Source organism: Cupressus sempervirens, chromosome 8, assembly GCF_028749045.1.
Source record: "Cupressus sempervirens isolate cs-2001-9-10 chromosome 8, ASM2874904v1, whole genome shotgun sequence".
NCBI lineage: Eukaryota > Viridiplantae > Streptophyta > Pinopsida > Cupressales > Cupressaceae > Cupressus > Cupressus sempervirens.
The window spans coordinates 114,230,380-114,302,468 of NC_143125.1; the positions used below are offsets into that span (position 1 = coordinate 114,230,380).

General features: G+C 33.7%; 2 protein-coding genes across 3 annotated transcripts; both read left to right on the forward strand.

The window, feature by feature from the left end:
- Positions 1 to 374: 374 nt before the first annotated feature.
- Positions 375 to 3,399, forward strand: LOC149541849 (protein NRT1/ PTR FAMILY 5.10-like). Of its 2 annotated transcripts, XM_089796933.1 has the most exons (4): positions 376 to 702; positions 1,591 to 2,159; positions 2,491 to 2,584; positions 2,678 to 3,399. In XM_089796933.1, the coding sequence occupies exons 1-4, from the start codon at positions 616 to 618 to the stop codon at positions 3,311 to 3,313; spliced, it is 1,386 nt and encodes a 461-aa protein (XP_089653059.1). In that variant the 5' UTR covers positions 376 to 615; the 3' UTR covers positions 3,314 to 3,399. The 2 variants fall into 2 exon arrangements, with proteins under 2 accessions (XP_089653057.1, XP_089653059.1); XM_089796931.1 differs by having other exon boundaries at positions 375 to 702; positions 2,491 to 3,399.
- A 15,438-nt stretch (positions 3,400 to 18,837) lies between these two features.
- On the forward strand, positions 18,838 to 23,040 carry LOC149541850 (protein NRT1/ PTR FAMILY 5.10-like). The gene is made up of 4 exons (XM_089796929.1): positions 18,838 to 19,165; positions 19,603 to 19,820; positions 21,012 to 21,538; positions 21,951 to 23,040. The coding sequence occupies exons 1-4, from the start codon at positions 19,051 to 19,053 to the stop codon at positions 22,798 to 22,800; spliced, it is 1,710 nt and encodes a 569-aa protein (XP_089653055.1). The 5' UTR covers positions 18,838 to 19,050; the 3' UTR covers positions 22,801 to 23,040.
- The last annotated feature ends 49,049 nt before the right edge of the window (positions 23,041 to 72,089 follow it).

Consider the following 72,089-nt stretch of genomic DNA (forward strand, 5'->3'; position numbering starts at 1 on the left):
TATTTGGAATCAAATTGAGTTCAGTGACAATTTGGATTACAGTAGTTGAGCTACCTAATATGAGCCCTTTCTTCTCTCATGTTGTAGAAAATATTTTATTTTTGACAGAAAACAACTCTTATATTCTTTTAAATTTGTGCAAAGAGGGGTCTGAATATCAGGTTTAAAAGTCAGCGAAAGAGAGGGAATAGAACACAGTTGTTTTCTTTCCGCATGTGTATCGTAAAAATTATTATTTTATGGTTGTTAACTATGAGAATGTTGAATAAAATCTTTTTGAGCTGATAAATTTTGAAGGAATCAATTATTACCCATCCAATTTCCTCCCATTTGGTGCCCTTTTATATCTATGACACTGAGCTAAAAGTCCTTGTATGCTCAGAGAATGCAGATTGTTCCATCGACATGAGAAATCCTTTTCTGTTTTTTTGGCTTTTCATGAATCCATCTATTTACAGCTGTTAATCTTATTTGTTACTCATAGGTGTGGAGATTGCGGAAAGGTTTGCTTATGTTGGCATATCTTCAAATTTGATAACTTATCTCACAAGTGTTTTAAATGAAAGCACTGCGAGTGCTGCGAGCAATGTGAACATATGGTCAGGGGTGGCTTCCATGTTGCCTTTTTTGGGAGCTTTTGTTGCAGATTCATATTTGGGCCGGTACTGGACAATCCTCTTTGCTTCACTCGTCTATTTGGTTGTTAGTATTCTTTTCCTTGACAAAATCCTTTAATTTTGTCATTATTATCAATGAGTAGAGTAAATTTGAACAAATTCCTCAGCCAGGATAATGTCACTCTATTTTATGATGTTTGTTATTGAAAGCCAAAACATGGAGCTATTTTTTATACTACAGGTGAGGGAGATACTGACACCTCGGCTCTTTAGGACACAACAAAATTACAAACCCCCGAAGATCCTAATATCACTTGAACTAATTTAATCAGGATTGGAAAGTTTTGGCTGTTTTCTACCGTACACGTGTTTACTGAGACGCTCATATTGAAGACAGACGGATTGCATAGAGTGGCATTAGAAGACATCACCACCTAAGAGTCATAGTTACAGAGCACTGAACAAATGACAAACCCTAGTAGTCTGTTGGTATCTATATCAACAAATAACAAATCGTCTTGCCCAAGAGCCTTGTTTACTCTGATAGCAAAGAACCTGCGCATGTGTAAAGCCTTGTTTGCTAAAGATCTCAGTTAGGTCTTTTGATTATAAAACCATTTAAGCTATATGTATGTATTATGAATCGATAACAAGTGAAGGTGATACCGAGCTCAAAAACTCAGATTGGTCTTTTGGTTCAGCATCCACATTTGCAAGTGTGAATAGATAACAAGGAAAATGGGTACCTTGCTGAAGACCTTGTTTACTCTTTTGGCTGAGGACACATACCTACAAATTTGGGAGTTCTTGTGATTATGGAAACTGAAAATCATACTCTGTCCAAATGTTGGAAAGTGGAAATTGAATTCGAGTTCATTTGCTTGCAAAATAGCTGAATAAAAATTCCATTTTCTTGTAGTTTTAATCATGTTTGTTATATCCAAGTAACATGTCATATAATGGAATGTAACAGGGGCTAATCCTGGTAACTCTATCAGCTTCTCTCAGAAATCTCCAATCCTCATCATGCAGTTATAATTCCGAGTCTTGCTCCAGAGCGTCAAATTTCAAGATTGATTTTTTTTACTTCTCACTATACTTGGTTGCTTTGGGGGAAGGAGGTCACAAGCCATGCCTACAGGCCTTTGGGGCAGACCAATTTGATGATGAGGAACCAAAAGAGAAGCAGCACAAAAGTTCATTCTTTAACTGGTGGTATTTTGGTATTTGCTTGGGATCCCTTGGAGGGGTCACTGTGGTCGCATACATCCAAGATGATGTTGGCTGGGGTCTGGGATTTGGCACGCCTGCCATTACCATGGCAATGTCACTTCTTGTGTTCTTGTGTGGGACTAGGTTCTACCGAAACAAACTGCCTAGTGGAAGCTCTCTCACTCGTGTCATTCATGTGTTTGTTGCAGCATTCTACAAACGCAATGCCCCTATCCCTTTCCGAGAACACAATCAATCAGCTTTTATTCAAGAAGCAGAGGTTCTTAGAACAGAGTCAAGAAGACAACTCTTGCGAACAAACAAGTTCAGGTAAGCAATCAATGATACTATTTACCCTAAATCCGGTGCCATCGTATTTAAGCATAATGCTACTTTAGAGTTCAGGCTCAAATGATTGCAGCAGAGATTGTTTTGTCTTTTTCAAGATGTCCCCAAAGTGTCCATTCCGGGGCACACCGGAGTCCAATCAAAAGGGATGTTGGATGCAATTTCCTGACCTCTCTCAAGGAAGTCGGTGTGGACAGCAATAGTATCTGGGAATAATGCTAGTTCAAATTCTTCAAGTTCTCATTCGTGTTTGTTTTAGCACTATACATTTTGAAGATTCTTTTCAATGAATGTCCTAGTCTTGTTTTCTCAGGTTTCTTGACAAAGCAACGGTTGAAGATGAATTAGACTCTGAGTTCCAAACAACACGCAATTGGAAACTTTGCACAGTCCAACAGGTTGAAGAGGTAAAACTTCTTCTAGGTATGTTACCTATTTCGATGGCATGTTTGATGTATGGTGTTGTCTCTGCACAGTCTTTCACATTCTTCACAAAACAGGGTAACACAATGGACAGAAAAATTGGCACACATTTTGAGATCCCTTCTGCAAGTATGCAGTGTTTTATTAGCATATCTATTATGATATTGGTCCCTGTCTATGACCGCTTCTTTGTTCCAAATGCAAGAAGATTATCAGGGAATGAGAGGGGTATAACATTGCTCCAAAGGATAGGCACTGGTATATTTTTTTCTGCACTTTCAATGATTGTTGCTGCAGTGATAGAAATGAAAAGGCTCAAGGCAGCAAAGGATAATGTTGTCATAAGTGTTTTTTGGTTACTTCCACAATATGTACTTTTTGGCACAGCTGAAGTGTTCACAGTGGTAGGAATGCAAGAATACTTTTATGATCAGATGCCAGACACAATGAAAAGCTTGGGTATTGCTGTCTATTTGGGTGTCACAGGAGTTCGTAGTTTTTTGAGCAGTATCCTAATTTTGGTCATTGAGAAGGTTACTTGCAGAAAGCAGGATCAATGCTGGTTTGCAGACAACTTGAACAAAGCTCATTTAGATTACTTTTATTGGCTTCTAGCTTCTTTGAGTCTCCTCGGTCTGGGCATGTTCATTACCATAGCCAGCTGCTACAAATACAAAAAGACTGCACCTTCAAGCACAGAAAATTCTACCTAAAAACTAACTTCATGTTATGAGAGTTCCACAATTACTGCTCTATCACTTCTACTTCTGTAATTTCTTATTAGAATGTGCTTTCCACATTTATGAACGGGGTTAAAATCCCAACAGTGCACATTCTGTCTAATAGAAAAAGAAGTACTACATACTAATAGAAAAAGAGTACTATCCTTGTCTTTATTCATTAAGTAATCTAACATGTGAGACAATTCCACCTGCTAATCATTCGACAAAGTGACCACCATTTGAAAATTAAATCAACAAATAATCATTAGCCAACTAAGAACATAACAACACTAAAAAATATACAAATTGTCATATTGTTATTAGGATTCAACTGTGTACTTTTTCAAATCATGATGGCAATATCGCAATTTGACTTGATGTGGAAAATATCTCCTACTTATCAATAGAAAAATTAGTTTGCACGCAACCACCAAAAATAAAGTTGTCTAGAATATAAATAAAACTATTATTAATTGTAGCACTTCTCAACAAGAGAAAAATCAACCAAAAAAAAAATCTTTAAAGGAAGAAATATGTTTACATTTTATGTCACTTCGTGTTGCTCACCATCCAATGTTCATTGATAGTAATGAGATTAGTAGATTTCTACTTGTCACACCTATTTTGGTAGAGATGTTTTATATATAGACATAATGTTGATTAAAGATTTAAGTAGTTTGAATAAGAATTATACAATTTATAACTTGAGTATTAGATATTTGAACTCTACTTTTTAACTGTTATCTTAGTTCACTAGAAAAATATTTATGTGTCTAGTAAACAATAAAAGAGGGGTTAAAATTTATTCAAATCAGCAAAAATATAGAGAAAGAGCATCAAAGAACCCTATCAATATCCACCAAGTGGCCAAAATGATGAGACAACCCCAAAGGTAAATGCCTCTTCTCCACAATATTGCAAATTTGCATGTGATAAGTAGCCCATTTAGCAAAACAGCCCACAACACCATTCCACTCTCTAGGAATGCGAGTAAAAGTAACATAATCCAAAGAAGCACAAATTAAGAACCCGATTAACAACCAGAGCTAAGTACCCAAAAAAATTCTTAGAATGTGGCCTAGTCAACAAATGCATCACTACTTGTGAGTTTGTCTCACAAATGATCCTTTTCCATCCAAGAATAGAGGCACACTCCACAACATACGAAATAATAGTTGCCTCCAACAAATTGTTAGTATGATGACCTTTATAAATAGAGAACATAAACTAATCAATCTCCAAACTATCTCTACCAACTCCACCAATGCCAATAGGACCAAGGTTTCCCCAAGAAGACCCATTTGTGTTGATTTTAAAAACACCCTGCGGAGGTAGCCTCCATCTGCCCACCTTATTAATTTTTTGAAGAGGGTGTTTGCATTTATTACTCGAGTGAGCTTTGCTAACAAGGAATATGAAGACAGTTATAATAAATAACGTCACTAGGATCCACAGTTTCAAACAAATCACATTTAATCGAAATGGTTTCTCTTACGAAATGTATCATTTTCCACCACAAATGGTGAGCCTTGAACACCACATCTTGAAATATCCTACAATTCTTCTCCAACCATTTATGCTAATTAATAATAGAAGGGCCAAGAGTCTAGGCAACGTGAAGGTACATGCCATAAGTTTTGACATGAGCCTTACCCCATCAAACAAAAGCTTGTACAAAGAAGGCACATGCCAACAAGCTTGATTCCAAACATCCCACCAAAGGTGCCAAATATGTCTAGTGAAGAAGCATTGAAAAAAGAGATGAGAGTATGTTTCTACTCTTTTATAGCACAACACACAATGCAAAGGGCCCTAAAAGCCACACCTACAAAGATTATCCCAACTAAGACACTGGTTTTGGACCACCAACCACATGAAAAAGGTGCACTTGGGCCAAGAGAACCTATAGCAAACATGTTTCCACAACAAAACTTGAATGTCCCCAAAAGTCTGCCACACTAACTCAACATAACTTGCATCAAAAAAAAACTTTCCAAATAGATCATTGCTAGCCCAAGTGAGAACATTGTTTCTAGCCAAGTTAGGACACTCCCTAAATGTTAGAATTTGGGCTAACTCTTATCTGTCATTTGTAGATCCACTTGGAGGTCATTCAGATTGGAGTTTCCAATGCTAAAAAACTATCAAGCCACTATTATAAGCAATCCTATAATGCTTAACTGAGCCCCAACCAACAATAGAAAAGATATCATAAATCACATGAAGGTGGGGGTGAGTAGAAAGATTAGAAGGACAACCATCCCAAGAATCCATACAAAAATGAGCTTGAGATTGAGAATGACAAATCCAAAAGGTCATTGTTGAACTAGTTGAACCCCAAATGTTAAAGTGTTTCAAATCATAGAATCTCTTCCCATTAGAGGAGAGTGGAGAACATCAAACTCAATAACTCTAGGAAGATACTTAGAGGTGAGCATACGAGCCCACAGTTGATGTTGACTAGTGCACTAATACCAATATAACTTAGCATCAAGAACTTTCCCATTAAAAATAACCAAGGCCACCCTCTTTCTTAGGTCTACACATAGTTTCCCACTTAACAAGACTTATTTAGGAAGTTGATAAGCTCTAATTCCAAAGAAATTAATGAGAAATGACATCAAATTCTCAAACAAAATACATAGGGGAAACCTACGAAATACATCTATAAATAGGAAGAGCTTGAACAACTAACTTTCAAAGAGTTAAGAAACAAAAGATAAGCAATGATGCGTTAAGTAATTAACTTTATCTTGTAACTTATCAAGAAAAGTTTGCTAGGAGGAACTATGATGTAAACCAATTGTAAAAGAAATACCCAAATAAGAAAAAGGGAGAGACCCAATCTAAACTTGTAAAATATCAACAATACATCTCCAAATAATTGGGGGTTATTGAAGAAGAAGATGGAAGACTTATGCTCATTAATCTATTATACTAAAGCGGTGAGGTAGATATCTAAGTCATGCCTGAAATATTTAGCTTCACAAAGATGATCCAAGTCCATACAAGACATGTTGTCCACAAACTAAAGATGTGAGAATGAAGGTAGACCATTGCCTCATTGCCAACCATGAATCAAATCTTAAGCAACCTGATATTTAATGAAACAACCTAGACCCTTAGCCAAAATAATGAATAAGTAAAGTGAAAGAGGATCCCCTTGATGAAGGCCTCATGAAGCACCAAAAGGCTTTGAAGATTCTCAATTCACAATAACTGTGAAGAAAGAAGAGGTAACACAACTCATAACCACCTCGCCATCAACATTTTTTGAAGAAAACTCCATATAACCCTTTCATAAGCTTTGTCCATATCTAGTTTAATGAACACAAATCTCTCTATAGAAGCTTCCATATAGTGCATAACCTCAAGAGCCACAACTACCACATCCAAAATATGTTCATGTTGGTCACGTTATCATTAGGTGCATTCTAGTTGGGATATCACCCTGCTCTTTTGGCATGACAACCTACCTACATAATTAGCATAGTGGCACTAATCACTGCTAGCCCCATCCATGTGTAGTCCATCCACGTAGGAATTCTGCTTGATTCATGACTGTGAGTCACTCCATTCATTACTAGCCACAAAACTACCTTTTTCCTCATATATTATTAAAGGGAGACAAATTTTGAGCCTTTCTACAAACAATCTAGATACAATTGTTGACAATTGGCTAATGGAGATATGTAATTATTGTCATTTATGGCAACAAATGATGAAAATGCTTATAGGAGACCTCGAAAATAAAGATACTTAGCTTTTGGTAATCAGATAATTGTCTAAGTATAGAATTTGGTATACAATAGTGTATTGTTTTGTTTATAACTTGTTGTTGATGTCATATTATGACTAGCAAAGTTAGATGGAGATAGTAGACATGTTGGTGATGACATGTATAACCTCGGAAGTCAGTACGGATTGTACGAAAAAGAGATATTCGTGTTTTACCGAAACATGATAGAGAAATTGAAGGAAAGGATTATTTTGTTTACAAAATAATTACTTGTCCAATTAGGGCTGACATCCTAGATGTTTACTCTAAATTGGAAAAATGTATTATGGTCTTAGCTAACATAGCAACAATTTGTGTAAAGGCGTGATATTTATACAAAGGACATCTTGCAATGAGAAGTGGAGATTATATGAGCTAATTGTGATTGTATGCAAACTTTTCTAAGAGTGATATATGTGAAGTTTTGTGAAATCTATTTTGTGATCTGAGATTGAGCTAAAGATCAAAGATCAATTAAGGAAGAAGTTATAGTACCTATATTCTAGAAGTCTGATTACTTGTTTGGGCAGTGAGCTCTTCTTGTAATTGGAAGTGCATGTTTGGGCAGTGGGCTCATCTTGCATCTACTATACTACAACTCCTAACAAGGTTGAAATCTCCTAATAGGGATTCAAAGTCTCCTAATAGGGACTCCTTATACTAAATTTTCTCATTGACTCCTAATAGGGTCCATCCTCTAACAAGGAACTTATATATTAGTATATTATCTAGTGGGTATCATCCCCACTACGGTTTTTCCTTGGTTAGGGTTTCCCTAATTAACAAAATATGGTGTTATGAGTTATCTTTGTGCATTGTTACTATTACTATTCAACATTACTTTATTATGTGTGGTTTAAAGTAAGAAATAATATCCAGTTGGTGACTAAAGTTTGTAGATTATTGATTCACACCCCCTCCCCCTCTCAGTAATCCCCATTTCTATCAACAATGCATTACAAAGAGCAATAATTCAAATATTCTCAAGTTTGTCTACACCTTCCATTTGGGGAATGAGCATCAAGAAGGTAAAATTCAAGGCATGACACATTTGTTTACTAGAAATAGATTCCCTAATAACCTCTAAAAGACCCATCCTGATAATATAACAAAACTCTTGAAAAAACTCAATAGGGAGTTGTCAAGGCCTGGAGCTTTACCTTTATTCATCCCCAAAAAACCTCTTCTACTTCTGGAAGCTAAATTAGATGCATGAGGGAGGCATTTATTGCATCAGTGACAAGAGAGGGAATACATGATATGATCAAGTTCTCCTCATCAATGATAGGATGGGAATAATCAACAAAAAGAGTAGAAAACAATTGTCAAGTGTCACGGGTCATAGTTGACATGGAGGAAATATGATGACCATTCACAATAACAAAGGAGGAAAGATACCCTTTATGACAATGAGCCTGAACATAACGATGAAAGACAAAAATATTCCTATCCCCTTCTTGCAATAAATCAACTCGATCCTTCTATTTCCAATTCAGGATTTTCTTGTTGACATCATACTATTTTAGCACTATCATATAGAAACTAAATTCAATTATTGGGGTTGTCATAAACCAATAGAGAATCATTATGCTCTTCTTCCTACTAGTGATTACCTTCTTGGAGATATAAGTGCTATTCCTTGTATGCAAATCATAGTTGACCATCTTTTAACTTGTGAAAACGAAGATAGCAAGTTAACTTTTAGAATAGACCAATAGGCTGAAAATATTATTGAAGAAGAGTTATTGCCTCCTTTACATTCTGATCATTTTATATTTGATAAAGTTGATACAACTTATAATATTTATGTTTTTTTCCAAAATTAAGTTGATCTAGATCAAGTTACATAGACAAATATCTTCCAAATAGGTGGTTCTTCTTTGCATGAAATGAAACATGGAGTTATGGCATATCAAAGTCATGAGGAATATGATGAGAAGATGATTATTGGTTGCAAGGCTACTCAATGGAGCTTCATGTATATTATGAGTCACTGGTGTATCCTCCTATTGACTCTAAGTATGAAAATGCTTCAAGAAGGTACATATCTTTTTCATAGTGGCACATACTTCTCCTAGCCAATGAATGGTTTAGTGTGAGTCACTCTTAGCCCTATCCTTAAGGTAGAATTTTCCTATTTTTACATACTTGTGAATGATATTTTGGCTTTCAATGTTTTATTGTGCCTAGTTTGTTTTGGCTTAGCTTAGTGGCTTTGCTTTGTTCTCTTGTACCCACTTGCAAGTAACTCCTTGAGCTCTATTTTCTTGGACTCTATTGCCCAATGAAACTAGCACTAGTTTGAACCAAAGAATTTGAACTTCTCTAACTTTTTCATGAAAAAGTAGTCCCCATCCAGAGCCAATATTTTTTATTAAGTAGGCAGTGAGAGGACCCTGATCTCACACAAATAGTCACATTACACATTATAGTACAACAAACATTTATATGTATTTTCTTAGAAACATGTTGTATTCGTTTATAACTAATTTGTATTGTCAATGAGTTTTATGGTTGAAATCGGAAATACAAGCTTACAAAAAAAGAAGTTAAGAGTAAATTTTCCTTTGTATATTTATATGAAGTTTTTTATGAAATAAGTTTACAAAATCTGTGCAAAAAAGGTTAATGCAACCATTGGGAAATCTAATATGTAATTGATACAATTAGGCTAAAACAATAATTGAAAATGAAACTCTGCATGTTAGAAAAGGATGGATAAGGTTAGTATAAGCAACATGAATCATAAACTATAAAGTATAATTTAACAATAGAGCATGAAGAGGAAAAGGGAAATAAAATCTAATCACATTTGGAAATAGAGAATAAATGAGTGGAAATAGTTAAATTTTGTTGATAAATTAACATAAATTGTTACATATGTTAACACTTCAAATAATATGCATATATGATATTTATTAACACAATATTTTGCTATCTATTTGGAGATTACATGTAGGAAAACATAAATGAACAAATCATAATAACATATTAACACTTAATGAATGTGGAGAAAATCATTTGATGAAAAACTTCACCATCAATGAGAGACACAAGTATTTATCAATATTAAACACAAGATATGTATGTAATGTACTTTCTACCTTCATTTTAGTAGCATTTTGACAACCTTGGTGTACTAAAGAGGTATCTAATTAACTCACTACTACAAACCCCCACTTTGTGCTAATGCAAATATTACTAGACACATAAAAATACAGTATTGCAATACCATGGGCACCAAAACCATGATCCAAGAAAACATGAAAAGTACTACAGAAGGATAGCAAACACCACATCCATATTTACTAGGTAAGGACCAATTTTCAAAGAGAGATGCATTGATTAAAAAAATCCTTGGTGTACTCAAGAGGTATATAATTAACTCACTACTACAACCCCTCACCTCATGCAAATACAAATAGTACTAGGCACATAAAAATGTAGTATTAAAATGTCACATGTACAGAAAACATGAAAAGTATTCACTAAAAGAAACATGAAAAGTATTCACTAAAAAATTCATATTTTTAGGGCATTCCACTTGAATCCTTATATGAGCTCCCACCCCATACATTTCCTTTAATTATACTTGTGTGGTCTTTGACTACTTATGTAAGCTTTTGGCACTAACTAATGAGGACAAATAAGAGGACCCTTTTAGTCCACTTGTCATGTACATAAGAGTTAGAGGGTCTTTTGAGCCCATGTAACAACCACTTTTCTTGGGTCTTAATTAACAACTAACATATCCAAGAAATATAGTTATTACTTCATTTTCATAGGAAGATAGTTTATCAATCATGTTCATGTGAATAAGATTTACCGTTAAAATTAGTTAGTCAAAATTTCTTAACTAAGAACTTTAAACACCATCAATGAATTTATTATAGAAATTAAAATCCACATACCATGGAATTTGAACTAAGAAATCATTGTAAGGATATTTCTGCAATCATGTAGATTAGTCCACAAATACTACTATAACAATATCATATAATGACTTTCATCCAATATTGCTGTATCAAAATCAAATGATGATTACCATTCAATACCCCTATATAAAATTAGGGCATCACATACCACTGTACCAATTAGGGCATCGATTACCATTGGATCATTTAGGGCATCAGATACCATTGTATCAATTAGAGCTTCAGATACCACTGAATAAATTTAGCACTTCAAATACCACTGAATCAATTAGAGCTTCAAATATCAATGTATCACTCCTTTCCTTTTGATTTCTTAACTATGGCAATAACATAATATTAGAAGATATGCTCATATTTATTATTCATATAGTTGAAAGATTGATATAACAATCCATCAGAATAAATCTTTCTCTCACAACTAAATGTAAAATAATTGTATCAATGATAAAAATCAATTAATCTTACCTTAGTCTTGCATTTACATAAAGTAAAAATACTTGTTTCTGACAAACAATTGAATGTAAAGCTTATCTTTGTCTGACGCATGTTTGACATCTTGAGGAGAGTTGAACATTGTCAGGGGCTTATCTCAATCTGTGATTTGAGTTAACTATACATAAATTATTGTTTAACTCTATCTCCATTGGCATAAAGATTTATGGATTCATATTATGGTTACTTGGCTTTCACTTTCCATGATCTAATCTATTTTAAAGAGAGTTAATTTTGTAATATCAGACTAGATATCAAACAAGATATTCTCCTGATAAGTACTCTAGCTTATTGCTATGTAAATCAGAATTGTTGTGGAAAATTTGGTAGAATTTTTATTGCAATGTTCAATTTTGGGTTAATCACATACCTTGATATATATATATATTCCGTAAGACGAATGGAATTTTTGCTAACAGTTCAAGAACATGTCTTGAACGCTAGTTCCTAGTATAAATATTTCTCATAGTTGTGGTTGATAACATGAAAAAAACGGTGTTTGAAACTTATAAAAGTCGGGTGTTTGGATCTTGCTAAATGATTTTGTATCTGTACTTCTTTTAAAGAAAGAGACTTGCATAATATTGTCACAATTTAAAGAACCTAAGCTTAGCCAACTGTAGGAGAATATGCATTCAAAAAAATAGAAGGGTAACTTGTATGTTATGTATTCATTGGGGAACTTGCAAACTAACCGACCCCCTCTTGACTTCTTCAGCACTTAACTAGAGTATCCTAGCCAGAATTGCTTGAAGTTGAAGTCACATAATCTAAAAAGGTTTTTAAAGAATGGTAATAGTGGATGTATCAATGGTGTATGGTAAGATATATCCATGGCAATAGTAGACATTTCAATGGCAGATTGTAAAACATTTTAATGGCGGACTGTAAGACGTATCAAAGGCAGATTATAGTCATATCAATGCAGGGACTAGTTGGTAAAAGAAACAAGGAAAATTTGAATGTAGCAAGGAAGGAAGAATTCGACACCAAGGAAAAAAGGGATCCTGAATCTCCCTCATGACTCCCTCAAATAGAGAGCAACATGACTCCTTGGCTTCCACATGTTACAAAAGATTAAAGTCGATTCAAATTCCATTTAAAAATTTTTGTTGAATACCAAGTATTAAATCAATTTATCATGTCAAGTGTTAATCAGTTAAAAACAAAGAATATTAAAAAGAAAATAATAGAGTTGAAAGATTCCAATTCAAATATTATAATAATTTGAATATTATTATAATCTTATATTTATATATGTACATGTAAATGTTAATGGGGTGACATCACTTTATTAAATTATTATAACATAATGGTGCCATCTCATTTTTATATCTATATGTATGTATATAGATATATCTATTATAATAATAAGGTGAAAGATCATATTAAATCCTTTGAGGTACATTTTATATTATAACCCAATTATTTATGTTTCTCAAATTATTTATTTAAATAGCTCATGCGGGTCCCACAGATGTATCATGTTTCAAGTCGCTAGGTCCTCAACCCATCTGCCTAGTGATGGTGATGCTCTTGTGCCTAATTCTCTTCTGACAATGCTTCCACCCCTTCGACATGTTTCCTGCAAGGAAATTCTCTACAGTTAAATTATATTACCATAATATATTATTAATCATAATTAATCATAATGATTAACCATCTTCTCAATTCCATGAATTCGTGATAAATGATCAACTAGCTTGTTATCTTCATTTGAAATTATAATGACTAACCATCTTACCATTTCTCAAGATTTTAACAAATTAAACTACCAACTGACTCTGTGTGAACCTCAATGGCTATATTTGAAATTAGGTCAAAATTGGGATGTAACATACCTTTCCCTTGTGGTTCATCATCCTCGATGAACTCAAAATTAAAACGAACATTATAAAGGAGTATTTAAAATTGGAATGTAACATACCATTCCCCTTTGTGTTTCATCGTCCTCGATGATCTTTGCAAATTAGACACTAAAAAGAATATTCTAGATACAAGATGTATATATAGCATTGTGATATCATTTCTTTTCAAAATTGAATCAAAATCTAAATCATGATTAAAAAACTCAAGGTCCTTTTTTTTTTACTTCAATGTTTCCAAAAACTTAGAAAGATACTTGCACGATATCATAAGATTAAACACATACTCACTTGAGTTCACTTTACCGTACTTGTGGTCATCTCAACATGAATTGAGTTGATTCTATTTCATATTCCTATCATACTCATGTAGACACTCACCATATCATTAGTTCGATTCCATATTGATATCTTCATTTAAGAGAATTTTCAAGGTTCAATAACTGAGAGTAAGATGAGTATTCAAAATTGGGATTCTTCAACTAGCAAGTTCTAGATCTTAATCATAATTGAAATTAATTATACATACCATTTGGCATAAGGCACTTATTAATGGGTAGATCATCCTTGCAAACTTATAGAGCACCTGAAAAAGATTAATAAATCCATGTTTTTCTATTTATGTAACCTCGGCCTTCATGCCCATCTCATAAAATTTCATTAGAATAATAATCTCATAATAGAATATACACTTCATCTCCAAAATAATATACAATAGCTAAGTATGTAAAGTCAACATTGCATGTGTATTATACAAGTATAACAGTGTGTCAAAGGGTAAAAGCATGATATACTATGCAAGATCATCATACATCTAATCAAGATCATAAGCATCCAAAAAAAATTCTCATAAGATTCTTATTGAGTAGCTCATCATTCATCTATAAATATTTGGAAGTTTATCTTTTTCATTTGTATGACCTAGGCTTTCATGCCCATCTCGTCAAAAGTTTACATCTATAAAAAAGCATTGATAGTTTCAATTATGCAAGTGTGTTTACTCCATACTGAAGCACAAAATGATCTTGTTGTTTAATCAACATAAGAAAGGATCATGGTTCATGATTTTGTTTTCCTTCAGTCAAGTTCAAGAATAGATAACAATTTATTTATACCATTTCATAAGGACATGAATATAATTGCATAAAGTAAATGATGGGAACATTCAACTGAAAAGAAATATTTAAACATCATCATGGTTTTGGATAACATTTTATCAAGATTGTAGAAGCTGTTTTGGATTGCACACGCTTCAGCCTCATATCATACTTATCCCCTCACATTCTAACATATTAGAATGTCCCTCCCTACCTCAGGATCAAGCTTCGAATGTTCTTCAGTCCAGCCATCTGAGCTCCCATGTGGTTTGAGTGCCCACTCAGTTATACCTATATAACTGGCATTACAGACATCAAGTGATTATTAGATGACATGTATGCCTATAAATTACCTTGGCCAAGGATTTCCCAATGGGTTCAATGACCTGATCACCACCACTCAACTTTCCAATCATTTCATCTTCTTAATTCTGTTTTATCTTTATGATTTTGCAGTTCGAACGTTTGTCCATTTTATTATCATCTCTGCCTTTTCTGGCTATTCTGAATGATTTCCTAGTGTGATTTTTTCTAGTTTTGATTGTAATATCTAGTTATGTAAAATAAATCTTTTTCAACATTACATTTTCTGTTTTTGAAAAATAGTGTTGGGCCCAAGGTTTCAACATTGAACCTAGCACTCTAATACCATATGTAAAAACCAATTTTCTCAGGTCTTAATTAACAACTAACATATCCAAGAAATACAATTATTACTTTATTTTCATAGGAAGACAATTTATTAGTCATGTTCATGTGAATGAGATTTACCATTAAAATCAGTTAGACAAAATTCCTTAACTAGGAACTTTAAACACCATCAACAAATTTATTATAGAAATTAAAATCCACATACCATGGAATTTGAACCAATAAATCATTGTAGGGATGCTTCTGCAATCACCTAGATTAGTCCACAAATACTACTATAATAGTATCATATAACGACTTCCATCCAATACCACTATTTATCAAAATCAAATGATGATTACCATTAAATACCACTATAAAATTAGGGCATCACATATCACTATATCAATTAGGGCATCAATTACCATTGGATCATTTAGGGCATTAGATACCACTCTATCAATTAGGGCTTTAGTTACCACTGAATAAATTTAGGGCTTTAGATACCATTGAATCAATTAGGGCTTCAGATACCATTGAATCAATTAGGGCTTCAGATACCACTATATCACTCCTTTCCTTTTGATTTCTTGACTGTGGCAATAACACAATATTATAAGATATGCTCATATTTATTATTCATATAAATGAAAGATTGATATAGCAATCCATCAAAATAAATGTTTCTCTCGTGAGTAATGTAAAATAATTGTATCGATGATAAAACTCAGTTAATCTTACCTTAGTCTTGCATTTACATCATAAAAGTAAAAATACACATTTCTAACAAACAATTGAATGTAAAGCTTATATTTATCTAACGCACGTCCGACATCTTAAGGAGAGGTGAAACATTGTTAAGGGCTTATCTCAATCTATGATTTGAGTAAAATATGCAGAAATTTTTGTTTAACTCTATCTCCATTGGCATAAAGATTTATGGATTCATATTATGGTTACTTTGCTTTTACTTGCCATGATCTAATCTATTTTAAAGAGAAATGTAATATAAGACCATATTTCAAACAAGATATTCTCCTGATAAGTATTGTAGCTTACTGCTCCATAAATTAGAATTGTTGTGGCAAAATTGGTAGAAGTTTCATTCCAATGCTTGGTTTTGGGTTAATCACATAACCTGATATATATATATATATATATTCTATAAGACGGATGGAATTTTTGTTGAAAGTTCAACAACATATCTTGAACACTAGTTCCTAGTATAAATATTTCTCACAGTTGTGGTTGATAACATGGAAAAGATGGTGTTTGAAACTTATAAAAGTCAAGTGTCTGGATCTTGCTAAATGATTTTGTATCTGCACTTCTTTTAAAGAAAGCGACTTAGATTAAAGAAAGAGACTCCTAAGCTCAGCTGACTGTAGGAGAATATGCATTCAAAAATATAGAAGGGTAAATCATTTGTTATGTATCCATTGGGGAACTTGCAAATTGACCGGCCCCCTCTTGACTTCTTTGACGCTTAACCATAGTACCCTAGCCGGAATCACTTGAAATTAAAGTCACACAATCTGAACAAGGTTTTTAAACAATTGTAATATTGCATGTATCAATGGTGTATGGTAAGATATATCAATGGCAATAGTAGACGTTTCAATGGTAGGCTGTAAGACATTTTAATGGTAGATTGTAAGACGTATCAAAGGCAGATTACAGTCATATCAATGCAGGGACGAGTTGGTAAAAGAAACAAGGAAAATCTGAATGTAGCAAGGAAGAAAGAATTCAACACCAAGGAAAAAAGGGATCTCGACTCTCCCTCACGACTTCCTCAAATGGAGAACAACATGACTCCTTGGCTCCCACTGGTTACAAAAGATTAAAGTCGATTCAAATTCCAAATGTTTTAATTTGAATACCAAGTATTAAATCAATTTATCATGCTAAGTGTTAATTGGTTAAAAATAAATAATATTAAAAAGAAAAGAATAGAGTTGGAAGATTATAATTTGAATATTATTATAATCTTATATTTATATATGTACATGTAAATATTAATGGGGTGACATCACTTTATTAAATTATTATAACATAATGGTGTCATCTCATTTTTATATCTATATGTACATATATAGATATATCTATTATAATAATAAGGTGAAAGATCATATTAAATCCTTTGAGGTACGTTTTATATTTTAACCCAATTATTTATGTTTCTAAAATTATTTATTTAAATAGCTCATGTGGGTTGTATCCTGCTTCAAGTCGCTGGGTTCTCAATCCATCTGCCAAGTGATGGGATGCTCTTGTGCCTAATTCTTTTCTGATAATGCTTCCACCCCTTCAACGTGTTTCCTGCAAGGAAATTTTCTGCAGTTAAAATTATATTATCATAATAAATTATTTAATCATAATTAATCATAACAGTTAACCATCTTCTCAATTCCATGAATTCGTGATAAATGATCAACTAGCTTGTTATCTTCACTTGAAATTATAACGACTAACCATCTTACCATTTCACAAGATTATAACAAATTAAACTACCAATTGACTTCGTGTGAACCTCAATGACTATATTTTAAATTAGGTAAAAAATTGAGATGTAATAGCCCACTTGTCATGGACACACGATTATAATTACATATCATAGTCCTAACAAATTTGAATCTAATTCAATATGAAAACTAAACCCTAAGGTCAAACCTTTGGTTGATTGTAAGAGTATATTGAGTCCACAACAAATATAAAGAAATAAAATTAATTTAAATACTTTGCATAAATAATCTAAACTATAAATTAATTTAAACAATAAAATACAATTAATGTAGATTAAATCAAAGCTAAGTGAATAGATATGATTGAATTAAAAATAAGAGGTCAAATACACTTAGCTTTAACAAGTAGACAATATATGTTTATGTTATTCAAAATACATTTTCAATGGTACATAAGTTCACACTCTAAGTCTAGAAGATGCCCTATGACACAATATAGCCTTACGAATTATTATGGTTAGGTCTAAGCTACCAAAATCAAGTCTAGTCTCACACCCTTGATTTGATGTGCAATAATGTTTCTTGCTAAGTGTATTCACCTTTGCCTTATGAGTGTTTTTTGTTGTCAAGGTCATGTGTACAAATATCTTTCAAGAAATTTCTAAAACATAACAATTAAGTTCTCTTAGGTCAATTGATTGGACACACTAGTTTTGTGGTTTTGAGTAATATTTGTAGAGGATGTGGACAAATGTACAAATTACCTATATGTTTTTTAATTCATTCATTCCATTAATAGATTGAAGTGTACTCTAGATATATCGTATTGCAACTCTTACATCTAGATGTAATAGACAAAAATACAAATAAAAAACGATCAAGAATAAATTACTTAACTATATAAAACAAATCAATTATACATAATCTCTAAATTTATATTGAAAAAATAAAAATTTAACTCTAAACATTATGATGAATGTTTTATCTAATTAAAAAGTTTTAAAAAAAAATTGTAATGCGAGTTGTTGTACGTTCTGTTTAATTGTTAATAGTCTATTCTAGAGTGTACTTAGCTGATTCTATTTTTGTATTAAAATTAGTAATAAAGTCAATACTTAACATTCATTAGATCTAAATGATGGTTACAAAAATAAAACACTTAACCATCCATCAATAAAAAGAAATATTCTCATTCATTTTTTAATTTATTTATTTTTTCCATTATAAGAGGAATCCATTCCATAAGCTTTCTTAATTTAAAAAAATCTGTTTTCCCAACAAAAATGATCTGTGATGAACTCCACTCCACAATCCGCAGCAATTAGATCTGTGTTTAATAGCTCTGAACAGATCATCTTCAAAACCAGACTGACCCTCCCCATCCCCTGAAAAGAAACCCCAACTCTGAATCTCAGCGAAAATAAACACTTCTGTATTGTAACTGGTTAACGAAGGAATCGAAGGCAATGGAGGAACTTCAACAATCGGACGAATTTGTTAAAGATGGATCAGTAGATCTCCATGGCCACCCTGTTATCAGAGCGCACACTGGAACATTGAAGGCATCCTTTTTCATAATTGGTGTGCATAAAATTCGAATAAACTCTCTTTTGTGGATGTGCTGTTTTCTAGGTTTTACAAAATTATTACCATCGCAAAAAATGGTTCCGAAAAATCTCTGGCAGAAAGTTCATAACACATAATATGGACCACATCTCGTGGATTAATGTTTTCAAATTCAACTTCTTATTGAAAATTTTCTACGCTGACAGTTTGATTACAGTGGCTCATTTACACTAAAATGAGTCCTCTCTTCTCTCATGTTTTTGCTTCACAGCAGAATAAGAAAGGGTTTTGTTTTGTATTTTGAGAGGAAAATAACTCTGTTTTAGTTCCTTTGATTTGTGCGAATAGGGATCCAGATGTTAGTCAAAAGTCAGGAAATAAGGACATGGTAGCTTTGTTTCTGAATGTGGATCAATAAACTACTATTTTATGGTTGTTGGTGTTACTCACAGGGGGGGAGATTGCAGAGAGATTTGCTCATGCTGGCATACAATCAAATTTGATAACTTATCTCACAAATATTTTGCATGAAAGCACTGCCAGTGCTGCAAGCAATGTGAACATCTGGTCAGGGGTGCAATCCATATTGCCCTTTCTGGGAGCTTTTGTTGCAGATTCATATTTGGGTCGTTACTGGACAATTCTGGCTTCTTCACTCGTCTATTTGCTTGTGAGTATTTGTTTTCTTCACAGATTCCTTTTACTTTGCATTATTAACGATGGGTAGAGTAGTTTAGAACAATTTTTTCAACAGTATAATGTCACTGTATTTTATGAGTGCTCGTTATTGAAAGGTAAACATTAGGTTCAAGAGATTTAGCTTAGTTGGTTGAAACAATGAGTTTTCATTGTGGAGACCCTGGTTCAAATTGTAAGTTTAATTGGTTGAAACAATGAGTTTTCATTGTGGAAACCTTGGTTCAAATTGTAAGAAAGACATCTTTGTGAAATTCTAAATTGTGACTCTAAATAATTTCAATGTAAGAAAAGGAAACATTAGAGTAACATTATTTAAGTACAGGTGAGGAGGATTTTAACACCTTAGCTTAGTACAGCATATATACCCTCAAAGATTCCAAAGTAAAGATCAAACAAAGATTTAATTATCCATTTAGAAAATCATTTTACGAGTCTTTCTTGATAAGTGACTACCTTGCCCATGAAACCCTTTGTCGCCTTTTCTTGGTGCCTTTGCCAAGAATATTCACCCAGTAATTATTTCTCTAATTAGCTTTTCGCTACTGGTATGATTTCTCAAGCGAGCACAAAAATAAAGCAGCACAAAATCAGCTAATGATACAGTAACAGAGCACTAAACCTAGTTCATATAAAAAAGGACCAAGAGAAAACCCTAGTAGTCTGATGGTATCTGCATGAGCAAATAAAGATACAAGCCGCCAAAGAGCCTTGATTGCTCTGATGATAAAAAAAATCCATATTGGAACTTTGGTTAAAGATCCATATCTGGTGCATGTGTAAAAATATAAGTGGGTAGCTTGCCGACAGGCCGTTTGATTAAGAACCCATACTGCTAGATGTATGAATCAATAGCAAGTGAGGATGATAGTTTTCTCAAAAACTCGTATTAGTCGTTTCGTTCAGCACCCTTATCTGCATGTGTGAATCGATAACAAGGAAAGAGGGCACCTTTCTGAAGAGCTTTGTCTGGTTTTTTGTTAAGGAAACGTATCTACAAATTGAGGAGGAACATAGAAACTGAAAATCTTACTATGAATTTGTGCCTTCGAAATTGATTACACATCCATTTGCCTTCAAAATAGCTGAATTAATTCTTTTTTTCCTACTGTTTTAATTTTATCCGTTATATCCAAGTAACATGTCATGCAATGAAAAATGACAGGGGCTAATATTGGTGACTCTATCAGCCTCTCTCAGGAGTCTCAAATCTCATTTCAGGATTGGGTTGTTTTACTTTTCACTTTACTTAGTTGCTTTGGGACAAGGGGGTCACAAGCCATGCCTACAGGCCTTTGGTGCTGACCAGTTTGATGATGAGAACCCAAAAGAGAAGAAGCACAAAAGTTCATTCTTTAATTGGTGGTATTTTGTTATTTGCTTGGGAACCCTTTCAGGGTTCACTGTGCTCACATACATCCAAGATAATGTCGGATGGGGTGTGGGATTTGGCATTCCTGCTGTTACCATGACAATGGCACTTCTCGTGTTCTTGTGTGGGACTAGGTTTTACAGAAACAAACTGCCTAGTGGAAGCCCTCTCACTCGAATCATCCATGTGTTTGTTGCAGCATTCTACAAACAAAATGCCCCTATTCCTTTCCGAGAACAAAATCAATCAGCTTCAGTTCAAGAAGTAGAGATTCTGAAGACAGAGTCGAGAAGAAAACTCTTGCAAACAAATAAATTCAGGTAAGCACTTCATGGTACTATTTGCTTTAAATCTATTGCTATATTCGGGCAAGATGCTATTTTAGAGTTCAGGTCAAATAATAGCAACAGAGAATGTCTTTGTGTTTTCAAACTGGGAAATGGATGAAATGGGCCATGGTTTGCTGATAAGACTGGAGGGAGTTTCAAGATGTCGACAAAGTTTCCATACAGGTCTATTGCATTCTTCATGAGTGGCATGCCAAACAAAAGGAATGTTGGATTTAATTTCTCGACCTAGCACCTAAGCTGAAGGAAGATGGTGTAGAGTCTAGACAGTTACGATATATGGGAATAATGCTAGTAGAAGTTCTCAGAGTTCTCATTTGTGTTTATTATAGCCCTATGTAGTTTGGTTTTTTTTTTTGATGACTGTCCTCATGGTGTTCTTCAGGTTTCTTGATAGAGCAACAATTGAAGATGAACTGGATTTTGAGTGCAAAACAACACACAATTGGAGACTTTGCACAGTTCAACAAGTTGAAGAGGTAAAACTTCTTCTAGGCATGTTACCCATTTGGATAGCATGTTTGATGTATGGCGTTGTCTTTGCACAGTCCTCCACATTTTTCACAAAGCAGGGAAGCAGAATGGATAGAAAAATTGGTCAAAATTTTGTGATCCCTTCTGCAAGTATGCAGCTTTTTACTAGCATATCTATAATGCTATTGGTCCCTGTCTATGATCGCATCTTTGTTCCGATTGCAAGGAGATTATCAGGGAATGAGAGAGGTATAACATTGCTCCAAAGGATAGGCACCGGAATGTTTTTTTCTGCACTTTCAATGATTGTTGCTGCAGCGACAGAAATGAGAAGGCTCAAGGTAGCAAAGGATAATGGACTGGTAGACAACCCCTATGCAACAGTCCCAATGAGCGTTTTTTGGCTACTTCCACAATATGTACTTTTTGGCATGGCGGATGTGTTTACAGTGGTAGGAATGCAAGAATACTTTTATGATCAAATGCCAGACACAATGAAAAGCTTGGGTATAGCTGTTTCAATGAGTGTAATAGGAGTTGGTAGTTTTCTCAGTGGTTTCCTAATTTTGGTCATTGAGAAGGTTACTTGCAGAAAGCAGGACCAATGCTGGTTTGCAAACAACTTGAATAAAGCTCATTTAGATTACTTCTATTGGCTTCTAGCTTCTTTGACTATACTCAACCTGGGCATGTTCATGACCTTAGCCAACTGCTATAAGTACAGAAAGGCTGCACCTACTGGCACCGCAAATTCTACCTAAAAACTAACTAATGGCTTGTGTTATACCATTAGTACTTATTCATCTGTTTTACTGTTGTAATTTGTTATTAGGATGTAGATATAAAGCCTAATAGGTGCTTTTCACAATTATGAATTGGATTTAAATCCCAACAAATACATACTGTGTAAGTACCATGGAGGAATCAAACTCTCACATTCTACTAAAGGTCGGATGGAAAGTTAAAAATTCCATTGTTGAGACCGTAAATTCCATCTAAAACGCATATCTGTACCTTGCTTCTACTGTATCAGTTGTGTTTAAACTGTTTCACAGTTATAATCTTTAGAAACATCAACCTGAATATTTAACATGATATTACAGAGAAATAAACATCTCAATAAATCTATACGATAAAAGTAGTCCAAATACAATCTCAAACAAAAATTATAGTAATAGAAAACAAAGATAACGCAGATTTTTCAACTGAGAAAATCATTTTTGATAATAGGTATACTAGCATGGTAGGTTTTTTTCATTATTGCAAAAACTTAACTATTTTACATTACACGAAGGAATCATTTCTTACTTCACCTTTAATCATATGCCTCTATATATGTAGGTGCGTTGAGAATAGTTTTATACATTGTATGAAACCATATGAAAGATAGACATGAATAATCCGAATTATACAACTAGGAATTCCTGTATTTCTCTATATTTCAATATTTCTCTATAATTCAGTAGTATTTTCAATTAATCCTACTATGAACAATTTGTTTCCTACTACAATACATTTTCATTTTCTTTTAAAATCTATTCATTGTCTTTTTAGAGGTCTTTAGACACTTCAATCTAGAAATGTCACTTTGTTAGAAGATTTGACAAATAACTATTAGGCTAACTCTGTTAAGAGATTTGATTCACTCCTACAATAATTAGAGAGTAATAAATGACTTGATCTGATTGCTGATGCAATTGTCTTTGCTGATTTCAGATCTCTATTTTGGCTTGAATATGTGATCCTCCTTGATCAGATTTATCTTTGCAACTTGGTCAACTCTAGATACTTTGTTATCGTTCAAATTCGCTTCCTTGATTTATCTTTTCAATCCCATGCTTTTTCACAATTCAATCCTCAACTTGACCTTATATTTATATGATTTACCTTGTCAAGTCGGCTTGAATACACTTTTAAACAAATGAAATTCATCCCATGAGTTGGCTAGAGCTAATCAACAAAACTGTCAGATCCAATATGGTGATACATGAAAATCTTTTGTTAGCCGACCCAACTCGGTCAACACTAACTCAGAAAAGACTTTCCTTTAGACTTCTTTTAGTGTCTGAGTCAGCTCGGTTAACATTGGTTCCATACCAACTTCCTTTGGTAACTAAGTTAACTCAATTAACTCAATTAACACTAGTTCTGTGTTGTCTTTCCTAGAACGCTCAACATACATGAAAATCTTTTGTTAGCCGACCCAACTCGGTCAACACTAACTCAGAAAAGACTTTCCTTCAGACTTCTTTTAGTGTCTGAGTCAGCTCGGTTAACATTGGTTCCATACCAACTTCCTTTGGTAACTAAGTTAACTCAATTAACTCAATTAACACTGGTTCTGTGTTGTCTTTCCTGGAATGCTTAACATACTAAGTTAACTCAATTAACACTGGTTCTGTGTTGTCTTTCCTGGAACGCTCAACATACATAGGAAACATCCTTCAATGCCCGAGTGAGCTCAGTTGACATTGATTGCTCAGTAAAAGACTTGACATTTGTGTAACATCAAAGACAATTTACAATTGCATAGTTGTTTTTAACAACAATATGGGTTCTATCAAAGACCCTAGAATGGTAAAGATTGGGAAGGTTTGAAATCAGTAGGAAAGGAAGAAATTGTTGCAACTACTAGCTGAGTATAAAGATTTCATAGCATGGAGTTATGATGACCTTAAAATATATGATTTAGATATAATAGTGCACAATATATGTCTCAAACAAACACAAACCAATTCTGCCAAAGATAATGACCAGTCAATCCAATCATTCAATTGTTAATTATGAAAGAGGTATAGAATTTATTGAATGCAAAGATCATTTTCCCAATCTTCCACTCTATCTGGATTGTAAACTTAGTTCCAATATGTAAGAAAAATGGAGAAATCAGACTATATGTGGATTTCATAAAATTGAATCATTTGTCACATAAGGATAACTACATGTTGCCTTCACTTGATGAGGTGCTTCAAATTATGAACAGGTCCAAGATGATGTCATTTCTAGATGGTTATTCTCAATACAACCAAGTGATGGTTCAAGAGGAGGATAGAATGAAGATTTCCTTTACAACTAAGTGGGGAACATTCCCATATAGACACGTCTTTTGAATTGATAAATGTTGGAGCTACTTTTCAACGTGCTATGGAGCATTCAAAGGGCTAGTGAGTGCATACTAATTTACATGGTTGATCTCATGGTATTCTTAAAGAATTGGCCAATCACATTTCTAACCTAAAATAGGTACTAAATAGGTGTTGGAAGTATGGAATCTCCCTTCACCCCAAGAAATGTTCATTCAGGATCACCGAAGGGAAACTTCTTGGACATATAATATATGAGAATGTCATTCCATTGATCCAAAAAGCATTGAAGTGATTCTCAAGTTGTTTCCCCCAAATAATAGAAAGGAGTTGAAATATTTCTTTGGAAAGATTATCTTTGTTTGAAAATTCATAAGTGGTTTTGCAGAAATAGTGTGTCCCCTCATGACATGCTCAAGAAGAATGTCAAAATTGACTGGATGCCTAAGGTTAAGAAGGCTTTTGAAGATATTAAAATAATAATTTCTACTGCAGCAATGCTTGTAAGCCCCAACTACCAATTTCCATTCAAGGTATATTCATTTGCTTCCAAACATTCATGTGCTGGCATATAACCTAGAAGGAGGATGGTGAAGATGAAATACCCATAGCCTTTATGAGTTGTCCCTTGAATAATGTAGAGATAAATTGCCCAAATTTGGACAAGTAGTCCTTATCTCGGTAAAAGTTGTTAAGAAATTCAAACATTACATCGTGTAAAGCAAAATCTAAGCCATTATGCTTGACCCAATAGTCAAGTCATTATTAATGAAAGATGAATTGGGAGAAAGGGGAGGAAAATGGATGGCCATACTACAAGAATTTGACCTTGAGATCCAAACCATGAAATTCGTCTAAGAGAAAGGTCTAACCAAGATGATTGTTGACATTGAATAACAAAATGGGTTGGTTTCATAAACCTATACTAATGAGGGGATCGTTCTAGATGTTTGGTATCAAGACATAGTCTATCATTTTCTACAAAACAAATGCTTCAAAGGGATACATAGCTCCCAACATAGAGCTCTAAGAATAAAATGCACATCATACATGCTAAAACATGGGTAGCTATATAGAAATAATTATGAATATACATACTTGAAATGCTTAAACCACAATAAGGTGAGAGAGGTCCTAGAATAGTTACATGACAAGTACAGTACCAAGAATGGCTTCGTTGAAGCCAAAACACATCATATGTAGGTAAAAAAAGGTTTCCAGCCACCAAATTCATATTCTAAATTGATCGTTCTCAATAATTTACACACTCAAAATGATTATATAGGTTATTCTCAACCCAGGTGTGTAGTGGCCAAGAGAAATTTGAACTATTTGGTACAAGCAAAGGTTTTTCCTGTGAGCTTATTTAACTCACCTATTGGAATGTGAGTTTCCCAAAAAAATTTAAAAGAGGAACACAAGAATTGTAAAGCTGGAAAATCCCAAGAAATTTCACAACTTCCTTGACTGCACACTCTAACTGATGTCTTGGCGCGCGGGTGCGCGCGTGCACACACACACACACACACACACACACACACACACACACACACACACACACACACACACACACATAAAGAAATTAAAAGGAAATGAACTCTAACACTAATCAAAGAAAGAAAGAGAATGATCAAGTGATGGTAGCACAACATAATTGCTATCTCACAAAAATAAAGTTCAAGGAACAATCAAGTGGAAACACACGAGCTTCATAATGTTATCAATCTAATCACCAAATGTCAAAAGGACAAGTACAATGACTCATTAAAAAGGCCTCCAAATGAACTCTCACATCTAGTCAATAGGGATCAAAATTGGTTCACAGGGATTTATCAAAGCTCTCATTGTCTAGAAAAAAATTAATTCCACATTGTTGCACACTTGTGGTGGTTATTACTTGAAAATTTGAAGTAATTAAGACATTGAGCATACAGTGAACGTGTAAATTGAAAGTTTGAGTTGTTGGATAGAATACTCTATAGCCTCTTATGATATTTAATTTAGGTTTGCTACTTGACTAGGGTTTTGGGGTTCTCACTAATGAAGAAATGCCTTTGTCATTTCTTTATTTTGTTAGAGCTATTTGTTGTAGTTCCACAAAACATGCCTTGTTTTTTACTTTAAAAATGGGCACCCCATTATTTTTCCATCAAAGAACCTAGCATCTTGACCTTCAAGTTAGGTTAACTCCTAAGAGGTCTAGATAGTCAGGACATTGGGGAATTAGTGGTGGTATTTTAGTCATCTTGTTTTTTAACTTTTCTCTTGAGTTCCCATTTTGTGTCGCTGTGCACTCGTAACGCCCCGCCAAGGGATCTAAAAGAACTAACCTAAAGTTTCACTAAGTTTTCCAAACATTTTTTTTTATAAAGATAATAACATAACAATAATATATATAAAATAGCAGAAGCAATAACATACATTTATACATAAGAAACACATAATAGATTACATTCCTTGAGGATCCTATAACGTTGAATCACATTTAAGTTTGATTAATACTAAAACTAATATATATATATATATATATATATATATATATATATATATATATATATATATATATATATATATATATATATATATATATATATATATATATATATATATATATATATATATATATATATATATATATATATATATATATATATATATATATATGTGAGGTCCCTTCTCGCACCTACTTATTAAATATGAATTTATTTGTCAAATCTATTGTAGGAAATTTGAACGGATATGAAGTAATGTTTTATGTTGTGAATGTCCTAATGAAATTTAGAGTAGTTGATACATCCATGTTTTAATGCTCAGTGATTCGAGAACTGCTACATTATCTTGACTAATTAAACATTAAAATTTCACTAACAATGATACAAGGTATTTTCACTTGATGATAAGGATGTTGATTTTGATACCTCGATGATTAAGTTTTATGCTTTAGATAATTGAGTATTCTTTAATTGGTGATGTTATGATGTTTAGGTATATGCATACCTAATGATGATTATACTAGTACTTAATTTGAATTAATAAATAAGTTATGTTATTTTGATTATGTGATTACTGATGATTAAATGTGAGTAGAAATAAATTAAATAGTTAATTAATTAAAGCATTATGTTCTAAGTTATGTGATTTCCCTGATAAGTTATATATATATATATGCACGAGATTTTCTTGAGCTATTGATGTGTGCAATGAGTGTGCAAGATATTTATTAGTCAAGGAATCTAACGGAGGAACGAAACTGACCCCTTTGTGCCATTTGTGGAAACCTTGTTGTTCGTAACTAAATTAATTGTGAGATATATGTATGTATCTTTCTGTGATCAGTAAAGGTTAATGTTTGTAACTATGTTCTTATAGTGTCACTTGACACTCATAAATTGTTTATGCTTTTCAGTGTGCTGGTTAGGGTTAGCTGTGTAACCTTTGGACCTAAGTCAGATTAAGTTAGTGTCTTTTTGCTAAATTGTTTCTTAATCAAGTTTAGTCACCCCTAATCCAGATTAGTGCTTAATCTGCATTTTTTTAGAGTTGTTAGTTGGTCCTAAATATTTCCTAGCTTTTGTTTGGTTCCAAATCATTCCTAAGGCTTTAAAACATGAAATATTTATACCCAAGGGGTATGGGTATGGGTTGGGGGCCTTTTCCAACCCCTAAGCCCCTTTTATTGACTTTTGAGGTCACTCAAAAAGTCTATTTTTGCCTTTGTGCGAAAATTGCAAGTGGCTACCATGAGTTGCATCACCTCAACTCCACTTAGTGGTTAACCTTAGTATGGGTTGAGTTAGAGACTTCTAGATTTGTAGGTGGGTGGGAGAAGTAATTGCCTTTTTTGGTGGTTGAGTTTGAGACTTATTTAGAGGTCCTTCTTGGAGTAGTTTTGGGGGTTACCCAATCTCTACATTTAGAGAGGAGTCTTGGAAGATTGAAGCAAGGAAGGGAAAAGCTCTACTCAAACTTGTTCATTTGCCATTACCTCTTTGTGCAAGTAGGAATTCTCATCTCCCTTGTTCGAATTTTCATGTTTGTTTCATGCTTATGCTACCTTGTTGATGTTTGAATGCTTGTATGATTGTGGGTATGTTGGGAAGATTTGAAAACCATATTTTTTTTGAATGTTTTCTTTTCTTGTTTATGTTTGAATTTTGAGATTTACTTGCATGGGTGTTTTGGTATTACTCGCCCTTGGATAGGGCAAAAGTGACCAATTTTGGGAAAGGTTTTTTTAGTTGGACTCCAACAGTGTAGAGTCCCTTCTTAGGACGAGAAGAGGGAGAGAGGGTAGGGTGTTATGGGCCCCTACCTGTCAGCACAAACCACGTATGAGTTTTGGCATGTAAGAATGGAAGAACGGAAGTTCTTGATTTATAGCCCCGATTGGGCACCTGGTTTGGTGTTGTGTCTGACATCTCCTGTTGGAAAAATCCACCTTTCCCTAGTTTTGATTCATTGTGAATCCTGTTGTGAAAACTTAGTATTGATATGAATGTTTGATGTTGTTTCTTTGCTATGCTTGTTTGTTACCTGGTCATATTTTATTCCTTCTATGATCTCAACAGTGCATTGCAGAAAATGAAAGGGATCCCTTGTTAAGGGCCTTGATGGGATTGCATATTGATTGTTGAAATTCAATTATGTTCAGGATTAGAATCTTGTGTAGAGATGTATTTAAACTTTTGTTGAAGTGGCAACGAAGCCAGGTTTTCTTACTGGTTCTTTCCCAGCGGAGCCTTTGAACCAGGTAGTTTTATAGAAAAAGAGATTGAGTAAATATTCTTGCATGAAGCCTTATAATTTTATTTTCAGTTTTGTGTATGTTACTCAAAAATTAGATGTGATGATGTTTACCTTATTGCATTTTTTTATGATTGGTAATCACATTTGTTTTATTTAGTTTAATTAGATAACATGGTGATATATACTTAGCTATGCAATTTTAAGTTTAAAATATGTTAAGGAAAAAAAAAAATTGCATTTGTTTGTACTTAAATTTTGTAATTATACATGAGTGTGGGGAAGTAAAGTAATTCTATTTGAGCACATATGTATTACATTAATCCTATTATCATTTAAAAAGAAAAAAAAATAAAAAATTGTTGGTGTGTTTTATCTTATATTTTTGGGCATGACTATATATATATCTATAACATCCATATTTAAGATTAACTACAAGTTCAAATCCATTTAAATAATATACAATTGTCCCAAATGTCACTTGGCAATAATCAGAATGCACAATCATCCACTGTACAAGTCACAGGGTATGAAAGGGTGAAAGAATGTACATAATAAAATAGATTACATCATCTCTTTAAGGTCCATGAAATAAAATACATACAATAGGTATAACCATCCATCATAGTACATGAGAACAAAATGAAAGAAAGTACAGAACAAGCAACTTCAACTATGACATAGAATTGTCAGATCTCAATGGTAAAAGTAAATAGCACCACCACTTGACCTCGTGAAACCCAAAAAGGGTCCATGTCCACCGCGCTGAGGAGATAGTCTCTCAAGTCCTAAACAAGATATCAAACTCTAAAGTCAAATCCAACATCTAGGTCATGGAAATCCTGAAAGCAATGTAACTCGAAGGTACCAAGACACGAGTGACATCTAAACCCAAAGGAAACAATGACTTGTAGGATATCTACCATGTAAGTGGGCAAGTGTCATCACATGAGTCGACTCTAAGGTTACCTTGGCAGCTTGATTGGACTCTGGCCCCCTAGTGACTCTATGCGGCACTAGTATCCTTTTGTACTAACAAGGCACACTAATGAAGCAAGGTCACAACCAAGCATCCTCTCTAATGTTAGAATATGAAAAGATTAATAACCCATAAAACTAGTGCAAAGAATAGATATCTAAACTATGAATGCAAATGATACAAAATCAAAATAACAACACATAGTCTCCAAGAGAGTAATGCAAATGCTAGAAGCAAAATAACATTAAGAGGATGCAAAAACAAGAGATGCAAATACAAGCCAGGTAGCATGCTTATATAGGCTAGGAAGAGGGAGGAGGTGGCAACACTGACCAATGAAGAGCAACCATCTATTAGATTAAAGATAGCAAAGTATCTTCCCAAGATAGCTAATGAATGCTCAGATGTAGGAAGGTGACACCTCACAACCATTCACCTAATAAGCCATGCTTTATTAACCTAAGCAAGATTATTAAAAGTGTAGGAAAAACCTAGCAATATAGGGAAAAATAAATAACCTATTAGGAAATTAAAAAACTACACTAACACCCCCCATAAGCAAAGCTTAGGTGGATGTAGAAATGGGTCTTGTCCCGATAAGTCAAGTCTAATGAGGTACCCATGTACATAAAATTCCCCCAAAAGAGAGAGAAAAGAGACCCCCCAAAAAAAGTCTGGACTCCGAGTGAGAGGGAGAGCCCCCCCCAAAAGATGAAGCATCCTGCACCCCTAGCAAAGCTTACAAATGAAGGAAGTTGTTCTTAGTAAAGGTTTTGGTGAAGATATCAGCAACTTGCTCAGAAGTCGGACAATAGTGAAGGTCAATGACATGACCATGGATGAGCTCTCGGATGTAGTGCATGTGGATCTCTATGTGTTTGGTCTGCTAATGATGGACCAGATTCCGTGAGATCTAAATGGCACTCTGGTTTTCACAAAATATGATTGATGGCCGTCCAATCTAGATACCAAACTCAGTGAGAAGATGTTGAAGCCAAATGGCCTCAGTGGCAGCATTTACAGCCCCCCGATACTCAGCCTCAGTAGAAGATAAAGCAATAGAAAACTGTGTTTTTCTCGACCAACAAATAGGACTTGAACCAAGTGAGAAGCTATAACCTGAAGTAAACTTGCGATCCTGATAATCACCCGCCCAATCTGAATCTGTGTAGCCCACCAAATCAAATTCAATACTTGTTGCGTAGTGAATCCCACAACTATGAAAATATTGAATGTAGTGAAGGATCCGCTTGGTTTCTTTCTAGTGCAATTGATGAGGCTCCTACATGAATTGAGAGACCATGCCTACAACATATGAGATGTCGAGTCTCATATGAGTTAGATAAATGAGACTCCTAACAAGTTGGTGGTACAAAGTGCCATCAACAAGTGGAGAAGAACATTGAGCTTCAAGTTTGACTCCAAAAAGGAAGGGAGTCAGAGTAGGCTTATAGTCAGCCATATGAAACCTCTAGAGTAAATCTAGAGCATGCTTGGACTGTGTGATGGTGATCCTAGAAGGAGACTGAAAGATCTCAATCTCGAGAAAGTAATGCAGCAAGCCCAAGTCAGTCATCAAAAATGTCCCGAAGGGAAACTTTGACAGCCTTAATGGTGGGTGAAGAACTTCCTGTGATCAACAAGTCATCAACATACAAAACCAAAAATAGAAGTGAATCACCCTATTGTAGAATGTAGACGTTAGGATTAGAATGGCACCGAGTGAACCCAACTGATAGAAGGAAGAAGTCCATCTTGGCATACCAGGCTCAAGAAACCTATTTGAGGCCATAGAGAGACTTCCGAAGATGGCACACAAGTGAAGAATCCTAAAGGAAGCCCTATGATTTCTCCATATAGATCTCCTCATGAAGGTCATCGTGAAGAAAAGCACTCTTCACATCCATCTGATGTACTTCCCAACAATTAGTTGCAGTAATGGCAAGAACAAGTCGAATGGAATTCATTCGGGCAACTAGCGCAAAAGTCTTAGAGTAGTCAATCCCAGGAACCTAGGAGAATCCTTTGGCGACCAAGTGAGCCTCGTGTTTGTCAACTGACCCATCTGTTGCAAATTTTGTTCGATAAATCCACTTACATTGAACAATTTTTCTTCCCTTAGGAAGAGGGACAAGATCCCAAGTGTGGTTCCTCATCAAGGAACTATACTCTTCCTGCATAGTTGTATCCCATTCAGGAATACCAGAAGCCTCATGAAAGGATTTTGGATTTGAGGCAGTAGCAATGAAGACATGTGGAGCATCTTGGAACTGTGAACGAGTCTGCCTGGTGTCTGATGGATCCGCAACCCAATCATCTACAGATTGCAAGGTCTGTCTAGCCCAAAGTGGACTGGAAGATGGAGAATCTAGAGGGGAATCATTAACCTTTGAATGATGACTAGGAGAGGAAGGAGGTGAGTTCTTTGAATCACTCTCTACATCAGAAGTGGGGGTAGAAGACTGCTTAGGTGAATCTGATTCATCAGAAGATCTATCATATATTCCAAGTGACTCTAAGGTCAAAGTAGAAGGAGTTGGAGAAGTGATAGAAAGTGAGCTTGAAGATCTCTCCTCAAATTGAACAATCCTCTCAATGAACAACTCATGTGTAGTAGGGTGGAGCAACTAATAACCCTTCACACCATTAGGATAACCTACAAATATGAAAGGTCTACTCTACGGATCCAAGGCCTTGCGTTTCTCTGCAGGAATGTGGGCCCATGCAAGAGAGCCAAAAACTTGAAAGTGCTTAACTGATGGTTTCTAACTGCTCCAAGCTTCAAAAGGAGTAACTCCCTTCAAGACTTGGTGAGGAACACAGTTCTAGATATAACAAGTACAGTTAATGGCCTCTGCCCAATACTCTAGTGCAAGAGATCTAGAGTGAATCATATAGTTTGCAATTTCCTTCAAGGATCTATTCTTCCATTTTGCAACAGTGTTTTGCTGAGGATTGTATGGAACTGAATTTTGTAAATCAATCCCCTCTAAAGTACAAAATCTTTCAAACCGATGGTTGACATACTCACCACTATTGTCTGTGCACAAAACTTTGATGGATTTCCCAGATTGCTTCTCTACAATTTTTTGAAGTCCTAAAAATGATCAAATACCTCTGACTTCTATTTGAGAAAGTACACCCAAGTATATTGAGAAAAGTCATCAATGAATGTGAGGACATGTCGGGCCCTATTGAAAGAAGGATGCTAAAATGGACCAGCCAAATCACTGTGAACTAACTCTAGTAACTGTGAAGCTCTCCATGCCTTACTTTTGGCAAACTTTTCCTTAGGATGCTTACCAAGAATGCAACGTTGGTGAACACCGCCTGAGAACTAAACCAAAGGAAACCCTATGACCATGCTCTTTTGGTTGAGCTGATGCAAATAGTAGAAGTTAAGATGGCCAAACCAATCATGCCATAATTTACTCACATCATTAGAGTGAGTGAGAGAAACAGTTGAAGGAGGATTAGGAACAAAGTGAGAGAATAGATAGAGTCATGACTGATGATCTACTCTCCCAATTGCAACTGTAGAATCACTGTGCAACTCATGTATCTCCACTGAATTAGGATTGAACTCAACCCGCTTGCCTGAACCTATGTGAGTGATCTGGTATATGGATAGGAGATTAGTTGATAATGAGGGTACACAAAGAATATCATGGAATGTGCCATCCCCCACATCAATAGACCCTCTCGCACACACCTTAATAGGAGTGTCATCACCCATCAAAATAGAAGGCATAGTACATGGCTCCATGGATGCAAGTTCTTCCTTAGATGAAGCCATGTGGTGCGAAGCACCCAAATCAAGAACCCAAGTGGATGGTGAGGAAGCAACTCCAACAAGGGCCTTGCCCTTTCCTTTCCCTTTGTTTTTTTTCTTTTTCCTTGTTAGACCTTCATTAGAACTTTTTTTGATAGACTTAGGAACACTAATATTATTCTTCTCAAGAATGTATGTCAAGTGATCAATTTGTTTCTTCAAACATTTATGTTCATCATGACCAGGTCTTTTACAATAGGCACATTTGAACTTTTCTTTCTTAGGCTTATTGCCCTTGAAAAATGGGGTATCAATAGTTTCTTTTGAAACAACCGGTATCTGATCCTTCTTTTCCTCACTATTATTTTGTTTCTCATCCTTACTATTGTTGTTACTACTTTGTCCTTTTTGTTCTTTTGTGCCTTGGTTGGAAGCCAAGGCATGTGACTTAGAGGACTTAAGAGTGCCCATCTGGATTAGCTTGTCCTATTCTTGAGTGAGATTGATAGCAAAATCATCTAAAGATGGCATGGTGAATTGAGTACCAAGTGCACCCTTAATAGCATAGAAGGTAGAGACAAACACAAAATATTCTGAACTTAGCTTAGAGAGAAAACTAAGAATCAGTTGTTCATCTTTCTTTTCAATTCCACATTGTTTTAACTGCAACCTTACTAATTTCAATTTAGTGAAGAAATCCTGGATTGTGTTGAAATTGTCTAGACTTAAACTAATTAGTTCATTTTCCAACATATGACCCCTCATTGAATCTTGTGTGCCAAATAGTATTTCTAACTCTATCCATATTTCATTTGGTGTATCCAAAGACTCAATGTGAAATAGCAAGTCAGAAGAAACAAACAAACATAATTTTCCATATGACTCATCGCATTTGTTAAACCACTTAAGGCTTATCTTCATCTTTATTAGGTTCAGTTTCAAATTCCATAGTTATCCTATTTAATCCAACTTTCTTTAAGTGAATTTTCATGCGTGATTTCCACTCAAAGTAATTGTATGGAGTTAGGATGGGCATATTTGTTTGATCCATGATGAAGAAAAGCAGAGAAGAAATACTAAAAAGAAGAGAACCCATAAAACTAGTGCAAAGAATAGATATCTAGACTATGAATGCAAACGATACAAAATAAAAATAACAACACATAGTTAGTCTCCAAGAGAGTAATGCAAATGCTAGAAGCAAAATAACATTAAGAGGATGCAAAAACAAGAGATGCAAATACAAGCTAGGTAGCATGCTTATATAGGCTAGGAAGAGGGAGGAGGTGGCAACACCAACCAATAAGGAACAACCATCTATCAGACTAAAGATAGCAAAGTATCTTTCCAAGATAGCTAATGAATGCTCACATGTAGGAAGGTGACATCTCACAAACATTCACCTAATAAGACATGCTTTATTAACCTAAGCGAGATTATTAAAAGTGTAGGAAAAAATTAGCAATATAGGGAAAAATAAATAACCTATTAGATAATAAAAAATTACACTAACATCTACTCCCATCCTAGTCTCTACTAGCACTCGAGGCATGGGCGAGGAAAAACAATGACTCTTGTTAATTCATTTTACTCTCATTTAATGTAATGTTATCACTTATTTAAACAACCTACAATGGGTTACCTAGGTAGCTTCTTTGGGCTCTGTCCTCCATTGCAAGCCATCCCAATATTACATACAAATAACCTACCCTAGGCTCACAAAAGTACAAATCAAAGAATCATAGTTTTCACCTCAGCCCTATACAAGTGACTGGAAAGCATCAAAATATAATTCACAATAACACCTTAGTCTTTTACAAGCAATTGGAAAGCATCCAAAAATAACTGATCGAAGACTCAAAGGTTATATCAGAAGAGATACACCGTTCACCTCAATTTCACATAAGAACATTGGAAAGCAATAACCACCAATAGATCAAACTCCCCATAAAAACACACGACACATTACCAAGGTTGGGTACAAAAGATCAAATTCATAAACACCATCATGACATCATAGAACAAACTCCCAAGCCTTTGGTAACATCCTGATTTGGTCAAAGCTAAGTCAATCTGAAACCCAATATAGAAGTAAACATACAATATAAATTGTAGTTTCATAGTTCTATTTGATTTTGAAAACACATAGTTTGAGTTTACAGTAAGGTTCAAGTTTTCGTTTCGATGCAAGTTTTCAATTTTACCAAAGTTTATAAATTTTTCCCTTATGACTTAACCCATTTCCCATTTTAAATCACATCGCACAGTTATGATTAACTTATGAAAATACAAAGGTCACAATTAAATATCATAAAATAATTTTAAAATAGTTATTTATTAAATTATTAAAATAATTATTATTGATTATTTAATTAAATAATTACAATTTTATTAAAAATCAAAATCATTAAATAATAATAAAATAAATAAATTTAAACTTTATTAGATAATATTCATTATTAATTAAAACTTAATTAAATTAATAAGTAAATAGTAAACTATAAAAAAATAATTATTAATTATTAATATTTAATAATTAATAAAACTATTATTAAAATCATTAATAAAATGATTTTAAAAATAAATAATTTTTAAAACATAAAAAAAATTGACGTGTTTAAAGGCTCGCCATCCTGCCTTATGGGTGGCTGTCGCAGCGGCTATGCTGTCGTAGGTAGTAGTACTTTGTACTATTGTTGTGGCAGCAGTGTGGCTGTGTATAGTAGCGATTGTTTGCTGTCAAGGAAACATGGGAGGATGGTGGGTGGGGGGTTGGTGGCCCCGCCCACCAAAACATATAAATTTTTTTTTTATTTTTTTAAAATTTTGATTAATAAAACAAACACCCCCCAATACAGTTATTTATATAATAAAAGTATTAGCAATGCTCTAATAGGAAAACCCAAAAAAAAATCAAATTTACAATCTAGAATTCGATTTTTAATCTCAAAACCCCATCCAACTAAAATACCCATTTGTAAAATTTATATAACGAGGGTTTCAAAAACTCAATTCCTCAAACATAGATAACTTTGATATGAATATAAATTAAGATTTACAACACAGTTTCATCAATGATATCAAACAAATCTCCAAATATCCGAGAACGAATCTATCCAAACATGAAGTAGACAGAAGATTGGAAAGATGGAAATTTTACTGTGTAAATTAATCACAAGATTCTACTTGAATATGATGCTAACACACAATCCCACGAAGAATTGGAGAAAACCCCTTTCATTTGAAAACTTCCTTCCCCAAAAATCGCTTCTCCAAAAACTCGCTTCCTGAAAAATGAACTCCTCCTCTCTGATAAAGAGTTTTCCCTTAAATTCGGGGCTCTGATTGTACAATCATGAGAGGGAACTTGTTGAACAATATCTTTTAATATTTTATTACTTTTTAAATATTCATGCACACTTTTTGCAATTTAAAATATCTTTATTAAATTAATTTCTCTTTCTCTCTTTAATTAATTTTTGAAGCGTTTTTGATAAAAAAAAATTTATTAACTTAAGTAATAATAATATTTAGCATTTATTTAAAAATGATCTCCTAAATATATTAATAAATTAAATTAATATTATTACACTCCAAAATTAGAACTACAACTTTATCTTTAAATTTAATTCTTTTATTTAATTAATTTCTCAATTAATTAATATAATTAAATATTGAAATTATCTTAATAATTTTCCATTAAATTAAATCATTAAATATTTTTTAATTTGACTTAATTAATAGAAAAATCACCATAGACCTACAAGACGAACTATGAAAACCCATCATAAAATACAACATACTAGATCAAACTCCAGGGTCAAAGTCATGAATTCATGTCATTTGATGAATTTGGAAAGGTGAAACTAACTCAGATACTTGTCCTATTTTCTAGGACAATTAGCTTAGGTTAGGATTTTGACTCAAGAATTTATCTCCCCTCTCTTACCATTGAGATATTGCGATAAGACATGCTCATCCTGGCAATTCAGGGAAGTCAATACCTGATACCTACAATCTGCATAAAATCCATGTATGTACAAACACATATATTCTAAACTAAATAGGCAATGGCAAGAAGTTGTACATCATATAAATCATCACTAGCAGGTGACTACGACTCGCTTCCTCAACTACATCGAAAATGTCAAACATAAAGAAAACATACACCTACACCATACACATGCAAGTATGGAGTAAGTATCCATAGAAAACACATATAAATCATTCATCTAACTAATATCACTAAATAACTAAAATTCACTACATGAACATATATATCATCATCGAACAATCATGAGATAACTAAAATAACTCTCTCTCTCTCTCTCTCTATATATATATATATATATATATATATATATATATATATATATATATATATATATAAACTAAATATGAAACAATATCTAACAATTTGGAAAACAATGTCACTGATCATCAAGCATAAACATAAAGCTAGCCTAAAAGAGTACGGCAATAAAATTAGAAAAGTTAACTAGGGGTAGGCACTACAACACTTGTGCATGTGCATAATGTGCACAAATCCACCATCTCCACATATCCCTTATATACCTTATAGAGATCCACACTTGTGCACCTACACAAGTGCATAAGTTTGTTAATGTTAGTGGGCAAAAGGATGCCAATAAATAAGAGGGGGTCTTGATATATGCTCATTCACATTCATCAAGTCTTTATTTATAGAGTGAAACATGTCTTCATGTGCACAAGTTTGCACAAATATCTTCACCTCCATGGTCATCTCCCTTGTGTAGGTTGCACATGTGTGAAATATGCACAACTACCCCTTACACTTCCATTTGATGCAACACAGGTTGTATACATGTGCATCTCCCCTCCACCTATTCACATTGAACTCCAAGTTGCACATGTTTCATAGGTTGCACACCTGCGCAATGTGCACAAATCACCTTTCTTCATGTTTTTGATCTATCAGTGAGTTTTGTGTCTTCACTAATTTGTTTTTGAGGTCTTCTTAAGTTGTCTATTTTCTTATTTTCTTAACAGAGTTACTGATAATGTCTTTGATGCGGGCGACCATGGCTTCCACATCATCCTCAACACTAAAACTAAATATATCTCCTAAACTCATGACCTTCAATTTCAAATGAGTTCCTAAGACATCAAGGTTTATATAATTTCATTCATAGATCTAAGATATAGAACTAAGCTACATTGAGTGGAATGTGTTCATGGTGCTTTGTAAAAAAATACATGAGAGATTGGAGATGATCTCAATACCGATACACAATGGACTTGTTAATGTTGTATCACATCCTACCTCCATAAAATTATTAGAACTGATCATGAATTTGACACAAAATTATGTTCTTGATCAGAAGGTAGTAAAAAACATCACTGGGGAAATTGTCTCGAATACTAGGCTAGACAATATAGAAAATATCTTTCATCTACCCAATTTAGAAGTAATATTATGGGGTCTCCTACAAGAGTGTAGATAGATGGTAAAAGGAGCACCAAGAAGAAGCTAATGATATAGTACATAAGAAGTACTTGATTACTCATACCCTACACAATAAGCTCAACAAAGTTGATATGACAAGGGGCTACATGATTTTAGATATTAGTTACTCCATTGCACTTCTTAACAGAGTAATGGGTCTTCCTGCAACCAATTTTTTGGAAACCTAGATGGTGATTTTTACTGAAAAGATCAGAACAAGGGCTAACAAGATTGATTGGGGCACTATTATTAGTGACTTATTGGATTAATAATTGATGTTGGTCAAACATAACCCCTCTTTTCCATGACCTCATATGTAGTATGTACTTTCTCTTTACATGGACTCACTAGAAAGAGGATCTTATAGGATCTAAATGTGTGTCCATACATTGTGTACCCACAATTGGTACACAAGGTGTTATGGATGGGTAGTCCTAGATATAGAAGAGTTAATGACACCTTTGTCTTTGTAGTAATCCATTCCATAGAAGGGGATTATGTGAAGAGGCTATCAGTCAAGCGGTGAAAATTGTGACCCAAGTTGGGGGATCTTTCATTTAGTTTTAAACATTTACATATATCTAGGTAATTGGCACAATATTGCACCAAAGAAGCTACCACAATATCCTTTTGATAGATTGATCCTATTTTGTGGGAAAATGAGGACACATTAATAGGTTTGTAGGTCTCCCATTTTTCGGGCCACTAAGCCATTAAAAAATGCACGAAAGGGAAAGAGGGGAATTTCGAAATATGTTTCCACTTATGATCCAAATTAGATTAGCTAGAACCCAAAGGAAGAAGGGCACCAATACTAAATTTGAATTATAAAGGGGAATGCAATACAAGGAAATGTATTCTTTAGCCCTTATAGGATAATGTGTACGTGAAATAGAACCAATTGCTTGAATAACGTGAATTTAAATGCTATGTGTATACACTAATCCCAATTGAGATATAGATCTAGGGAAAAGATATGAAAGGAAATAAAATATGAAAGACTCACCTTGAAATGCATAGAGGAATATTCATTTTAACTCTGAAAGTTGCAGATTTGAACCTTTTTCTAAATATCTAGTCGCAAGTCTTGAAATAAAACGATGAAAGGAACAAGACCCAAAAATCTCTCGGCAAGAGGGCACTGAAGGACTAGGTCAAATTGGAAGGAAATCTTATGAAATAGTTGATGTAGTTTGATGATTCTATAATAAACTTCTCTAGAAAGCTCTTGAGGAATAGGTTTGAGATCTATAAGCTCCAACTGATACCTTGCAAACAAACATCGAAAATGAGGGTTTTGTGATCTGATTAGATTAGGGCTTGACTTGGTCAAGCCCTATAAGGTGAAGGAAATAATTCTAAATTGAAATATAATTGATAAGGGAAATGGTTGCATGTAGTAGAACTGAATAATATCAAGTGAAAGATACCATTACCTTCAAAGATGCAATTGACTTCGATATGTGATCAAGTATATAAGTGTAATATCCTTGACTTAAAGAAACCATAAGGAAATCAAAGAAGCCAAAACCTCATGTATGGAAATGTACGTGACATGCCATGGATGAGTAATAAAAGATCTTGATTAGATTGGAATGATGGATCCTCTCCTTAGAGCCAAACTCCTCTACCACCTTGATGGAAGAATCTTGATGCAAGTAGATTCTTAGACTTGAATGCTTGAATATGCTTGCTTGAAGAAGAGTAGCTTGATTACTTGCTTTGGGATGCCTTAGCTTGTGAAGATGCGATAACTTGAGAATATGATATATGAAAATGAAGCCCCCAATCCTCCTTTTATAGTAGTGTGTATGTGTCCACCTGTAGATCAATTTCTTGGAATCACTATAGAATGAATATGTGTGTGTGTTACCATGGGAGGGATTTAGCAAAAAAAAAGCATAAAGATATATTTCCTCAGGATGGAGAAATGTCACTAATACTCATAGAGGATTTAGAAATGTGCATGTGTTACCCATATATATGCGTTTTAACGTATTTTCTTGTGTGTGCAAAAGAGACATGAAGCCACAATGCATAGATTTGAAGGTGACCAAGAAATCATACCCAGTGGAGAAGGCTAAAGTACTCCAAGCCATACTCAGAATCCATATTTTCTACCTCATGGAAACTATGTACAAGGAGGGTGTATATATTTTCCCCTCCTTAGAATGACTATGTAGTCATAGACATCATAAGGAAGAGAATTTAAGGATAACTGTTTCTATTAACAAGGAGACATTTTCCATCAACAATGTATACCATAAACTTAGCAAAGAGAAATAGCTCTTATAAGATAAGAATATAGATAAACTATGAAAGAATATATCAGTTATGAGAAGAGACCTTTGAAAGGAAGAGACCTTGTGTACAAGACATATACCTTCAAGAGGAGTTTCATTAACAAAGACACAACTTCAACACAAAAGAGAATAATAATGAACCTATTTAGTCCTTTGTGTACATGCAGAATTGGGATTCTTGGAGAAGGATGAAAAACCCATTATAAGGGAAAATGCTTATAATGAACATGTAGTTTTGCAAATAAAGAAGAGGTGATGATCAAGGACATGCACCTCTTGTATAAGAGAGAGTCATGATCAAGAAACAATTTCTTATAGGAAAATAATCCCACATAAGAAATAGATGCCACTGTACTAAGGAAAGGCAATCCTAAGAGAAACAAAATGTAAAAAGGAACCTTGCCCCCTAAGCGTGAGACAAGAAAAAAAATCTATGATAGGATTATATAGAAAAATATCATAAGATATAAATAAGATGAATCATAAGCAACAACTAATAGTTGTGCACAAAATGCAAACATGCCATATCTAACAAGAAGTATTGTATAATAATGCAACACCATAGATGATTAAAGCAAGAAACATCAAAGGATAACCAACATAAAATGTAAGAAAAGATATTACTTATGGAGTAAACTATAGATGATTATTAAATAAGAAACATTACTATCCAAGGTATAAAAAGATATTTTCTAGGCAATGGACACATAATCCTACATGTAACAAATATTTTCATAGCCAAAGATAAGAATGTAGCATAAATAGTGCAATCTATAGAGAAATAAAGGAGGAATATGAAATGATACCACATTATTTCCACTTAGTTATCATGAAAGAGACAATAAAGTTATAATAGATCCTTGAGAGAAAAGAAAAGGAAAATCCAAGATATGCCCTAAACGAGAGATTTTGTTATAATAAAGATGCACTTATAAACATAAGAGTGCACTTAGGATGTTAATCCCTACATAACACAATAAATGCATGTAAGAGAAAACATCAAATTATAAGAAAATTCAAGTTCATAAAGGATATTGGAAAAAAGAAGAGAAGAAGGATCACATTTTACCTCCTTAAGTGGTTTCAATTTATACTAGACATTTTATTTCAAGAAAACATAAGATTGCACTTGGGATGTTAGTTTGCAAGTAAACACAATAAATTAATACAAGGAAATATGTCATCATATAAAAGGAAAACAAGTCAATAAAGAGAGAAAATATATCCTATGATATAGATAGAAAGAGGAAATAAGACCTTGCCCTCCAAGTGAGGAGACAAGGGGAATGACTATTATGTTACTCACAAAGTAGGACAAAGATCCCCCAAAAGATAAGTTAACGATGTCTCATAGCTAGGAGAAACATATTAGGGATGTAGATGCATCAAGTAAAATGATCACGAAATAGATACCATTCAACATTGAAAGTCATATTAAACATAATACAAGAAATGAATCAAAAAGAAGGAAGAATGATGTCATAAGAAGAATAAGAAGAACCATCAAGGGTGTGATCCTCTTTCACTAAGGTACTCTTGGGAGAAGTTAAAACATAACTCATCAAAACCTCATCTATAGAAGGAATGTCAATAGGATGCAAAGAAAGTATTTGATCAATAGGAGTAATAATACTATCATCAAAGTTTGTAAAATTCACTTCATAAGGAAGGTAATAACACATTCCCTAAGCTAAGGGTTCACCCTAAATAGTAGCATTATCATCCAAAGGTTGATCAACATTATCTTTAGGAAGATGAGCCTCAATAAAAGAACATATTGAAGCATCATCATATGCATAAAATAAAATATCTTGAAGATCATGAAGATAACTTGAAAGTAAAGATAATGGCCCCATTGAAAGGAAATGAACTAGATGCAATTTTTTGTATTTTCAAAATGCAAATATATGAAATTGCAAGCTATATGAAAATAATGAAAAAGGGGATCTAAATACTATTAATGCAAGTAATAACATATAAAGTAGATCTAGATACACCCATAAAACACCTAATGTAAAGAAGGAAATAAGGGATATCAAAAAGATCTAACTCCAAAATAAAAAAGAATAGAGAAAATATTTTGGGTTTACCAAACGAAGGTAAATGCCTAGTAAACAATCTAACTCCAAAGAAGAGAAGAGGGTAAGCGGACAGGTTCACCAAAAGAAAGTAAACACCTAAATAAGGGAGATCTAACTCCAAAGATCAAAAAGAAGGGGGGAAGAAGTTGGGTTCACCAAAATGTTTAGGGGAAAAAGGGGGACACTCTAATAGGGTTGTAGGTCTCTTGTTTTCTGGGCCACTAAGCCATTCGAACATGCATGAAAGGAAAGGAGGGAAATTTCCAAATACAATTGTACTTATAATCCAAATATGATTAGTTAGAACCCAAAGGAAGAAGAGTGCCAATAATAAATTTGATTTATAAAGGGGAATGCAATATAAAAAAACATAATCATTATCCCTTATAGGATAATGTGTATGTGAAATTGAACCAATTATTTGAATAATGTGAATTTAGAATATACTATCTATATACAATTAGCCCTATTCAGATATAGATCTAGGGTAAAGATATAAAAGGAAATAAAATGTAAAAGAATCACCTTGAAATGCATAGAGGAATATGTATATTAACTCTAAAAGTCACAGATCTTAACCTTTTTTTGAATATTTGGTCGTAGATCTCAGAATGAAACAACGAAAGGAACAAAACCTAGAAATCTCCTGACATGAAGGCACTGAAGGACTAGGTCGACTTGGAAGGACATCTTATGACACAATTGACATAGTCCAATGATTCTATAAAAAACTTCTCCAGAAAGCTCTCAAGAAGTAGGTTTCATATCTATAAGCTCCAACTAATGCCCTACAAATAAATATAGGAAAATGTATTTTGGTGGTTGGGTTGGATGAGGGCTTGCCTTGGTCAAGCTTTAGGTTAAGGAATTAGCTATAAATTGAAGAATAATTGATATGAGAAATTCTTGCATGCAATAGATCTGAATAATATCAAGTGAAATATAAAATTTCCTTTCTTCATGGTAATTTGGATAAAGAAATATATATGGTACAATCACAGGGATTTGAGGTCAAAGGTAAGAAAAACTTAGTGTGCAAATTGTAGAAAAGTTTATATGGCTTGAAGCAAACACCTTGGCAATGGTATATGAAATTTGATAGTTTTATGCATGAGCATGGATACATTAGGTTTCATTTAGATCGTTGTATTTATTTTAAGAGATTGGATGATGATAGCTACATTATTTTATGTTTATATGTTGATGATATGCTCGTAGCTACATCTAACATGGATCATATTAAGGGGTTAAAACAACAGTTAGCACATTCATTTGCTATGAAGAATTTGGGGGCAACAAAACAAATCCTTAGTATGAAGATTTGTAGAGATAGGAAAAATAGAAAATTGACTTTATCTTAGGCTAATTATATTGAGAAGATGTCACAACATTTCTCTATGGAGAATGCTAAAGTTGTCAGCACACCTTTACCTGGTCATTTGAAGTTGACTAAGGAGATGTGTCCAAAAATAAAAGAAGAGGAGGATAAGATTTCTAAGGTACCTTATGCTCTAGCTGTAGGAATCTTGATGTACACTATGGTCTATACAAGGCTAGATATTGCACATGCAGTGGGAGTCATTAGCAAGTATATGAGTCATCCTAGAATTGAGCATTGGAATGTAGTCAAATGGATTCTCATATGTTAGAGAGGAACATCCAGTAGGTATTTACATTTTGGGAGCTCTACTACTAACTTATAGGGCTATGTTGACTTAGATTTGGTAGGGGATATTGATACCAAGAGGAGTACTACAAGTTATGTATTTACTATTGGTGAGGCAGTAGTGAACTAGGTTTCTCGATTATAGAAGGTGAATTATTTATCCACTATAGAGGAAGATCATTATTCTTCTATAGAGGCAACCAAGGATATGATAAGGCTTTAGTTCTTCTAGGAAGAATTGGGACACCTATAGAGGGATAATTATTTGTTTACAGATAGTTAGACTGTCATTCATCTTGTGAAGAATTTTGCTTTGCATTCAAAGAAAAAACACATATAGTTGTGGTACTATTTCATTCGGTCAGTTTTGGATGATGGATAGTTAAAGATGGACAAGATACATACAAACGACAATCCAACATATATGTTTAGAAAGGTAGTGAGAAGGGAAAAGTTGAACTCTTCTTTAGCTTCAGTTGGTCTTCTCGACTGAACATAATAAATGTACAACTAAGTCCAGGGTGGTTTGATCCAGTGGGAGCCTCATGTAGTTGTGACATCGCTATAGGATCAATCTCCAAGTGGGAGATTGTTGTCTAGTGTGGAGCCTGATTAGTCCCCAATTGGGAGATTGTTAGTTTTTGGTGACTAATCATAGAAGTATTATATATACTCCATAATTCCTCAGTTGGGGGGAGGGGATGAGCAGGGTTTTGGGGGCAGCAGTCCCCATCCTTGAGAAATTTTTTTGGGGCTATTTTATTAGTATTTTTGGGTCAACGTGTTGTAACTAAATTTAATGCTGAAGTAGAAAAATTACATATATAAAATGGTTTAGGGTTATGGATTTCATAATGTGTGATGCGATAATTTCTTCTTGCAGTGATATTGAGCTATAAGGGATTACAAATTGTAATCAAGTTGTGATCACTAGATAGTAATAATAATTTTGAACTTCTTGTTTGGTGGATGTAGCCCAGGGATTGGGTAAATCACATTAAATCTTGGTGTCTTTTTTCCTCTTCTATAAGATTTATTATTTTATGATATTGGTTATATTTGCATGTAATTTTTATTTATGTCCATGTTTAATCCTAACAACAAGAAATTTCCAAATGGTAGAGCCTTTTGGGGGGTCAATGGTGGTCAGAATATGCACATTCATGATTGTGTCTAAGTTTTTTTATTTTAGTATCCTCATCCAAAGTTGGGATGGTTGGGTATACATATTGCAAACCAATTTTTCTCCTAAACCTTCATTTAGAATGTTCCACTTCCAGAGGCTGACCCATGCACAAACTTATTTGAGGAGATGTATCCCATGCCAAAAGAGACAAATTATCCTAACTTTGTGCACCATTGCAAAAATACTTCCTCATCTTTTGTTGAATTTTCTTGATGATCTTTTTGGAGATTTTAAAGCATGCCATCCTATACACTGGAATGGTCAAGATAACTAATTTCAGCATAATTTTTTTCTACTAAAGATAATAACCTACTCTTCCATCTCCCCATCATGTTAAATCAATCATTTACTAATTTTTTCCACAAAGAAGATTTAGTAGCTCCCCAAATAATGGAACTCCAAGGTATTTCCTTGGTAAAGTTCCTAGTTTAATGCCAAAGATTCTACTAATCTCCCTTTGTTTGTTCTTTCAAGTGTGGAAGAAGAAGACACCAAATTTGTGCCAATTTATTTTCTGAGTGGATGGTTTGCTTGATGTATCTAAGATTTTGCACATCATGCATGCTTCTTTGAGAGAGGAAATACCAAAAAGTAAGGTGTTGTTAGCAAACTGTAGGTGTGTAATTTTATCTACATTTACTTCCACCTTGATTCATTTCCATCTACCAACAAATCTTCTATGAGAGATTAAACTATCGATGCTTCCACCATAATAATAAACAAAAAAGGGGATATAGGATCACCTTGCCTAATGTCCTTTGTACTTTCAAAAAAAATTGTGGACTTCCATTAATTAGAATGGAGAATCTTGGTTTCCTTATAGAAGATTTTATCCACTCCATTCATTTGGCTTCAAACCCCATTCTATGGATAACTGCAAGTAAGAAGGGGTGGTTGACTTCATCATATACTATTTTCATATCTAATTTTACTAGCTTTCTATCGACTCAAGCTTGTTGAATAGAGGGAGTGGTTTTATGTTCAACTATACCAATTTTGGGAAAAACTACTATGTTCCACTAAGATAATAGAGTGTAGCACTGACTTGAGTATATTTTCAATGACTTTGGAGATGGTCTTATAGATAGTGTTTCATAATACAATTAGTCTAATGTCTTCAAATGTTTGAGTCTCTTTTTTCTTTGGAATTAAAGTGATGAATGCATTATTTAGGTCCTTGAGAATGAAACCACCAATTCTTGATTCCTCCACCAACTCCTAGATATCCTTTGAAAAATTACTAAAGGAAATCTATTTGGTCCCAAAGCTTTGTCCCCCTCCCCCGTAATGCCAAACAAAGGAGAAACAAAGTAGATTTAATCTCTACCATTGTAGGTTTGTCTAGTAACATTATGTTTTGAACCTCATTAACACATGGTGGCATGAATATGCCCTTGGGACCCTACAATTTAGTAGCTTCAACCCTAACCCCTTTTCTATTAATGTCCTCTTTCTCCAATAGTAAGTTTCCATCATAGTCCTGAATGGAATATATGTTATTTATAAAGCATCTAGCTTTGATTGAGTTGTGACAAAAATTAGTATTTATGTCCCCTTCTTGAAGCAATGTTTCTTGAGATCTTGTCTCCAAAAAGTCCCTTCTTTTTGTAGAACATATGTGTATTCTTCTTTCAGAGCTTTATCAACATCAAAGTCAATACAAGCCATGCCATCTTTGATAGTATTTTCATTGAGGTCTTCGAGCTCAATTTTAATTCTCAATTTTTTTTGTATAGATGTCTTTAAAAACTACTATTGTATTCCATTTTTTAAGTTTTTCCTTTAAGAACTATAAATTTTTGAAAAAAAAAAATCTTAGTTACCTTCTCATTGTAGAGATGTTAGCCACCATTTTGAAATCAAATCCTTAAACCCTTTAAACAGAAGTCACAACTTCTCAAACTTGAATAGGCATCAGTTTGGAATAACACCTTCCATAATACATAAACTGATAAAGAAATAATAATAAAATGTTATAGGTAGAATGTTTGCAGATGGATCCCAATTAGGAAGGGAAGCCAATTACTAATTGTAAAGAACCTATCCATCTTTTCAACAATGTTTGAAAAGTCACGCCTTCTTTTCATCCAAGTGAAATCCCTAGATTGGAAAGGGGTTTCAGAAAAATTATTATAAGTAACAAAGTCTTGAAAGTTCCATTTGTTTCAACTCTGTCAATCCAGACCCCCCAATTTACTTTTTTGGTGAAGAATGGAATTGTAATCCCCTCAAATGATGAAAGAACTATCTTGGTGTTGTAGAAGAGTATTTGGTTTTTTTCCCCTTAGTTCCAATAGACCACATTTACTAGTAGGGCCATACACATTTAAGAAATCAAAATCCCCATCCATTGTCTAGAAACTACACAAGCCAATTTCCAAGAATCCTCAAAGTTTATTACATTAATATCAATAACATCTAGATTCTAAAGCAATCCCAATCCTCTTGAAGTGCCTTGTGCATCAAAAAAAGAGCATTGCCACTGATAAAACTACATTCTAAAACCAACCACATCCTATCCACTTAGCTTTGATTCTTGTAAGAGAATAATTTCAAGTCATGTTTGATTAGGACATCACTTCACCAAACACACTTTGTCAAGGTGATTGCAACCCCTATCATTCCACAAAAGGATCCACATAGTTCCTAGGATAAGGAGCGATACTCCTTTCTTGATCTCAATTTGATTTTTCCTATGATAGAACTACCATCTTCTAGTTTATCTCTAATCTTTTCCTTATCCCTCTTTTTCTTTCCTCTTCCCTTTTGTTTATATTTCTTAGAGGAAGTTTGGTTGATGCACCTTTTCCTTGGGAAGACCGTGATAGCCTCAACATCCAAAATATTCCCCCCTCTCAATTTCTTCACTCTCACTAGCATTTTTGTCCAATATTGAATTGAAGGAAGATTCAAGACAATGTTTTGGATATAATTGTATGTCTTTGAAAAGTGGTGTCACTTTATCCTTAACTACATGGTTTCCACCAATGTTGAAGCTATCCAATAAGAAGGCTTGAGGCCAAAGTCAACTTAGGATCTTATCTGGTATTGGTCATGTGCAAACACCATAAGGATAGGGTCAAGCTAAGTTTCCTGAGCAAAAATCAAACTGATTTGTGGTAGTCCTAACCAACCTCATTGGTCAATCTAGGGATTATGAGCATCAGAGTTCTTCCACTGGAAAGTTAGTATATTGTAAGAGAGTATTAGGAGTCTTCGTTGGTAGTGAATCAAGTATGACAAGGGAATCATGCATCTTGGTCTATTGTCATCTATGTTCCTCAGAGGATTTTGGGAAAACCCTAAATTCAATGGTCACATTTTCAAAATTTTGAAAATCAACCTAACTTCTAGTACTTTGGAGATCATCTAAATAGTTAGTAGACTCTCATCATTATCCACCTAGGGAAAGGGTAGTGCCATTTTCATAAGAAAAGTGGAGTCATCTTTCTAGAATTACTCCTTAGCAATGGAAAAGTCTTGTAAGGTTTCACTTTCTAACACCTTTCCTTTACTAGTAGTAGCATACATGAATGCTTCAGAGTGATGAACCTCACCATGTAGTGCTTGCATGATTGGAAATATTCCTCAACCTTTATTGTTTATTTCCAAACACTCATCCCAACAAAAAGTTAAATCATTTGAAGGAGAGGTGTGTTGTCAACTAGAGAATAGAAATATGTGCATACATACTAAAGTACTTTTCTCCACTGCATGACCCATCTTAACAAACATGCCCAACTTGTTTCCTATAAGCTTGAGTGTGCCCTCATTCTAGCATTCATGTGGAAGATTGTAGAGTATTTATAAAATTGGAACAATGTCCATGTACTTTATTTTCAGATTAAAATTTGGGGTCTAATCTTCAATGTAGAATCCTTTGTTGTTCATCATGTAGGGCCCATTCTCCAAAATTCTCACTTTATCATGGTTGTTCTCACAAATGATTAAGAAAAGCCTATTCGGTAGGGTTTTAATGGTACAACCATTACCCCATTGAGGTACAACCATATCTTTAATATATTTAAGAGTTGGCCAAGGTTCACTTCATTTCATGAAAAACACTTTATCCTGCAGGTCTGAGACCGAGCCATGCCAATCTCTATTTTCTGTGATGACTTCGACAATTTTCGAGTGAATAATGTGCAAATCCTTCTTACATTTACCCACCTCAATCGGAGTCTTCGATTGCCAAAATTTATGTTCCACAAGTTTGAAGCTAAATTGTTTGTGAATGCGTTGATTGGCATAACCCCATTGGTTTCATTGGGTGTCTTGGGTTTGACATTGTCAAGGGGGGCTATGACTTGTGTTTCTTGTTTAGTGTCTAAGAAATTGATTTCTTTGAGATTCAAGCTGCCATTGAGGATGACCCTAGTTTGAGTGTTCTTTTGCTTGCCTGTTGAAAGGTCATGACTGCCTAGAAGGGTCATTGTAGTGCCTACTATTATGCTAACCAAATGGTTTTCTATGACGTCACTTAGGAGCCATTTTTTAAGAAATTATTATTATTAAAAAAGTAAGATATTTCTATATTATTATTTTTACTTTTCTAATATTCTTCTTTTCTTACTAAGAATAATGATATTTCTAATAGAAAAATATAAAGAGAATATAGAAATGTATTAATTTTAAATTAGAAAAATAAGAGGTGTCTATTTTGTTTTCTATTAGTATTTTTAGACTAAAATCTTTTTAATTAATATTTATAAAATAAAATTTATTTTTTAGTTATAATCACAATCTACCAAAATAAATAAATCTTAAAACTATGTATACTTAAATCTATCTATATACACTTTTTTTGATTGTTTGTATTCTTTGTAACCTTTAAAAAAAGCAAATATGGAAAAGGTAAATTCTGAAAAAACTGAAATTTTTTGAAAAAAGAAAATGTCACTTGGCATATTTAACATTGAATTTTATCTATTTTATATTTGAGAATATCATTTGATAATATATTTTAAATTTGTATCTTAGAATTTTTGTAAATGTCATTTGACATTTTCTATTTTAATTTGAATTTCATTTTAATATTTTAAAGTCTCATTTTCAAAATTTTTTTTCTATTTGTTATTTGTTAATAATAGTGACTGCCAAATGATATTTTCTATTTTAAATTAGTTTTTAAAAATAAATTTTGTTTACTGTCATCGAATCTTTTTTCTTTACATGACATATTCCTATAACATATTCTTTGTGCTGGAATTTATGCTACCATAGTATATGCTTCTCAGGTCTCCATATAATTACAATAAAAAAATTCAAATAGAAATACATAATTAAAAATTTATATATACCTCTCACATAACTAAACAAGTGTCACATGATGATTTAATACATTCCTTTAGTTTTTTGTATAAATCTAATTTTAATTTAATAAATTTACTATACTATATAAAATATTTTGATTAATAAGAATATAAATTATAACTTTCTATAATAATAATTGTAGTAATAAAGATTTATTTATTATAATTATATAAATAATTATTAATTATTAATTATAAAGTATAATGAATTTAAATCTTAAATTTTATTTTATTTTAAAATATAATTATGGATATATTCATATATATTATACAGTGCTATAATATATATATATATATATATATATATATATATATATATATATATATATAATTAAATGACAATTTTTTTTAAAAAAATATAATATTAAAAATATAAAAATATAAACTAACTTAAACATTAATAAATACCATTCTCATTAATCAAAAGTAACTCTAAAAAAAATTATTGTTTAGAAACAATTAAATCTCACCAATATAAGAGTTAAAATCATTAGTTAAAATGAATAAATCTTTAAATGATGCAATAATACTTACCCTACGTGAAAAATATCAACCTATTATTTTTTAATCTTTGGATTCATTTCAATCCCAATTCCCAATTAGAATACAATCTTTTCTTATTGCAATTAAATATTATTGCTTTAATTTTAAAAATTTTAAATCTAGCTTTTATGTATCACACATTTGATCTTACCTTATGAAAGGAAACTAAGTTTTCCATAATGTGATTTAAGTAAAATAATGAATATTAAATATATTGGTATTAGTTAATTTTAAGGAAAATATTTATTTGAAATAAAGAATTTGAAAATTTATATTTTAAATCAATATTTAGAGTTATCTATGTGTTCTATTTGGTTTCTTAGTATTGGAATAATTTTTTTAAAAATTTAGTTAACAATAAATTAGTTTTATACATTTTGACTGAACAAACTACACAATTATTAAAACTTATGGGTTTTGGTCTGAGCTATGCAACTCCCTTTTGGTTTTTCCCTCTTGATTTTTTTTCAAATTTGATGGTTTTTGCTTGGGAGGACCCATCCTCCCCCACTATCCCCATGGGCCTTGGGTCCTTTGGCCCTTTTGGTGAATACTCCTATCATTGATACGGTTTAGGTTTCACCAGCTATGGAGCATATTACTATCATTGAGATTGATGTGCATGCATCAAATGTTATGAGTGTCAACGCACCTAAACAATCCCCCATAAAAATGGTTGGAAGTCACTGCTTATGGGGGCCTATAAGAATATTCTTGAACCCATCTTGATGAATATTACCACAATAGAAGAAGGGACAAAGATTGGCCTCCCAAACTTTGTGGTTGACCAAACTATGATGAACCTTAATCTTGCCCTTGTTGGAAGATTTGTGAACTTTAGACCCTTAGTGGATATGGTGAGAAAATAAACCTCCTAGCCATGGAAGCTAAAGGGAAACGTTTCAATGTTTTCAATGCCAGGGATGGACTATTCCTATTTCATTTTATGACTATTGAGGACCTCTCACTAGCTCTCTCGGGCTTCTTGTTGTATGGAAAACACCCCCTTACGTTGGCCAATTGGAAACTTGGGTTCAACCCTACCAATGACCTAACACGCATGGTACTGGTTTGGGTAAGGCTCTAGGGGATCCACTTAGAATTTTGGGATGAGCAGATCTATAGGTGGATTGGTGACTCATTTGGAAAGTACATAATTATTGACTTGGTTACCCTATCCAAGGTTAGGCTAGTCTTTGTAAGGTTTTGTGTTAATGTAGCCATTAACAAAATCATTCCCAACTTTTTTATTTTCAAGTCAAGATTTGGAAAATATGCCTAGGTGCTAACTTACACAAATGCTACCATGTACTATTGACAATGTAGGACTAGAGGCCATACCAATGATACTTGCAAGATGTATATGGCTAAGGAACAAAAAGACAAGGAGAAAATAATATCCCCCAAGGTTGCCACTATCACCACTGACGATTGCTCAAAATAATACCTCAGCTCCAAGTAATTACATCACTTTGACCTTGATTGTGGGTGGTAACTCTGCCAAAGTGTCAGATGAAACAACTCTAGAGAATGGAGAAATCCCACAATCTCCCAAGGTTATCGCTATTGAGTTGGCTAGTTTGGTACCTAATGTCAAGAGGGATGAAATCCAACAACCCTCTACTATTGTGGGCATGATGGAAATTCTCAGAGATATGGTTTAAAAGACCCAGAGGTTTAGTTATGCGTAGAGGGAATTTTGGGGCCAACTACTCTTAACCCCCAGGGAGAGGGGTTACCTTAGGATAAGATAGTCATGTAGTGTAAAATGAGCACTATTGTGAAACCAAAGGTTGAAGCTAAGGAAAATGCTGATGGGGGGCAATGGAAAACTCTAAAGAAAAAGAACAAAACAAATAAACCTAAAAAAGTGGATGTAAGATGTGGTTCAATAGTTGGAAAATTGACAAAGAGAGTAAGAAGGTAGAAACTCATTGCAAAGGATATTTTTGCAGGCAGGCAACTCACCCTAGATACTAGCCAAAAAGGTAAGAAATGATTTTTCTTTCATCAAATATAAAGGGGCTCAAAATCCCAAGGAAACATTATGCTATTAGACAATATATTTTTTTAACATAACGTGGATACCTTACTGCTCCAAGAAGTTAAAATGTCTTACAATAATTTTACTACTTTTGTGAAGACCCTTTAGTTGGGGGCTCAATTCACCTACTTTGACTCTATGAGGGATTATAGAGGCATTTTCACCCTTTGGAATCCTAGTTGAGTGAGGAGTATTCCTTTTTCTTTCTCTTAGAACTACTGTGTTGTTTCTTTCATTAATAACCAAATTTTTTTGGCATTTTTTAAATTACTATGCTCCTAATACAAGGTAGACAAAAAGGCTCTTTGGGAGGAGATCAAAAACTACATGATGCATAACCCATATGATAGCTTCCTACTATGTGGTGATTTCAATTCCCCCTCTACCCCTCAGAGAAGTCTTGTGGGCTATCTGATTACAATGATAGTATGGGCGACTTGGCCAGCTTTATAAATGATACTAATATGGTTTATATTAATCTTTCTAGCAACTCTTATACCTAGTCTACTAATAGAAAAGCGGTTCATTTGATCTAGGTCAAGTTAGATAGATTCCTTTCTTGGTTGGCATGGGAAGTGGCTAATGACACATCTTAAGTCCCTACCTAGAATGGATTCTAACCATAACCCACTCATCTTTAGCTAGCTAGACTCACCAAGGCATGGTCACCCCCTTCAGATATGAAATAGTGTGGAAAGCACACCCTACCTTCAAGGATATGATTAAAAAGTGGTAGGCTACCCTAATCATGGTTACTACTATGTACAAGGTTGATACCAAGTTGGAGATTATCAAGGATCAAGTTAAGGGCTGGAGTAAAATCAACTTTGAGGACATCTTTGTTGAGAAAAAGGACATCTCCAATGCCTTGGAACAACAAAAAACCCAAATAGATGTAGGAATATGCATTTGGATACAAATAAGGAAGAAAAATGTCAACAAGATTGGACACAACTCTTGGCTAAGGAGAAAAATTACTAGAAGAAAAGATCATGGGTGCAATGGATAAGGGAGGGGGATTGTAACACGTCCTTCTTCCATGAATCTATGACCAATCATAGAAGAAGGACTACTATTGACTCTCTTCAAAATGAAAGGGGGGAAACCATTAATGACAAGATGCTACTTGATCCTCTTTTTACAAACTCCTTTAAGAACTTTTACTCTACCTTGTGAGGGGATAACTACCTCTAGGACAACCTATTGTGTCACCTTTGCAACATGGTTACAATAGGGGATAATTAGGGTCTCCTTGATCATTTTTTTGATGAGGTAAAAATTGTGATGTTTCCTATGAATGCCTACAAAGCTCTGGGTTTGAATGGATTCCCTCTAACTTTCTTTGAAGAATTTTGGATATTATAAGATTGAATGTCTCCAGGGTTGCAAGAGACTTCTTCAAGAGTGGTAAAATTCTTTGACAACATATAAAAACTTTTATTGTTTTGGTCCCCAAACACAACCCAAACTTTAAAGTATATAACTGAGTTCAATCTCACTACTCTATATTTAACCTTCTACAAAATAATGGTGAATATGATTAAGCCATTATTGGATAAAATTAGAAGGGTTTTGTTTCAACCTACAAATTATGGGTTCTTCCATTTCCACACATAAAATTTCCAAAGCTTATGATAATGTTAATTGGTCCTTTTTTTACACGCTTCTTGACTCTTTGGGATTCAATGATAAGTTCACCACTATAATTAAAGAGTGTGTGGAAACTTTTAGTTACCACATCATTGTCAATGGAACCCCAAGTGAATTCCTCTCCCTAGACAAAGGACCATGACAAGGGGAACCCCTCTCCCCCTATCTATTCATCTTGATTGTGGAGGTCCCAGGCAAGAATATGCAAAATTTGGTCGATCAAATAAATATCAAGGGTACCGAACCAACTTTGACCTTCCCACCCTCAGTTATACAACAATTAATGGATGATACATTCTTCTTTGGTGAATCCTCTATGGTTGAGGCTAGACATTAGAATCTCATGTTGGACACCTATGTTGTGGCTTTAGGATAAATTATTAACTTTCAGAAGGACATGAGTTTCTTCTTCAACACTAGCATGGATATAAAAATAAAGGTCATTAGAATCTTAGATTTTTAGTTGGCTAACCTCCCCTCCACATACTTGGACCTCCCCCTAACTGTCAAAAAGGTTAAATTTGACTTCTAGTCTACTATTTTGTACTGCACTCAAAAGAAGCTTATAGGGTGAAAGGAAAAACTCCTAAGCCACATGGGGGAACCTTGATTGCTGAAGTCCTCACTTTAAGGATTACTAGTTTATTTCCTCTCCCTCTTCAAGATTTTAGGAGTTATGGGAGAAAAACTTGAAAATGTTAAACAAAACTTCCTCTGGGTAGGGAAAGAGAAGAAAAAGATGTCCTTAGTCAACTCAGACACTATTTTCTCCCCTAAAAAGTTTTATGACCTTGGACTAAGGAAAATCAATGATATGAATAAGGCATTGAACTATAAAGTGGCTTGGAAATTGATCTTGGGGAAGGAGGATTTGTGTAACATAATGTGTGCCCAGTACCTAAACTGGGATTCATTTTTTGAAAGATTCATGGCAAGGAACTTACCCTAAGAGTAAAAAATCTAGAACACCCTCAAAAAATGAAAAAAATTGCTACAAAAAGGCATCAAATGGAAACTTGGTAATGGGGAAAATATTAGGTTCTAGTTGGACAACTAGACTATTGGCATGCCTTTGAATCATTACATATGTCTTAATATGCACAACCTACTTGCTCCTGTGCTGAGAGAGAAAGTGATGGGGTACCTAAGATAGACAAATTTTTCTAACCTGGTCCAATTGATGGGTGATAATATGAGTATTCATAAAGTTTCTTAGGATTTTATGGATGTGTTTTAGCAAACTAGAATCCTTGACTTTGGTTAGGTTGATAAGATAATATGGTCCCCCACCACTTCTTGCATATTCATTACTAAGTCAACATATGACCTAACTATAACATTCACCAATCACAACCATGATTGGGTCAAAACTTGGGATTCTCATATAATTACCAAAATAAACTTTTTTGGTGGACCCTTCTCCATGGGAAAATTCTTACCTAGGATAACCTGATTAAATGTGGTTTTAATCTAGCCAACATATGTATTTTGTGTAAAAAGGGAACTAAGAACATCAACCACCTTTTTATCCATTTCAAATTTTCTTCTTTCATTTGGCAATAGATCCATAAAAAACTAAACTTGACACGGGTCATGATTGAAGACATAAAAAAATTTGTTGGCTTGCAATGCATGTCTAGACACCCTCGCATAAAATTTTGTAGAAATAGATAACCCCCTGCATCTATTGGTCTATTTGAAATGAGAGGAATTATAGGGTCTTTTGAAATGAAGAAAGCACTCCCCAAACCACTTTCCACCTAGGGAAACACATGATGTCAAAGAAAATTTCAACTTGTAATTGGAAATATCTAGACTCACCTCCCTCACATTTAGATCAAGGAATTTCTAAAGATAGGATTAGATAAGTTTGACAACACTAAAGGAGTGGCAAGATCCATTGTGGCCAGATGGTCTCTACCACCACTGAGGTGGTGTAAACTCAACTTTGATGGTGTGGCAAGGATTCATATGCAAGAAAAGGGTGTAATTCTACAAGACCATTAGGGGAAACTCATGGCATCTTATGTTGGACCACTAAAGGATCATACAATCAACTAGGTTGAAAGCATAGCCCTATTATGGGGGTTTAGTTTTTCTAACTGTATAGGGATCACTAGGATTGAGGTGGAAGAAGACTCTAAAATTATTGTCATGGTTGTCAAAAGAGGGGGCAATGTGGTTTGGAAAATTAACACAATTCTCAATGACTCTTTCACCCTTCTACATTGGTTCCAAAGCTACATGATAGAACACATATACTAGGAGGGTAATGTGGTTTCTGACTCAATGTTTATGGTTGGATTACAACTAGAAGGGTTGAAATGTTGGAGGGAAGATAATAACCTGTTAGAGGATACCCATATCCTTTTAAGGAAGGAATAACACAAAAATGTTAACTATGTAGGACACCAATAATATGGTTAAGTGGAGCTCAAGTAATGGTACCAATAACTATGGTGATAATGTCCCCATCATTTTAATCATGATTACCCATTATGGTGACACTTGGGATGATTTAATTATGACCTGGAGCATTTATGGCAAGGATCCTCCATCAATTCTATATCAACATATTTTAATTATGACAAGGCATGTGTAGTATTAGTATTATGAACATATTTATGTTGTCATCATTTCCAAGGTTAAAATTAATAAGAAAATTGGGGCTCATATAAAAAATGATCCTAATTTTTAAATTTCATAGATCTATGATTGGATGGGACACATAATGAGGGGGTACTTTCCCAATGGTCATTATTACAATGAAAGTGGGGATTTAAACAACCATCAAAAGGAAATTTTGGACTTTATTAATTTTGAACCTACTATTTTCATATAGAGACACATTCAACTATTTTTTCATTTTACCATCATAGGTGGAGCCAAGCTGCATATTGAGCCTAACAAGGTTTATGACACCTTTAGGAACAGTCTGAAGTTGATGTCTATCTATGAAGAAAGAGAAATCCTTCCATTCATGGAGTATATGATTGATGGATATAATGAAATTGTTTCCAAACAATTTGTTTCTTCATGGTCTGAGAGAAGGGTCACGGTGCAGTGTATTAGCTTTGAGATACACAAGGAGTTCATTACGAAGGCTACTGGGCTCTCCATGGAAGGGAATAAAGAGAGAAAAATGAGAGAAATTTTTTATTATGATGCCCTCAACTTGTTCTTCAAGCCCCCCTAAAGAAGGACCTATGAAAAGATATGGAGGGTTTAGTAGGGAGGACCTTCTAGAGATATGTCTGCAAATTTTCCATACTATCATGAAATGCTTCACCCTAGAAGGTGTTAGCATGAATGATGATGATACTACATTGGGGGAGTATCCTAAGCATTGGAGAGTATTGATATATTGAATTCATGACTATATTTTTCATTGATGTCAACATAACAACAATTCTATTAAAACTGTAAGAATAACAACCAGTAATCTATGATGCACAAAAGCCTAGGACATTTCAGATGATGCACAGTGGAGGACATGTTCCTGAGGTTGTCTTGATGACATGGTTAAAAGGATTAAGTCTGATTCGATGGTGTATGGAAGTTACACTTGATTTACTGGAAGTAGTGTAGAAACAAAACATTGGAAAACAAAGTTTTGATGATCTATCACTATCTTTCATCTGAGATGTAATTAAGAGATGCACAATCACACAGTGCTAGAGGATAGTCATATGATGATGTCAGCATGTGTGCAATATGTAGTTTCACACATGTGAAGTTTTGCATTGACTGTAAGTTGAAAATGTTGGTGTAATTGTGAATTAATTAATTATCTTATTTTAATTAATTGGGAAAGCCTCAAGTTTGAATCAAGCAATTATTATGAAGATAAGGTATAAAGGAAAGTTTTTTTCCTTATTTAAAAAGTATCTTGGATAAGAGGACCAAGTGGAATGCAAAGTATTAGTGCACAAAGCGAGAAGCAACATAATTCTTATTGAATGCATGTAAGTGATCCAAGGGATCATTGGATGCACATTATGAGATTTGGTTACAAGATCTAGAGGAACAAAAGTCCCGTTGACAGGACACAAATAGAGGAAGGAAGTACTTTTTAGTTCTATTATTCTACAAGGAATAATACAACCATCATTTGGACATTAGATTCTTTGATCTTAACCTTGAAGCTATTTGGGCAGTGGGTCCAACTATCTTCCACAACTCCTAATAGGGTTGGAATCTCCTGACAGGGCTTCAAAGTCTCCTAACAGCGACTAATATGTACCGAATGTTGTAATAGACTCCTAATAGGGTCTATCCTCTAACAAGGAATATTTATATTAGTACATCATCTTGTTGGTACTATCCCCATCAAGGTTTTCCTTAGTTAACATATCTTGTGTTAATTATGTATGAGTATCTTGTTGTGGTTTCAGTTTATATTACTCACATGGTTAAGTTTGTTTAAGGTTAATGTTTGTAATGATAGTTGGATAACTGATTTGTCCCCGCCTCTTAGTTATATCAGTGGACTATATATTCTAACAAAGTTCACTATCTTCTACTTCTATCATATCCCCTTCCTAAATCATTTTCACAATAAATACCTCATTTTCATTCTGTTCTTTTTCCTTCACTAAATTGAGAGTAATATTGAGGTCACTCGTAAGGGAAAGAAAAACGTTATTCCTCTTAAGGTTCTTATGTTTAGGTTGTACAATTTCCATTGTGCCATGTGTCCCCCTATTCATCTCCCTATCATTACTATGAATAAAGCTACCCCTTCTAGCTCTACCCATGATCTTGGTCCCTCTAAGGGTGGTTCTAGTAGGAAAAGGGCTAAAACTAAGTCTTCCTCCCCTAGTTTTAGTGAAAAAATTTGTACCAAACACACTATAAGGAAACTTGCAATGAAAAATATAAATGTTTCCACATAATCCATAATAGATCTGAAATAAATATGTTATTGAAATCCACATGCAAGAGAATAGACAATGTATCCACAAAATGTGACACAAGATATACCTTGGGAAACTCTCACTGAGGAAAAAACCCAGCCTCCAAAAGCATCCATTATCATGTATTATTCAGTAATAATACCATTGCAATACAATCATGCAAGCCTTCAAAGTCATAGTCACAATTAAGAAATCCATGTGAACAAGCATGAATCCACACATCCCATGATATGATTTCAACTTTCATAATTGCTCACTTGGCTAAATTATCAAGCCTTGTCTTGCTTGACTTTCCTTTTTTTTTTTTTTTTTTGTCTTTTTCCCTTCTCATACAACAACTACCCTTGTGGTTTCTTATATAGTAGCAAGTCTCATAAAACCACCAAGTGGTATTACGTAAACTATGTACTCAAACTATGTGCTACCTAACCCATTGACCCCACATTTAATATTGAACATTTAATTCTTTTCTCTAATATTCAAATGATTACATAAAATATTATCACAATGTTAGAATACAACTGATCAAGTATATCCCATATGAATCTTTCCATGTTGCATGTCCATCTAGGTTCTCCTAGGTACAATATTACATAATATAATAAAAATAATATAACAATATTATGCAATGTGTGCAACACCCATAATTGCAACAATCTCCCACTTGTATACATTGCATAGGGTCAATCCGTAGCCACATAAATGAACAAGGAAACAATCCCTCTTGAGACATCCACCATCATGGATCAAAGTACACCAAGTGCTCCATCTTGGTACATGCAACAAAATCAAAGTATCCAACATCTCAAACATGAATGATCTCACCTCCTATTATTCCACTATCACCATACATACATAGAATCCATCCAAAGAGAAAGTCACCCAACCACTCACATAAGACTCATATTTTTTTGTACCAATTGAAATGTCAAGCACAAACTCCTAATCCAAAGGTAATCATATGTATCTATAGCTATCAAAACTTCATACTTGAAATAGCACCTATAGAAAGTGCCAACCCATCCAACTATCCATACCTCCAAAGGTATACCAAGTGAATCTCACAACATCAACATATCCAATCTGTAACCTATAATCACAAGCCTCAAGAGAAATATCTACCACATATACACTAAGAAGTTACCATAAAAAAAGATATTGTCAAATCTATAACCAATCTATTCACATCTTAAAGAAGTGAATCCATGTAATATCAAAGACATCCACAACACATAAATCAATAATCTGCAAGAATAACTCTCATAACAAGTCTTCAATACTCTCCCAAATTCTCCACAACCAAAAGAAAGAAAGAGATAATCATGTCATCTCTCACATGAAATACATGAACAAAAACCAGTGATCACAATCTCTAACCAATCTCAAATTCAATGTAAATAAAACCAAGCATCTAGGAAGATAACCAAGACCAAATCTATAAACCATGCAAATTATAACATGTATCATGTCCTTCTACATACACCTCTAGATGTAAACAATGCCAAGTAATATCTCCTCCATTAAAATCAACCAAGAAGCCACAACAACACCAAAAGCATACCATATAAGCAATCATGGATGTAAGCCTCCCATAAGAAAATCTAACTAATAAACCATTCCAAAACAAACGAATAACCATTTTTAATCCAAGGAATATGCCCAGTATAAAACCATCTCCAAAACTCAACCAACATAACAACATATGCATAAGGAGATAACCAATGCCAAATCATCTCTCAAATGAACCCTCTAGAACTAACCCATGTACCATAACTCAAGATCCATATCCATCAAATATAAGCATAAACATAACATAGTTGAGAGAAATAATGGGCTATACCTTTCAAGTAGTATACCGCCAAGTAGACAAAGTGTGGGGAATGAGAATGTTCATCAAGATATCCAAGTCTCCAATGAAGACTCATCTAAGAACAATCTCCTCTCAAGTCCATATCAGGTGAACACCTCCTGGACCTCTTAATGAAACTATCAACTATCCCAAAAAATACTTCTCTAATCAAAGAGAAATAAACATTACCACCATCACTAAGTATCCATGAGCACCTATAACCAATCAATTCATGCCAACTCCAAATGTAGCATAGTAAGACAATGAATTATCCAACAAATGATCAATGTACTCAATACCAAAAAACTAAACCAAGATCAATGTCAAATTTCCAACCATGGCCCTCAGAACATAAACATGATAACATGATCTAAACCATCTCAACCAAAGATATAAAATGGTCCATATGAACATACCATAACATGCCAACACTCTAAATGTGTATCAAGAGTATACAATGACATAATAATTAAACTATCCTAACACCAAGGATAACATGTCAAATGAAAGTATAAGTCACACCTTTACCTAGAACCCTTGAGTCGTCAAGATGCAACCATCTCCACACACCATGGAGAACTAGGTGCACCATGCAAATATGAAAGATGCTTCTGTAACAACAAGATCTAAGACAAACCTCCAACATCTGCAAACACTCAATGAATATGTCAATGCCAACAATTCCACTCAATTGTGGTACCAAGTCATCCATGACATCATAACATCCATCTCCTACATGAAGATAATTTATGTCTACACACAGACAACCAAAGTGTCGTACCAAGTGGAACCAATATCTCCAACCTAAATAGATACAAACCAAACTAGGAACTAATCCTACACTACCACCTCATCATTGTCACAAGCTCTCACTATCCAAGCTATCCATGACATCATGATGAAAAATCATCCTCTAAACATGATTGTACCTCGTAATAATATCTCATCCCCTCTACATGAATAAAAATCACCAAATCATATGAGTAAAGGCATAGACAACCCAAATCAAAGCCAAAAATTTGAATATGCATCAATAATGAAAAATCAATGGGCAAAGACAACCCATATCAAGTCATAAATGCAACTTGTAAGTATAGACCACTCATAACATTGCACAACTTGTAGACCCAATAAGTCATCACACATATGCAAACCAAAAATTGATAACCATATTATCATGAGACCAATCTGAAATATAATTGAGTATACAATGACATCACAATCTGAATCTCTAAAATATACAATTTCATAAACTCACAATGTTACCACAGTCAATATATATCAGTAAACCATTCATATCAATATATCACCAAATTAAGCATGCCAAACATGCACCAAATCTAAACCAATGTGTAGATCTCTCCATGATTTTTTTGTTGACTACTTGAAGTCCAAAATTTGACTCCATATGCCCAAGTTATGTTCAAATTTGTGCTCAAAATAAATAACATCTAACTTCCACGCTCTTAAAACTTGACAAATTGTCAAAATTACAAACTTAAATCTATCCAAAGTCATAGTGCTTTGAATTATCTTCCCAACGATTGTAAGAACTACAAATCTAATATCCTGAGTGAAAGTTATAGCCATTTTACCAAGAAAGTATTTTTACCATTTTTATTGCAAATTTTTTTTGTGACAAAAATTTCAATAAGATTAAATTTTGACGATTATCATGGGTTGAAACTACAAACCTTTTGCATTTTCTCTTAACATGGCCAAATTAGGGCATATTATATATCAAATTTTATGGAAAAACCAATTTGAATCTAATGGCAAGGTCCATTTTTTCCCCAAAAGGTCATTTATGCAAGCTCCCCCTAAAAATCTCATTTAAATAAAACATCTAAAAAGACCCTTTCAACCAACAATTTTACATACCCAAAAAATTTGCTAATATCCTATCATAATAACAAACCCAAAACCCTTAGATCTACAATAAACACCTTACAAAATCATATATTTTGTCATTTCTTTTATCCTTTCATGCATTCCCATGGATTCAATTTAAGGTTACAACAACAAAATCATAGCTCTGATACCACTTGCAAGGAAACTTACAACAACAACAAATAATTGTTTCCACATAACCGTAATAGATTTGAAATAAATATGTAATTGAAATCCACATGCAAGAGAATAGACAAGATACTCACAAAATATGACACAAGATATACCCTAAGAACCCCTCATTGAGGAAATAACCCAGCCTCCAAAAAAATCCATGACCATGTATTATTTAACAAAAATACCATTGCAATACAACCATGGAAGCCTTCAAAGCCATAGTCACAACCAAACAATCCACATGAACAAGCATGAATCCACACATCTCATGACATGCTTTTAACCTTCACAATTTCTCCCTTGGCTAATCTATCAAGCCTTGTCTTGTTTGACTTTCTTTTTTTGTCTTTTTCCCTTTTCATACAACAACGACCCTTGTGGTTCCTTATATAGTAGCAAGTCCCACAAAACCACTAAGTGATATTACATAAACTATGTCCTAAAACCATGTGCTACCTAACCCATTATATTTAATTTAGTTAGTCTTCTTAAATATTTATATTTTAGTTTATTTGATTAGAATTTGGTTCATTGAACTTTAATTTAAGTTTTATAAATTTAATAGTTTTTTCGAATCAAATTAAATACAATTTGACTATTGTAAATAATATTATGAAATCAATACTGTATTATAATTGATAATTTCTATGATGATATTAATTTTTCATTTGTACAAGAACAATTAACTATAACTCTAGTAAATATAAGCTCCCTTGTTGCATCTATATTTAATTATATACAAATGTAATATTTATTTTATTTCACTTTAAAAATAAATTAATATTAATTTATTTTCAATATATATATATATATATATATATATATATATATATATATATATATATATATATATATATATATATATATATATTGATGAATAGATATATTGCATTAATTTAAAACTTTAAAGATACATATTCACAAAAAAAGGGTCGAGGGATACAAGATCACCCCGTGAGTTCAAATGACCCAAGGCCAGAGATAAACTATTCATCAAAAAATATATATAAACAGAAATATAAATCCTAGATGCCCTTTTTGTGACCAAACTGAAAACTTTCTGCATATTTTGGTGGTTCTGGGTGATGCTCCCAGACTCATTTGGCATGCTTTTAGAAGATTGCAATGTTGTTTTATTCTCTCACAGGTTTCTTGATATTTATGTTGCAATGTTTTATATGTGTGTGTTAAATTAACAATAATAATTTTGTTACAATTTATTTTCTTAATTTAAAAAAAAAATTATTTAAATTATCTAAATTTAGTTTATTTTAAAAAAATATTTTTTATTTTTTATTATTGATAGGTAAAACACCATGAGGCCCAAGATTGTATTTAGATTTAAATAAACCCATCTCAATTGTGCACCAATGATCATAAATGGATAGGTATCCTTGATGTGGCCCTTACATAAATATCTTAGAGTAATTTAACCAATTTTAGCACATATATTTTATTTATGAATTTATAATTTTTCTCTTGATACTTCCTTGTGAATATAACCTGAAATGGCTATGATCAAGTTGTTAGAATGAAAAGAAGTATGCTTCATAATAAAAAATAAAACTCATCTCCCATTAGTTTGAATTTTAAAATTAAATATTATATAAGGAAAAGTTTTGAATAACAAAAAAATGTCACTTATTAACATTAAACTTCTATGATATCAACCAAATTTAATAAGTCTATATTGACAGTAAAAGTTCTAAACTAATTTTTCTTTAAGAACAAGTGTTTAACTTATACTTTTCACATTAGCTTGTCTTATTAGAATCTCTTCTCCATCTGCTACTTTTTTAGTGAAATTATATGCTTCTCTATTACCTTCCCTATCAATATGTTTGATGATTATTTCTTCGAATTGATCAACAATGGCTAGGGGATATTCAAGTTTATAATTAAGGATCTAGTTTGGGGTATCTCTTTTTCTTAAGGCATTTAGGATAATTTACAATTCCCCTTCAATAACTAATTTATTATTACATATTTCTCTACTTAGATTTAGGCCTTCTATCAAGGCCTCTAATTTTGCTAAGTTATTAGACATTACTCCTAAAGGTTTGACACATTTAGTAAGGCATGAACCGTTATATAAACAAATAATACATCCTAAGCCTATTGGTCCTAGGTTACCTCTGGAGGCCCCATCAAAACTTAAATTTGACTATCTTGTAGGAGGAGGTTCCCATTTACATTCCTTCCTAGTGATCTTGTTGGATTTTGAGTATATCATTGGTGCATTAGTTAGTTTAAACCATTTTTTATGCATCTCTGCATCCTATTCTGAAAAGGAACCTTTTGTTGGAAGCATGAATGTTGATAATATTCCTATGGGGGAGTATTGTAAATACATGGCTAGATCATTATCATGATGATATGTTACATTCATTATTATGTTTATCATTGATGTCAACATAGCAATTTTATGTGGTATCTGACAGAAGAACAACGGAAAGATCAAGTTGGTACGGATGGCTAATTGAGTATTCTCACTATCTGAGGTTATGGGAGATATTTTTGAGTATCTAGACATGTAGTTAATGTCAGGTGAAGAAATTTTAAGTCTAGAAGAAGTTATGTAAGTTTTGATGAGGTATGTCTTGAGATAGAGTTTATAGAGGCATGTTCTGGCAAACTTGTTATATCTCTTAGTATAATTTTTATTCTAAGAATTGAGGTTGAGGATATGAAGAAGACATGTTGATGATGATGTGGTTAAGCTTGCTCTTCATAATATTGCATGTACAAGAAGTTATTCAAGTTGCAAGGAAAAAGATTAATGTTATCACTAAGTGTAACGTGTTCTTAATGTGGTCCTATAATAATTAATTGAGAAGGTGTAACAAATGACTCAAGGAATCGCTTTATGGATTTAGTATAAAGGAATGACATTTTCCTTAAACTTAGAAGTGTGATATGAGATGATTTTAAGTAGCACAAAGAGTGGAATTCGAAGTTGAGTAGATCAGAGCGAAAGTGAAGGAAACTTCATTGTCAAGGTTTTATTGTGTGATCCAAAGTTGGATACTTGGATCCGAGGTTCGTGACCTAGTCTACAATTTGACAATGATTGGTTTAGTTGACAAAACAAAGAAAAGAGGAACTCAATAGTAAATTACTTGTTTGGGCAGTGAGCTCTTCTTGTAATTGAAATTGCATGTTTAGGTAGTGGGCTCTTCTTGCATACATTGTACTACAACTTCTAATAGGGTTGGAATCTTCTAACAGGGATTCAAAGTCTCCTAACAGGGACTCTATGTACTAAATTTTGTAATAGACTCCTAATAAGGTCCATCCTCTAACAAAGAATATTTATATTAGTACATCATCTTGTGGGCATCATTCCCACTAGGGTTTTTCCTCTGATCAAGGGTTTCCCTAGTTAACATATCTGGTGTAATTGTCTATGTGCATCTTGTTATTGTTGTTGTTTACTTTGGATGAATGGATAATACTTTTTAAGGTTGATAAGTATTTTAATTATTGGATAAATGACTCACCCCCCCTCCCCCCCTCTCAGTTATCTTGGTGGACTATTGTTTCTAACAATTGGTATCAAAGCGCTAGGTCCTTGAAGATACAATCTAACAACTTTGGAAGATTGATGGAAAGCATGTTCAGGAAAGATACTCTAAAGTTTGATGGAACAAATTATGACAGTTGGAAGGAAAAGATGAAGACACATCTACTATGTATGGGTCTAGGATATTGGATCTTGAAAAAAACATCAAAGACAATCATTGCTGAAAAAGATTTGGAAACTTGTACCAAGGAAGAAAGAGATATTTTTATGTGTGACATGAGAGCTAGAGAAGCACTATTGACTGCACTTCCTAAAATTGAATACAATTAGGTAAAGTCACTTGTTACTTCAAATTTGATTTGGAAAGCTTTGGAAACTATTTCTGAAGGTGACAAACATTCTAAGAAATAGAGGCTACAAAATTGGATTTGTGCATTTCAAGATGCTAAAATGATGGAAGATGAATCTATAAGATCATATGTAGGAAAAATATCAGAAATCACTGCAGGTATTAACCCTCAAGGATGAACCAAAGAAGATGATGAGCTCATATGGAAGATATTGAAGACTTTAACACCACTGTTCAAGTTAGTAGTTCAAATGATACAATTGTTGATATCTTAAACCAAAGATTTCACAAAAGAGACATTGCTTGGAAGACTTGAAGCAGTTGAGAATGAGCTTAGATAGTCTAGAAAATTGACTAAAACAAAAACAACTTTCAATGCCTTGAATATTTGACCTAGTTTATCAAGGAGCACAAGTGCTAGAGGAGACTTTGCTAGCAGTAGCAAATGTGATGAGGACAGAAAGATTGAAGAAGGAGTTGTTCTTTTGGTAAGAAAATCTTTAAATGTTGGACTTGCAATGAATTTCATCATTATGCATCTAAGTGTCCTAAAAGAGAGAAAAAGTATAAATGAAATTTCAAACCTAGAAGAGATAGAGAGTGTATATATGCAAATGAAGAAGATGAATCTGATGAACAAGCAGCAATTGCTAGTGATGATGCAATAGGATTTGTAGCAATCAAAGAAGAAAGCTTAGATGAAGTAGCTTCTGATGAAGATACGGCTCTGATACAACTTGATGAAGGTATGCTCTGATACCACTGACAAAGGGCCACACCACCCTTACCAACTCACAACCAATAGCAATTACAATAACAGTTCTACAAGATCTCTCAAGATCCAATCCAAACCCAAGCTAGCCCAAATCCACACTCTAGTAGAAACCTTCGAGATCTCAACTTGTGCTCGCAAGCCACCAAGAAACCTCCTTGTTTCTAAACCGCAGTCACTAACTCTTCTCCAACCCTAATTCAAGATCCAAGTGTAAACTGCTTCACATTCAGCGCTCTATCTACACACTCACAAGTCTATGACAATCCTGCTGTAAACTGCCTCACATTCGGCGCTCTGTTCACAGACTTAGGAACACTCACTCTTCACTTCCTCCTTCTCTTTCACACCTTGAAACTTTCCAAGCTTTCCAAGCTTCCACTGCTCAAGCTTCTCCTTCTCAAGCTTCCACTTCTCAAGCTACTCCTTGAGCTTCCACCTCTCAAGCTTCTCCTTGAGCTTCCACTCTTCAAGCTTCTCTTTGAGCTTTCACCTTCTTCTCGAGCTTCTACTCCTCAAGCTTCCCCTTGAGCTTGATTTAGAAATGCTCATATGCCTTGCTTAAATAGGCATTTACCACCCCATGCATGACTTATCCACAACCTTCTAGAATTCCTCCACAACCTTCTACAACTTCCACAACCTTCTACAACTTCCAAAACTTTCTACAATATTCATAACTTTCTAGAATTCTACCCACTCACCTCGATAAATGAAATGACAACCATTTATTTTTTATTTTTTTCTATTATGCCACCTATGCACCTCGAAAATAGAAATCACCTTTTCCTTTCTTTTCTCCTTTTTCCCTTTTTTTTTATTTTTTTATTATTTCTCCTCTAATTTTCGTCACTTTCTCTCTCCTCCACAAATTTTTTTTTTCAATTTTTTTTTTTCCCAATAATTTTTCCATGCAAGATGCTCCTGCATCACTTTGGTATCACAGGTTGAAAAGAAATATGGTTGGATAGTTGATAGTGGTTGTTCACATCATATGACTTGTGATATGAACAAGTTTGTTGACTTCAAAAGTTAGGATGGAGGCATTGTTAGAGTTGGAAACAATGCAACATGTCGTGTTAAAGGTATTTTGATGCTAAAACTAACACTGAGGATGTATATTTTGTTGATGGTTTAAAGCACAATATTTTGAGTGTTGGACAACTAGTAGATAAATGTTACCAGTTGCAATTCATAGAAAAGACATGCATCATCAGAGACAAAGATGGGAAGGTAGTTGGAACATAAACCAAATCTAGAGGTAATGTATTTCAGTTCAATCCTACTGAAATGACATGTTTGGTTGCAAAGGTAGATGACAAATGGTTATGGGATAAGAGATTTTTTCATATAAACTTTGACAGCATTGTGAAGACTAGTAATATGTTTGAAGTTAGAGATTTTCCTAAGATTGTAAAACCTTCTAACACAATTTGCAAGGAGTGTGTTTTGACAAAGCATAACAAAACTTCTTTTCCCTGCAAGAAGTTTACTACTACAACAAAATTAGAGATTGTACACACAGATCTCAGTGGTCCTATGAAGATGAAAGGATTCTATGGTGAAAGGTATTTTATTATTTTAGTTGATGACTTTTCTAGAATGATGTAGGTTACATTTCTTAAATAAAAATCTAAGGCATTTGATAAGTTCAAGATATTCAAGAAAAGATTTGAGAATGAATCAGGTATCAAGATTAAATGTTTGAGATTAGATAGAGGAGG

Bases quoted from the DNA above. Each gene is read 5' to 3' on its own strand.
- LOC149541849 (XM_089796931.1), top strand. From the start codon at position 616: ATGTTGCCTTTTTTGGGAGCTTTTGTTGCAGATTCATATTTGGGCCGG. The intron at 703-1,590 runs GTTAGTATTCTT...GGAATGTAACAG, and splicing joins CTTCACTCGTCTATTTGGTT to GGGCTAATCCTGGTAACTCT. The intron at 2,160-2,490 runs GTAAGCAATCAA...TTGTTTTCTCAG, and splicing joins TTGCGAACAAACAAGTTCAG to GTTTCTTGACAAAGCAACGG.
- LOC149541850 (XM_089796929.1), top strand. From the start codon at position 19,051: ATGGAGGAACTTCAACAATCGGACGAATTTGTTAAAGATGGATCAGTA. The intron at 19,166-19,602 runs GTGTGCATAAAA...TGTTACTCACAG, and splicing joins GGCATCCTTTTTCATAATTG to GGGGGGAGATTGCAGAGAGA. The intron at 21,539-21,950 runs GTAAGCACTTCA...GGTGTTCTTCAG, and splicing joins TTGCAAACAAATAAATTCAG to GTTTCTTGATAGAGCAACAA.